Source organism: Saccopteryx bilineata, chromosome 9 (assembly GCF_036850765.1).
Source record: "Saccopteryx bilineata isolate mSacBil1 chromosome 9, mSacBil1_pri_phased_curated, whole genome shotgun sequence".
In the NCBI taxonomy this organism is placed as follows: domain Eukaryota; kingdom Metazoa; phylum Chordata; class Mammalia; order Chiroptera; family Emballonuridae; genus Saccopteryx; species Saccopteryx bilineata.
This window is the reverse complement of record NC_089498.1, coordinates 71,472,081-71,529,145: the sequence shown is the minus strand read 5'-3', so window position 1 is coordinate 71,529,145 and position 57,065 is coordinate 71,472,081. Positions and strand designations below refer to the sequence as shown.

The 57,065-nt window shown below is 41.5% G+C and overlaps 1 protein-coding gene across 3 annotated transcripts; it reads right to left on the bottom strand.

Annotated features, from left to right (window-relative positions):
* Positions 1 to 5,822: 5,822 nt before the first annotated feature.
* SUPV3L1 (Suv3 like RNA helicase) lies at positions 5,823 to 56,020 on the bottom strand. Of its 3 annotated transcripts, XM_066242064.1 has the most exons (15): positions 55,704 to 56,020; positions 43,715 to 43,792; positions 43,265 to 43,372; positions 42,188 to 42,302; positions 40,709 to 40,877; positions 38,242 to 38,353; positions 18,285 to 18,362; positions 16,783 to 16,874; positions 15,642 to 15,822; positions 15,001 to 15,094; positions 13,377 to 13,596; positions 10,452 to 10,532; positions 9,494 to 9,670; positions 7,552 to 7,700; positions 5,823 to 6,299 (listed from the first exon to the last, which is right to left on the bottom strand). In XM_066242064.1, exons 1-15 carry the CDS (start codon positions 55,975 to 55,977, stop codon positions 5,864 to 5,866), a joined length of 2,364 nt encoding a protein of 787 aa, XP_066098161.1. In that variant the 5' UTR covers positions 55,978 to 56,020; the 3' UTR covers positions 5,823 to 5,863. The 3 variants fall into 3 exon arrangements, with proteins under 3 accessions (XP_066098161.1, XP_066098163.1, XP_066098162.1); XM_066242066.1 differs by lacking the exons at positions 40,709 to 40,877; positions 42,188 to 42,302; positions 43,265 to 43,372; positions 43,715 to 43,792 and having other exon boundaries at positions 55,704 to 55,830; XM_066242065.1 differs by lacking the exons at positions 42,188 to 42,302; positions 43,265 to 43,372; positions 43,715 to 43,792; positions 55,704 to 56,020 and having other exon boundaries at positions 40,720 to 40,869.
* Positions 56,021 to 57,065: the final 1,045 nt, after the last annotated feature.

The following is a 57,065-nucleotide window of genomic DNA, read 5'->3' as shown; positions in this document are numbered from 1 at the left end:
TGCTAAAAATAGCTCAGTGATTCAAGCATTGGCCCCAGATGGGGGTTACCAAGTAGATCCTAGTTGGGGTGCATGTGGGAGTCTGTCTATCTCCTCTCCTCTCACTTAAAAAAAAAATCTAGCTTGACCAGGTGGTGGCGCAGTGGATAGAGTGTCGGACTAGGATTCTGAGGACCCAGGTTCGAGACCCCGAGGTCGCCAGCTTGAGCGCGGGCTCATCTGGGTTGAGCAAGAGCCCACGAGCTTGAACCCAAGGTCGCTGGCTCCAGCAAGGGGTTGCTCGGTCTGCTGGAGGCCCACGGTCAAAGCACATATGAGAAAGCGATCAATGAACAACTAAGGTGTCACAACAAAAAACTGATGATTGACGCTTCTCATCTCTCTCCGTTCCTGTCTGTCTGTCCCTATCTATCCCTCTCTCTGACTCACTCTCTCTCTCTGTAAAAAATAAAAATAAAAAATAAAAAAATAAAAATCTAAATCCTCAGCTGGTATAATAGGAAATCAGTAGCTAATGTCTTAAAATGATGACTCGGGAGAAAGTAGAAGATGCATACGATATTGTCAATGAGGTAAATACCAAAAATAAATAAATAAATAAGAGTTTAAAGTGCCTGTCTCTGACTTTTAAAGAGATATACATATATTTCTTTGACACAAATCAACTTTTAAAACATGACTAGCTTATTTAGTGTATGTATGTATATCAGAGATAATGTGCAGAAGTGTGGGTTATAGAAGAGTTCTTTCAACTGAGCTTTTTTCTTTTTCTTTTTTTAATTGATTTAAGAGGAAGGAAGAGAGAAAGAAACATCAATCTGTTTCTATATGTGCCCAGACCGGGATCAAACTGGCAAATTTTGTATATCAGGATGACACTCGAACCAATCGAGTTATCTATCCAGGACCAAATGAGCTCTGTTTTGAATTTATATTATCCATTACTTTTAATACTTGTATGCAGAGGAAATTTTATAGATAGAATGTGATCAACATCCATTCTTTTATCAATTTTAAAAGGATAACAATGAATGATAAACATGTTAAGATAATGTAGCTGTTGCCTGACCTGTGGTGGTGCAGGGGATAAAGCATCGACCTGGGATGCTGAGGTCACCGGTTCAAAACCCCAGGCTTGCCTGGTCAAGGCACATATGGGAGTTGATGCTTCCTGCTCCTTCCCCCCCTTCACTCGTGCTCTTTCTCTCTCTCCTCTCTAAAAATGAATAAATAAAATATAATTTAAAAAAAATGTAGCTGTTAAAGAATAAGGCAATTTATGAACATTTTAAATTACTTAAGAATTTTTTTTAAAAAATGACTTCAACTTTTACAAGCACTTGAAAAAAAACAATTTCCAGCAGGGGATTACTGATTTCATTGCACTGCACAGGTGTGTCAAAGGGCAGGTCAGAATAGTCACTGGCTTACAAGCCTTTCCCAAGTCTCCATAAGCACAGGGGTTTTCCTAGGGCATAGAGTGCAGAGGGAGCACATAATACAGAATCTCTGAATATATTCTAGGAGCATGGCCTTGCATGATGAGGCGGTGGTGCAGTGGACAGAATGGTGATGTGGGAAGCTGAGGACCCAGGTTCGAATCCCCAAGGTTCTTAGCTTGAACAAGGGTCACTGGCCCAGCTGGAGCCCCTCGGTCAAGGCACGTATGAGAAGCAGTCAATGAACAACTAAAGTGCCACAACTATGAGTTGATGCTTCTCCTCTCTCTCCCTTCCAGTCAGAATATCTATCTCTCTCTCAAAAAAAATGTGTGGCCTTAAAGGAACAAGTTTAAAATCACCTTCTCTACTAAAGTTTGCCAAAAGTAGCTTTCTAAAGTCAGTCTTCAAAGGTTGGTCCTACTTCAAAAACTTTTTTATTTCTTCTCTAGCATTGTTTTTGCCCATTAAGACAACTGTTGCTTGACCAGGCAGAGGCACAATGGATCAAGTGTTGGCCTGGGATGCCGAGGACCCAAGTTTGAAATCACAAGGTCGCCAGCTTGAGTGCAGGCTCATCTGGCTTGAGTGTGGGTTCACCAGCTTGAGTGCAGGAGTCAACAGCTAGAGTATGAAACCATAGACATGACCCCAAGGTTGCTGGCTTGAGCCCAAGGTCGCTGGCTTGAGCAAGGAGGACCCTGGTCAAGGCACATATGAGAAAGCAATCAATGAACAACTAAGGTGCTGCAACAAAGAATTGATGCTTCTCATCTCTCTCCCTTCTGTCTGTCTCTCCCTTAAAAAACCCCCAAAACAACAACTATTTTTATCATCTCTGTGTGGAATTGACCCACCATGTTAAGTGAGGCTTTTAGAATAGTGACAACTCAGAATAATGTTGATAAATACTGTTCAAGTTTACATATTTTATAGCTTTGAAATATAGAAGTAAAATAAGCTGCCTCATTTATCATTTGCTCGTCTTTTAGCCAACCACAACTTTTCACTCTATTCTAATAGGTTTGAGTTGGAAACATAGAGAATGACTGCATCTTAGTTACAGATTCCCAGTTCAAGGACGTAAGAGACTTTGGTGCTTTGTGATGATAGTTTTATATATTTGGGATTCACAATAGGCATTTTTCAAAAGACCCAATTTCGTAGATTTATACTTGTCCATAAATAAAATGTACAAAGCATTACAAGTCATTGGTTATTATCCCTAACTAATTATCTAGATCTGGGCCCTGGCTGGGAGACTCGGCAGATAAAGCATGACCCAGCATGCCAGAAGTTGCGGGTTCGATCCCCAGTTAGGGCACATGTGAAAAGCAATCAATGAGTGCACAACTAAATCGAACAATTAAGTGAAACAAAGAATTGATGCTTTTCTTTCTCTCCCTCCTTCCTCTGTCTCTCTCTCAAATCAATGGGGAAAAATTACCCAGATCTGTACCAATGGAATGAGGTCAGCATCTAAGTCTCAGTCCATTTCCATGTTGATGTTCAGCTGAATCCACAATCATCCAAAGAGGGCTTCAAAATCTCTTAGAAATGTGCAAGGAAAAAAAGAGCTGTGTTTTAGAAAGGTTGAGAACATGACCTTAGGGGAGCACACGCCTGGGACCTGGCTGGTCCAGACGCCCTCAAAGAAAAATAAATGACATGTCAAGCTAGGGGCAGAGGAGGAAGACCAGGTTATTTTCATAGTGACAATGTTAAGCACTCTGCAGATAATTATTCAGACACTCCAGTTGTTTTTCCTTTTTGGTTCACATGATTTCCTTTCTTTAGTCTCTCCATCCCCCACAAAGGGAAAGGTGCAAGGTAAACTACTTATCACTATTGGTCCACAAGCAGTCCCTTCCTGACAGCATCCCACCTCTCTCTCTTATCTGAGACTTCACTCACATTTAACTTGGCGAAGTCTGCCAGGGTCTTGCTCAAGTTTCTTCTGTGAATTAGCAACTCTGGCCCCCAACATGGAGAAGGTGGGAGGATTAAACCTCTATGATATACCTCATCACTTAAATACAATGACAGTGAGTCCACTACTCCATTCAGTTCACGGGTATTTCTTGAGAACATCTGGGCAAGAACGTACTGTGTCTGCTATGCTGTAAGTTACAGGGGAAGACAAATTCTAGAGGCCGAAGTTGTCCAGTGAAGAGAATCTGAAGAAGTATGCCCTTCTGGGCATGTCTCTACTGTTTACCCACAAGCAAGGGAGAAATAGTCAGTGCCGCCTGTTTAGCATTTATTTACACAAAGGCAAAGGTTAGAAGAATAAAGATTGCTATCTTAATTAAATGAAACATCATCTGAATGCAGAACTACCCCCCAAAAAAATGCCAGAGAGATGTCTAGCTTGGCAAATTGGCTGTTCCTTGACCCAACTTCAAATCAAGTCAGTTTACTCCCTATTCTGAAGTCAGCCTGTTTAACAACAGTTGCTCAAAAAATTAGGTCAGGACTCACCAGCGGTGGCACAGGGGATAGAGCACCGACCTGGGATGCTGAGATCTCAGGTTTGAAACCTCAAGGTCCCCGGCTTGAGAATGGTCTCATCTAGCTTGAGAGTTGGGTCGCCAGCTTGAGCGTGGGGTTGCCGATTTGAGTATGGGATTATACACATGACCCATGGTCGCTGGCTTGAGCAAGGGGCCACTGGCTCAGCTGGAGCCCATCAAGGCACATATGAGAAACAGTCAATGAACAAGTAAAGTGCCCCAACTACGAGTTGATGCTTCTCATCCCTCTCCTTTCCTCCGTCTCTTTCTCGCAAAAAAAAAGAAAGAAAAAAAAGAATTTGTTCAGGTCTTGGAATGACCAGAGGTCAATTCACAGCCCAGAATGAACCCAAACCTTCAGGTTCATTTATAAAGAACTTCTGTAGGGCCCTGGCTGGTTTGCTCAGTGGGTAGAGCAGAGCGTCAGCCAGAGTGCATAAGCCCCAGATTCAATCCCCAGTTAGGGCACACATGAGAAGCAATCATCCTCTTCTTTTCTCCTCCCTCTCCCGCTTCTCTCTCTTTTCCCCTCTCACAGCCAGTGGCTCGATTGGATTGAGCATTGGTCCTGGGCACTGAGGATGGCTTCAGTTGATCGAAGCATCGGCCCCAGAAGAGGGTTGCCAGGTAGATCCAGTCAGGGCACATGTGGCAGTCTGTCTATCTCTCCTCCTCTCACTTAAAATAAAAATTAAATATTTTAAAAACCACTTCCTGTACACTAGGCGCTGTGCTAAATGGCACGTCATCACACTTAAGCTCCTGAACAAAGGAGCTTAAGTAAATATTACGTTATTGTCTGTCTTCAGATGCAGAGAGACCAATCCCCAGAGAGGACAAGCTCACTGAGCTGGTACTGATGAGAGAAGTTGAACTTGGGTCCTTCCAACTCCACAGCCTATGCCCTGAAGCTCCTTTTATTTCTAGCAAGGACTAAAAACATTGTTAAACAAGTAGAGGCCACAATGCATCAGACTGACCTTTGGACACGGGGAGACCACCCACTTTATCTAAAATAGCTCCCTGCTGCCTGACCTGTGGTGGTGCAGTGGATAAAGCGTCGACCTGAAATGCTGAGGTCGCCAGTTCAAAACCCTGGGCTTGCCGGTCAAGGCACATATGGGAGTTGAAGCTTCCTGCTCCTCCTCCCTTCTCTCTCTCTCTCCTCTAAAAAATGAATAAATAAATAAAAATAATTAAAATGGCTCACTGCTACTTGTCACTCTCTTCCCTTATTTTACTTTATCCCAGCACTCATTTAACAAAGACTGGCTGTGCTTCTACTCTATTGTAGGCACTGAACATACAACAGGGAACTAGACAGACAACAATCCCTACCCTCAAAAAGCTGACAGTATTTATTTAACCTATTCCTATTTGTCTCTGTATCAAAATCTCCATAAAGTATCTCTTGCTTTTACTGCATATATTCAGAACCTTTCCAGCACCTAGAACAGCTTCTGGCACGTGCGTACAATAGACAGCAATGTTTGTCAAAGAATTCCATCCATGCCTGACCTGTGGTGGCGCAGTGGATAAAGTGTCGACCTGGAAATGCTGAGGTCGCCGGTTCGAAACCCTGGGCTTGCCTGGTCAAGGCACATATGGGAGTTGATGCTTCCAGTTCCTCCCCCCTTCTCTCTCTCTCTGTCTCTCCTCTCTCTATCTCTCCCTCTCCTCTGTAAAAGAAAAAAAAAAAAAAAAGAATTCCATCCATGACATCCTCAGCAACGGTACAGAAAACTGGTCAGACATTTCACCAGACCGATTTTATTCCCATGCAGCATTCTTTAGAGTGCATTGTCCTAGACTACAGCTATACTATATATAAATGGCCACTATATAAAGCCTTAAATAAAATCTTTAAAGAAAGGATTTTAAAATATTTTTATTTGCAAAATAAAAATAAAACTAATCTGAATCAGGTTCCTTCTTCTTCCTTCTTGACCCTTTCGAGGAAGTCCCAGAGTCTGTTCTTTCTTTGCCATGCTCAGTCCGTTGCGTCAACCACTCTTTTTCCAGCTGTTTGAGCATGTCTGCAGTGAGGAGTCCTTGCTGCACCAATCTGGAAGCGAGGGATTTCTCTGCTGCATTGGGGCTGGGTGGCTCAGCAGTCTTACTCCCTAAAGTTTTGGTAACACGCATCCTTCTTGATTGGCTCTTTAATGCTCCTGGTAAACGAGACTGCCTCTCTGCTGGCAAATTCTCCAAATTCAACAGCTTATGTGTCTCTGAAATTTTAATCAGTTTGGTGATGTTGTGTACACCATCCTGAATAACGCCATCTAGTTCTTTCTGCAGGTCTCGAACAAGACTGGCATCTGGAAACATATCCATAAACCGATAGCTGGGAAAAAGAAATATTACATTACAGCAACAGCTTTATCAGTTACTGAACTAATAATCTCAGTGATGGAACTACTACATCGTGACACTGATTAATTCCAAATGTTCTGTTTTTGCAAAATCTATCCAGTGTCTTTGCTCAACTTTTATTTCTGCCCCAACACACCTGAGGAATACATACATCATTGAGAATGGGTCATCACTCCTACCTTAAGTAACTCCAATATCCTCCCCTAGTGAGACATGCCTCTCCTCTGAGAATCAGTTGAATAACATTGTAATATATAACATTATTTCATGATAACATTGATGAGGCCCTGGCCGGTTGGCTCAGGTAGAGCGTCGGTCCAGCATGTGGAAGTCCTGGGTTCAATTCCCATTCAGGGCACACAGGGGAAGCGACTCTCTGCTTCTCCATCCCTCCCGCAGCCATGGAGCAAGTTGGCCCCAGGAGCTGAGAATGGCTCCGTGACCTCACCTCAGGCACTAAAATAGCTCCTTGCCAAGCAACAGAGCAGCATCCCCAGACGGCAGAGCACTGCCCTTAGAGGGCTCACCAGGTGGATCCAAGTCGGGATGCGTGCAGGAGCCTGTACCTGCTGCCCTGCCTCTCACTTAATAAAAAATTTTAAAATAAATTTTTTTATTAAATTTAATGCAGTGACATTGATAAATCAGGGTACATATGTTGAAAGAAAACATCTCCAGATTATTTTGACATTTGATTGTGCTGTATACCCCTCCCCCAAAGTCAAATTGATGAGATGTCATAGGAATTTAACTCTTGTTTTTTATTAATTAGCCTATAAAATTGGTTTTGTTATACCTCCTTTTGCTTAAAGTCGCAGAACCTATCAACACCATTAACAGGACTTGTATTGTACCTCTCAAATGTTATATAAATGAATCACCTGGAGATCTTGTTAAAAAGCAGAATCTGATTAAGTCTGATATTCTCTATTTCTAACAAACTTCCAGGTGACACTAATACTTTTGGTCCAAGGACAACCCTTTAAGTAGCAAGATCTAATAGACCTTCTCACCTACCTATTTTAACTAGGAACTCAAGGACTCCTTAAGTCATTTTTGGAATGGGGATATACCAGGCCCAATTGCCTTTATGGACAATAAACATAATATAGAGTACCCTGCAAGTATATGCATCATTTGAAAGAGCCAACGACCATTCATAAAACCTTTGATTTGCCCTATTACTTAGAAAAATAAGAGCACATAAAGGAAAAATTTGATACCTTAGCCACAGGTAAAGATCTAAGACATCATGGACAGCTTCAAGATCCATTAGGTCCTTAATATTCTTAGGTGGACGTAATGGCCATTTAATATATCGGCGCAGCCATGCGAAGGTCAAGGGCTCGTTCCTGCTATACTGCCTGGCAAACTGCAAGACAGAAGAAACAGTTCAGTAAAGAATTAGGATTTACTGAAGTTAGCGATTAGAAGAAAAAGAAAGCAAAACAAAATTAACTGTGATTGTGTCTCAACAGGCAGGCTGGTTTCTTCTTTATACTGTTCTATATTTTAAAGAACAGTATAAAGTATTTAATATCTTATGTAGGTAATTTTTTAAAAAGGTGGGAGAATGACTTCCTCCTTTTAACAAAACCAGTGTCCTCCAAGGAGTTCTTTTAAAGTTCCAGATAATAGAAATCAAGGAAAAAATCTCTACGATTTCACATTCTAATCTTTAAACATAAGCAACTGTTAAACTGCCCTTGCTCCTTAGTAAAACCCTTCTGCTTCATCAGAATAATTTAGAGAATGGCGTAAATAGAGTCAAGGCTAAAGCTCCATCCAGGTCAGTTTGCAGTACTTAAGACTTTCTTCCATAGCCTGACCAGATGGTGGTGCAGTGGATAGAGTATCGGACTGGGATGTGGAGGACCCAGGTTCAAAACCCTAAGGTTGACAGCTTGAGCGTGGGGTCATCTGGCTTGAGCGTGGGATCATAGACATGACCCCATGCTCGCTAGCTTGAGCCCAACTGTCGCTGGATTGAGCAAGGGGTCACTTACTCTACTGTAGCCCTCGGTCAAGCCACATATGAGAAAGCAACCAATAAACAACTAAGGAGCCACACGAAGAATTGTTGCTTCTCATCTCTCTCCCTTCCTGCCTGTCTGTCCTTCTCTCTGACACACACACACACAGACTTTCTTCTATAAACGTCAACCCCATACTAGCTAGCTTTCTAACAAATGCCAGCTCTAAGAAACCTATTTTCTAGGTAAATACCGGGACATGGCCAATTTCTAAGACATAATAAAGGAAAAACAAAACTAGAATTTCTACATGTATACCTATGTACACACAAAGGCAACTGAGAAGGCCTGCAAGGGTGCAAACCAACTGATAATAGTTATGTCATAGGACTAAGACTGGGGGAGATAGCCCAATTTATCTTATCTGTAATGTTTTACTTTTGTGCAGAGAACGTATTTATATAACTTAAAAAATAACTTTAAAATAAATTTAGAAATAGAATTGATAAAAACAGATCTAATATGCAGAATGCTAAGGTCTATCGAAGAGATGACAGTGGAACTACAACCATGAGTCAGAACGAGTCAGAGAGATGTTGGGGTGTGTGGTGGTGAAGGTGCTCCAAGCAGCGTGGCAGGGAGCCTGGCCCAGGGCGGGCAGGGCACAGCTTCCCTCCCTCCGGGCCTGCTTCGGGAACCCTGGGCTTCTCAGAAGTCAGTGAGCTGTGTCTCTACTCAAATGAGTCAAAAAGAGGACTGGACTCTGGCACCAAACTCATACAAGACAGCAATCCCTGGCTCAGTGCCTTATGGTTAAGAAAACTGACTACTATTGTCACTGCTAAACCTCTAGTCCCCTTCCCTTCCAAAAATATCACCCAACATCAAAAAAGACAAAGTGCATTATCAGGCAAGGCCCCCTTCCCTTGAAAAAATTTTATTTAATTATTTCTGTTTTTAGCTTCTTCACAAAGGCTACCATATAAGCCCAAAATCAAAACAAGGATTCTCTTTCCCCTCCCAAAATTATCTCTAAGAAAAAGAGAGTCACTTTACATACTGCTTATATTTAAGTTCTTACATAGTATCTCATATTAAAAGATATTTGCAAATTGTTTTGAGTAACAAAGTATTGTTTGGGAAAATACCTCAACCTAAAGCAACTCAAAATGTCCTAAAGATAAAGGCTTACCTGTAACAGCGAAGAGCAGACGAAGGGCTGCTTCTTGTTGATAGGGGCTGTGCAGAAAACATATCTCACTCGCAGACTTAATGGGATGTGCTGGATCAACTCTGCAGAAAATTTAAAATCATCCATATTGCAGACAAAATACTGCCCATCAACTTGGGAAAAGTCTACAAAAATATCCTGGGGGAAGGAAGAGAGGTTAAATTATTAGACTGCCTAATTGGGCATGAATAAAGTACATAAATCTACAAAAGACTATCTCTTTAACCCATAACAGACTTTCAGAAAGGCCTGCTTTATTCATTGTCTCCTGAAGCTAAACAGATTCCTCCATAACCTTCCCAATCTCAAATACTCAGAAGTCCCAGGAGATTTTTCAGTTTTCACTTTCAGCATAAATTTTATAAATAGTAACTTCACAAAAACAGACTATATATATTCATGTCCATGAAGTTAACTAGTAATTATATGACACACCAACATTTTTATTTATGGTTTTATAAAACAAAAAAAATTTTGAGAGTAAAAAAATGGCAATAAGTACATATCGTTCAACAATTATTTTAAATGCCAACAGTTAAGTGTTCCAATCAAAAGACACACAGCTGAATGGATAACAAAACAGGACCCTTACACATGCTCTCGACAAGAGACCCACTCACTTCAGATCAAAAGACACAAGACTCAAAGTAAACAGATGGAAAAAGGCATTTCATAAAAATGGAAATAAAAAAAGCTGGGTAACAATACTTATACCAGACAAAATAGACTTTAAAACAAAGGCTATATAATGAGACAAAAAAGTACCCAGCGATTCTACTTTAGGGTTTTTATCCAAAGAAACTCAAAACACTAAGTCAAAAAGATGTACTTCCACATATTCACTGCAGCACTGTTTACAATAGCCAACAAACACATAAATGTTTTTTAGAAAAGAAATTTAAAATGATTTTCTACTTACAATGAGATTAGAAAGTGTTGTATCAGGGAGATGGTAGGCAAACATTTCAATCTGTTCAGCAGTTGGATGAAGACCAGCTGCCTTTAGTAAAAGGGAAAAAAAAGCTTTTTTTTTTAAAAAAGGACCAATTCTCCTAATTCAAGATAATATTTTAGTAAAATAAGAAAAGCATAATAATTTTCCCATTTATTACCAATTAGGAAAACTATTGGGGCCCTGGCTCGTTAGCTCAGTGGAAAGAGGATTAGCCTGGCACGCAGACATCTTGGGTTTGATACTTGGTCAGGACGCACTTGAAAAGCAACCAACTGCTTCTCTCCCCAGCCTTCTCCCACCTCTCTCTCTCTTCCCTTTTCAGTCAGTAGCTCAATTTGTTTAGAGCAGTGGTCCCCAACCCCCGGGCCACGGACCAGTAACGGTCCGTGGGCCATTTGGTACCGGTCCACAGAGAAAGAATAAATAACTTACATTATGTCTGTTTTATTTATATTTAAGTCAGAATGATGTTTTATTTTTAAAAAATGACCAGATTCCCTCTGTTACATACGTCTAAGACTCATTCTTGACGCTAGTCCCGGTCACGTGATACATTTATCCATCCCACCCTCAAGGCCGGTCCATGAAAATATTTTCTGACATTAAACCAGTCCGTGGCCCAAAAAAGGTTAGGGTTTAGAGCAGGGGTCTCAAACTCGTGGCCCACGGGCCGCATGCAGCCCGCCCACCAATTTTGTGCGGCCGCAGACTGGCCAGCAGATTAATCCACGAAGTTTGATTAGTCTGTGGGCTGCACAAAATTGGTGGGCGGGCCGCACGGCCGCAAATTTGAGACCCCTGGTTTAGAGCATAGCCCCAGGCGCTGAGGATAGCTCAGCCAATTCTAGCATCGGCTCCAGACAGGGTTGCTGGGTGGTCTGGGTGCCTGCAGGAGTCTGTTTCTCTATCTTCCCTCCTCTCACTTAAAAAAAAAAAAAAGAAAGAAAGAATGAAAGCTAATGAGATGATTTAGTAAAATTAACCAATTAGCCTGAGCTGTGGTGGCACGGTAGATAGGCATGTCAACTTGGAATGCTCAGATCACTGGTTCAAAACCCTGGGCTGGCCAGGTCAAGGTACATGCAAGAAGCAACAGCTACAGGTTGATGCTCCCTGCTCACCCCCACCTTCCTTTCACTTCCTCTCTCTCTCTCTCTTCTCTTTCTAAAATAAATAAAATCTTAAAAAAAAAACTAAACAATTAGACCCACTGAGTAATCAGTCAATCTTTTACTCACATTTTATATTTCTAAAATCTGTGATGATCTGATAGTATTAAAATGCTTTTCAGGGTCTCAATTCTCTCTGCTAAACAAAAAAATGAACAAGGAAAACCCAATTGCTATAACTAGGACAATGAAACCAACATACATATACACATAAATATATGAAAAAAAATGTCTAAACCAGAGGTCAGTTCTCTCTTTAACTGTATATAGCAGCATTAAGAAATGCTTATAAGCTAGGGGGAAAAAAAGAAAGGGAATGGGAAAGAAAAGGAGAGAGATATAATTTATGGTCAGAGGAAGAATATGAGCACAAGAAATGAGGTACACAGGAGGGAAATGGTGTGTTGTTATCAACTGCATTTAACAAAAGCTACAGAACTTTTTGTTGTTGAGAGAGACAGAGACAGAGACAGAGACAGAGACAGGAAGGGAGAAAGAAGCATCACCTCAGAGTTGTGGCACTTTAGTTGTTCAATGATTGCTTCTCATACAGTCATTGCCTTGACTGGGAGGCTCCAGCTGAGCCAGTGACCCACCCCTTGTTCAAGCCAGCAACCATGGGATTATGTTAACATTCCCACACTTAAGCCAGCAACCTCAGGGTTTTGAACCCTAACAGCTTGATGTCCCAGGTCGATGCTCTATCTATTGTGCCAGTCAGGCTACAGAAATTATTTCAACCTCAGCTTTCCTCCAGGAACTTTTCCTTGCATTATCTCATTTATAGTCCACCTTTACCTAGGGTTGCTGAAAAACGAGAAGAGCCACATTTAGTAAATTTTCTAGAAAACTTTAAATTTTAACAGTTTATTTTTTCCTCTTTTCCAAGTGAGAGGAAGGGAAATAGAGACAGACTCCCGCACAGGCCCCGACCAGGATCCACCCAGCAACCCCCGTCTAGGGCTGACGCTCTGCCCGACTGGGGCCATGGTCGCAACAAAGCTATTTTTAGCACCCAAGGCAGAGGCTCCATGGAGCCATCCTCAGTGCTCAGGCCAATGCACTCAAACCAACCTAGCCATGGCTGTGGAAGGAGAAGAGAGAGAGTAAAAGAGAGAAGGGGGGGGGGGGGGGGGAAGAAGCAGATGGGCACTTCTCCTGTGTGCCCCAACCAGGAATTGAACCCAGGACATCACACACTGGGCCAACGCCCTATCATTGTGCAAACCGGCCAGGGCCAGAGTTAGTTTCTTTAAAATATGTACACTTCTACCTCAGGAACTATACTAACCAAACTTTAACCTTGTCCTTACTGGCTTGAAGTTGTATTGTTCAGTGCAGTTTTTGCCCCACACTCAAGGGTTTCTATTATATTCAAACTTCTAGCAATTTTCCAGTCTGCTTATTATACAGCTTTGTGCCCACCTGAAGCTACCGTACCCCTGTCCACACCTGCTGCTAGATTACAGGAAGAGAAAGTCAGGTTCACTAAACCTGCTCAAACTAGAGCTTTCATTCGCACACAGTTCTCGACTGGGGATGGGGTGGGGGGAGTCTCTATTACTCTCCAAGGCAATAAGGTAGGGCTTTCTTGATATAATTTTCATGGCATAAAATTTTTCTTTTATCTACTGCCAGGTGTCTGAGGCAAAGCTCAGGAAGAAGGGTGAAGGAAAGAATGACTGTCCGCCAAAAAGAGTAATTACACATTACATCTTACCTTTATAGGATCCACAGGCCTATTCAAAATTTCCTTTAATAAACGGAGGTCTTCCCGATTCATTGTTGTAACCTCTCCTTCTTTATATTTTGAACTGAATCTGCCAGCTCTGCCAGCAATCTGCAAGGCTTGAGAAGTGGTGATTGGTTCTAGTTCTCTCTCTCCCTTTTCATTGATACTGGGCTTTATAAGGGAATAAAAAATAATTCTTCTTATGCTCCTGAAATAGAAATAAAAGTGATCTCAAAGGTGAAAATCTCCCCACTATTTGGTTCACTGCAGAGACGCTCATTCAAGTCTAGTTTAGTTCTACTTGCGATCTTGCCCACTGTTTTCAAAATAAGGAAAAGATGTTTGTAGGTAATTTTCTTTTCTTTAAATAATATTTTCAACAATTGTGTAAATTTACTAAAATTCATCAGTGTGTACTTTTACAATGGGTGAACTGTACAGCATATTAATTATACTTCAATAAGACTATAGAAAATAACTACTTTACAAATAAATCCCAGAAAGTGTTCCCAGTCTGCTTTTAAAAGTTGGCTGCACCCTGGCCAGTTAGCTCAGTGGTCGAGTATCAGCCCGGTGTGTGGAAGGTCCCGGGTTCAATTCCCAGTCAAGGCACACAGGAGAAGCGCCCATCTGCTTCTCCACCCCTTCCCCCTCTCTTTTCTCTCTCTTCTCCTCCCCTCCTGCAGCCATGGCCTGATTACAGCAAGCAGGTCCCATGCGCTGAGGATGGCTCCATGGCCTCCGCCTCAGGCGCTAAAAAAGGGCTCCCGCTGCAAAGGAGCAAGGGCCCCAGATAGGCAGAGCATCACCCCTAGGGGGCTTGCCAGGCGGATCCCAGTCAGGGCACATGCAGGAGTCTGTCTTTGCCTCACCTCCTCTCATTAAAAAAAAAAAAAAAAAAAGGCTACTATTAATGGTTTTGGGTCGTTTTCTGATTCATTCCCCAGAGAGGACTATTTCTCCATAAGACTGTTATGCCTAGAGATAACAGCTAGCCCTATACACAGTTTGTTTACTGAGAAACTAAAAATAAACTAAGGTTAATATGACAGGACAGCAGTGATAGGGAGCAGCATTCAAAGTCCCCATGCTATGTGATATTTTCTTTTTACTCCCTTAAAAGGTGTAAGCGAGCCTGACCAGGCGGTGGTGCAGTGGATAGAGCATCAGACTGGGATGCGGAAGACCCAGGTTCGAGACTCCGAGGTTGCCAGCTTGAGCGTGGGCTCATCTGGTTTGAGCAAAAGCTCACCAGCTTAGACCCAAGGTCGCTGGCTTGAGCAAGGGGTTACTCTGTCTGCTGAAAGCCCGCGGTCAAGGCACATATGAGAAAGCAATCAAAGAACAATTAAGGTGTCGCAATGCGCAACAAAAAACTAATGATTGATGCTTCTCATCTCTCCATTCCTGTCTGTCTATCCCTCTCTCTGACTCCCTCTGTAAAAAAAAAAAAAAAAAAAAAAGGTGTAAGTGAGATAAATTCCAAATCCATATGATAATAACCATTCTCCTAAGTTAAAGTGTCTAGTTGGTCATTCTAACGCCAACTAGAAATTTTTTAATTGCATCTAACCTACTGAATAGCCATGATTATTAAAAGCAAATCACTTACAAATTAAGTCCCATGCCAATTGCATCTGTAGCAACCAGGATTTTGCATGGATCATCGGGATCATTAAACTTTTTTGCTTGAGCAAGTTTGGTCCCTAAAATAAGAAGTTTATGTTAAATCAGTATTCTCAATCTTCTACTGTATCACACTAAATATATCTTGGAAACCTTCACCTTCTACTTTCCACTTTTATGGATGAAACTCTTATTGTTTCAAACTTATTTCTTTATATCCTCAAAGAACCACTTACCCTTTATTTCCACTGCTTTACATGTCCCTACATCCAGCAGCGTGACCCCACACCACACTAGCCTGATCATTTCTGAGGACACACAGTAACAGATTACAGAACTACAACTTAAAGAATATTACCAAGTTCACATTTTAATGACATTTCTGTAAGAAAATCATTAGCTCAACATTTAAAATATAATCTAATAATAGCAGCAAATAATAGGAGCTAGAAATAATTAAAATATTTCTCAACAAGATGAACTAAAGAAATACTTATATGACCTATAACAAATTACTAATTTATCAGGCATCTTAAATTCAGTATCTTTTACTGTGTCTTCTATACAATCTCAACATAAATGGCAGAAACAAGATTTCATGCTGTCATGATGAAAACCAGTAATTACCTGGTGGGAGACTGCCATATATCACAGCTGACTCTAATCCCCGGATTTCAATCTGTCGGCTCACAGCATAAATATCATTCTTGCTAAAACAGACAATACAGTCCCCAGGCCGAAGGTTGTCTAAAGATTCTAACGCATGATCCAGCACAGATATGGGTGTCAGCCTCTTATAGTTTCGAACCTTTAATAAAGACATGATGCTGTAAATAACACACCTAACTCAACTTCTTGTGACTAAACAATTAAGTGAAAACTTGCAAACATTCAAAAGTAGCTAAAAACTGACACATTCCAATATTTTTTCAAGGGGAAATACAGAAAAACATTTATTTTAAATATTGTAATAAATGTTACCATCAATTCTCATTGCTATTGTTAAACATTGTTTTATAAGGTTTCAAAGCACTTTCATATACATTTATTTTTCATGGCCACTTGGTAAGTTCAGAACTATTACTAACTGTTATCTTTATTTTATGAAACAGTAAAATAGATCCCAAAAAAAGATAAAGTCTGGAGAGGATTTTTCCAGGTCTAGTCTTCTGTGATTTGTGTAAGAACACAAAGCTAATAACAGCAAAGCCAAGACTAGAACCCAGAATTTCTTCTACTACATTCCACTCTCTCTCCCTGAAAGCTGAGCACAAAAACTAAAGCAATGGACCAACATTTAAGTATTTATTCACTTATTATAGAACTCTGAAGAAAACAAAGGCAATATCAAAAGAAAATCAGTTACTTCCTAATCTAGGAATTTGAGCAAGAATTTATAACTATCTCTAGCAATTAGATGGTATATCAAAGGCCCAAATTACTAGACATCAGAGACTTTAAAAACCATAAACTTTTGTTGAGTCTCGAGCTTCCAACAATTCCTGATTTATTTAATTCTCAAGAGCTCTCCTGAGACTCCAGAAGGTTCTGTCAAGAGAATGTGAAGAATCTCCTAGTTTTGGAAGACTCAGGGTGTGACAGCCACTCTGTCAGAACTCCAAATTATGTGATCTAGTCAACACAGAAATGAAGCTTTCTTTTTAGTTCACTTCTGATTCTGCCACTACCTGAGGCCTGTACCGCCACTGCCTGGGTCCTCTGGGCTACTTGCTATGCCATCTTGAGAACAAAGCATATAATCTAGTACCTCCACTTCCTCCCCAGTCGTGTACAAAAGCTCAGTAACCATGTCAATAGCAGCAGCTTCTCCACATACGTGGACCTCTTCAGCACAGAGTCCTGTTAAATGTAAAATTATAATTAAAAAAATTTAAAGATATAAAATTAAATACTCAGTACTTCTTCACATAGCAAAAATATTTTAAGTTTTTTCACTATTGCTTTACAACTTTACCAAATGTTTACCAAATTTTCATAAATGCTATCTCTGATTCAACCCTCAAAACAATAATAGTCAAAGATTATCTTCATTTATATAAATCTCAGAACTTTTAAATTGCTTTGGCCAAGGTTGTGAGTCTAGAGGAAGAGTGGGACTAGCCATGACTAGAACCTGGCATTTTATTATTAATAATACTAAACATTAGTCCCATACTTGTGTTTTTAGCCACCATGGAACCACTACGGTGCCTCAGAGGCTGGGGGCTGGCAGGTCCATTTTCATCTCTTAACATTAAGGCTTTAATGAATACTTTGTTTGAAGAAAGAGTTCAGCTATTTGTTTTTAAATTTAAAAACACCTGTCCTACAACATGCTGATCAAAAATTCCCTCCAGGCCCTGGCCATTTGGCTCAGTGGTAGAGCACTTGCCTGGCATGTGGATGTCCCGGGTACAACTGCCGATTCAGGCACACAGGAACAGTGACTATCTGCTTCTCCATCCCTCCCCCTCTTCTCTCTCTTCCCCTCCTGCAGCCATGGCTTGATTGGAGCGAGCTGGCCCCAGGCACTAAGAATGGCTCCCTGGTCTCTGCCTCAGGCTCTAAGAGCTTGGTTGCTGAGCAACAAAGCAATGCCCCAGATGGGCAGAGCATCACCCCGTAGTGGGCTTGCTGGGTGGATCCATGTCAGGGTGCATACCTCCCATCTGTCTCTGCCTTCCCTCCTCTCACTGAATAGCAGAAAACAAATTCACTCCAATATCAAGCAGCAGAAACAGTCATTCATGTCCATGGACCTCAAGAACTCCAATTCCAGGAGCTTACTAAAGAAATAAGTAAATAAGAAGCTATGGCCACAAAGATTTTTACTGCAGCATTATTAATAAAACGAGGAAATGTTCAACTCTGTGGAAAAATCAGAGTACAGCTCTTCAATGGAGAACATGCAGTATTAGTATGTGGAACATAAAATGTCTGAAACAACAGAACTGAAAAAATATATATACAGAATTATATAGTCACAAGACTGGCATGAAACACATCAAAATCTTAATAGTGGCTAGTATAATTATAATGAGATTTGAACATTTTAACTTTAATTAAATGGCCATGCTAAATTTATAACTGGGAAAATGGGACTTTCCAATATTTAAATAATATTTGGAAAATAAAACTCACACTTATATTTTTTGTTTGATTTTTGTCAAAAAAATCTAGCTGGTTCTACTTGGCAACATCAAGCAGATAAAAACGCATCTCAAAGCAAATGTCAGAAAGCACAGTTTTACAGCATTAAGAACCACCAACCTAGAAGTGCTCTGGTCCAGGCCCATCCTCTGGCTGGGTCTTTAATCATTTGAATTTCATCAATCACAGCCACTTCGTCTTAAAATAAAAATTATCATGAGCATCAAGATCTACTTAAATAGAATTACAAAGAAATTACAGCACCAAAATCCCAGCTTTCATCACCACTAGAATCATCACTGATCGCTAATGATTCTTTTCTGGCAGTCTTGTTCTGAGTGCTTTACAATTATAATTCATTTAATTCTCACAACAAATATAAGATGAAGGTCATAATCATCTTCATTTTTTACAGAAGAATAAACTGAGACCCAGGGAAATTATGTCACTGGCCCAAAGACATAGTATGTTCAGTTAAGTGTAAGATCAAAATACATGAAATTCACATCTAGCCATCCAGCACTGAAGTCCAGACTTTAAACCACTCTACTGCAATGCCTCCCAAATTAAGCAGGTTCATTTGCCCTATTTTCTCCCATCTAAGAAGCAGCCTAAAGAATCTGCCTAAAAGAACTAACACACCTAACCTGACCAGGAGACAGTGCAGTGGATAAGAGCATCAATGTCAACAACCCAGCCTCGAGACCCCCAGATTGCTGGCTTGAGCGTGGGCTCACCAGCTTGGGCACTGGGGTCGCTGGCTTGAGTAGGGTCATAAACATGACCTTATGGTCACTGGATTAAGCCCAAAGGTTGCTGGCTTGAAGCCCAAGGACACTGGCAAGAGGTCACTGGCTCAGCTGAAGCCTCCTGGTCAAGGCACATATGAGAAAGCAATCAATGAACAATTAAAGTGCTGCAACAACAAACTGATGCTTCTGATCTCTCTCCCTTCCTGTCTGTCCCTCTCTCTCTCTCTTGCTAAAAACAAAAAACAAACAAACAAAAACCACCTACATAGCAAACAATGTATCTATGCTTCCAGGAACCAGGAGTAGATAGCCCTGCAGTAAATGAAGCATCTCCACCATAGGCAGGTGCAAGAAGCAGAAAGTAGATGCAAAGTGTAATTTCCTGAGCTCCAGCTTTGCTCATTCTTAGGGGTTTAAAGCTCATCACTGCAGCAAAACTTAGTGCCTCATTTTATTTTCTAATGCCAAAATACCTCCAACCATATTATTTTATTCGCTTTAAGTCATATAAATTATATTTTAAATTTCTTCCCAAAATACCAAGGAACTGAAAAGAGTATATTAAATGCACACAATGACACTTAGGAAACAAAAGAAAATTAATTTTATACTGAAAAAACCCCCATCAGATTAAAAATTACTTATCACATCTGGGTATATGCAAATAAGATTAGAAAAAAGGGTACAGCCCTGGCCAGTTGGCTCAGCGGTAGAGCGTCGGCCTAGCGTGCAGAGGACCCCGGTTTGATTCCCGGCCAGGGCACACAGGAGAAGCGCCCATTTGCTTCTCCACCCCTCCGCCGCGCCTTCCTCTCTGTCTCTCTCTTCCCCTCCCGCAGCCAAGGCTCCACTGGAGCAAAAATGGCCCGGACGCTGGGGATGGCTCTGTGGCCTCTGCCTCAGGCGCTAGAGTGGCTCAGGTCGCAACATGGCGATGCCCAGGATAGGCAGAGCATCGCCCCCTGGTGGGCAGAGCGTCGCCCGATGGTGGGCGTGCCGGGTGGATCCCAGTCAGGCGCATGCGGGAGTCTGTCTGTCTCTCCCTGTTTCCAGCTTCAGAAAAATGCAAAAAAAAAAAAAAAAGAAAAAAGGGTATAGAAAAAGGAATTTTTATTTATAAACTTCTGTGCTATTTCAATTTTTACAATGTACTACTTTTATAATGAGGACATTAGAAAAAAAAAAACTAGAGAAGACAAGATGGCGATGGAGTAGGTGGACGTACCAACTTCCACCTCCCAGAACCAAAGTGCATTACAAACTAATTTTAAGAACCATCATCCGGAAAAACCAACCTTGGACTAAACTAAGAGGACTCTTCAATCAAGGAACACTGAAGAAGCCACAATGAGACTGGTACGAAAAGCGGAAACGCAGAGAGGGCTGCCCAGCTCCCCAGAGCAAACAGTAGTCGGGAGAGACTCGCGTGGCAGGAAGTGAGTTTAGCAGAGAGGAGAGGGTCCTGAGTCCCAGGAACAAAGCCCCAGCCTGCAGCCACAGAGCCTAGAAGAGGTGTAAGGACCGTATTTAGCTGGAAACAAGTCAAGATATTGTTTGTGAGAAAGAGACTAATTTCTCAGACCCAGGATTCTTCTTAAAGGGACCGCGCAGAAAACCTCTCTCAAAACCACTCACCCGGGGCTCCGGGGGACAGGGATAGAGGAGAGGACAGGAGTAGGAGGAAGAGAGTGTAATCTAGAAGGCACAGAGAGAAACATTTTGAGAGACAGCCACCCTAACCCCTGGGACGAGTCACTCCCCAAATCTGAAGTGAATATTTCCCCTGGAAACAGCAATACCAGCAAAGGAAAGCAGGACACCAGCCAAACAAGCTCTCCCGTGGCACTCAGAGCAGAGTCGCTTAGAAGGAGGAAGCTTTTGTGGCTACAGTAAGTAGTGAGTGTTCGGGTCTGAGCTGCAGCGCCCACACCCACACGGCTGGGGCTCACCGGAGGGCGGGACGCAGAAGCGCGGTTCTGTCGGCAAGGGCGGAAACCGCTAGTCACCACTGAGGCCCAGGTGTGAGCTCAGTCTTGCCCGGCTAGGGAGAAGAGGACGTGCAAAAATGGTCAAGCCCAGCAGCCAGCCGCCTACAATCCAGCCTGTGGGGGAAGGGCAGGAGCCCCAGAAGGGGCAGAGACCCGCCCCTGAGCAAGGGCGCAGGAGCACAGCCTTGCCCCGCTGGCGGAACCCAGGCTTGTGGCCTGACTTGGGAGCCGGCTCCTCCCACGGAGATGAAGCCAAAAGCCCAGAACAGGCGGAGTCCCGCTACTGAGCATGGGCACACAGCGCCAGCCGGCCTGTGGTGCCAAGGCTTGCAGCTGTCCCAAGAGCGCGCTCCTCCTGCAGGGGCCGGGCGAAAGCCTGGAATCAGGAAGAGACCCATAGCTGAGCAAAGGTGCTCAACCCTGTCCTCAGGGCCGAGCATAACGCCACCCGCAGGGGCGGGGCGAAGGCCAAGGCCACCGAGGCTTTTACACCCAAGCATGTGATCACAGCCACTCCAGTGAAAGAGAGGCAGAAACCACAGCAACAGCCCCAGTGGGCAGGCACTGGCAACACCCATACCTGAGTGCCCTAGGCAGCAACAGCAGAGGGGGTGGTGGGCGTGCAGACAGACCACACCTAGGGGACACAGAGGCCACACCCAGTGGACTCTAGTGGCCACAACCTTCTTTTACACACAAAATGAGAAGACAGAGAAATGCAACACAAATGAATCAAGAGAAATCCCCAGAAAAGGACCTGAATGAGTCAGATATAACTAAATTACCAGAGGCAGAGTTTAAAATAATGATTGTTAGGATGCTCAAAGATATTGGAACAACAATAGCTGGTCATTACGAACACCTAAATAAAGAGATAGCAAATAGAAAACAGGACATTGAAATAATAAAAAACAATCAGTCAGAAATGAGAAATACAATATCAGAAATGAAGAACACAATGGAAGGAATTAAAAGCAGGATGGATGAAGCTGAGAATCGAATCAGCAAGTTAGAGGACAAGATAAATAAAGGCACGGAAGCAGAGCAGAAAAAAGGAAAGAGACTGAAAAATTCTGAGGAAACTCTAAGAGAGCTCTGTGACAACATGAAGAGAAATAACATCCGCATCATAGGTGTTCCTGAAGAATAAGAGAAAGAACAAGGGATAGAGATATTGTTCAAACATATCATAGCTGAAAACTTCCCTCAATTAAGGCAGGAAAACATCTCACAAGTTCAAGAAGCACAGAGAACTCCATTAAAGAGAAACCCAAAGAAATCTACACCAAGATACATCATAATTAAAATACCAAAGCTAAGTGATAAAGAGAAAATATTAAAAGCTGCTAGAGAAAAAAAGACTATCACCTACAAAGGAGCCCCCATAAGGATGACTTCTGGCTTCTCAACAGAAACACTTGAGGCCAGAAGGGAATGGCAAGAAATATTCAAAGTAGCCTGACCAGGTGGTGGCGCAGTGGATAGAGCATCGGACTGGGATGCGGAAGGACCCAGGTTCGAGACCCCGAGGTCGCCAGCTTCAGTGCGGGCTCATCTGGCATGAGCAAAGAGCTCACCAGCTTGGACCCAAGGTCGCTGGCTCCAGCAGGGGGTTACTTGGTCTGCTGAAGGCCCACGGTCAAGGCACATGTGAGAAAGCAATCGATGAACAACTAAGAAGTCGCAACGCTCAAAGAGAAACTGATGATTGATGCTTCTCATCTCTCTCCATTCCTGTCTGTCTGTCCCTGTCTATCTCTGCCTCTGTAAAAAAAAAAAAAAAAAAAAAGAAATATTCAAAGTAATGCAGAACAAGAGCGTACAATCAAGACTACCTTATCCAGCAAGGCTATCATTTAAAATTGAAGAAGAAATAAAAAGCTTTCCAGACAAAACAAACAAAAAAAAAACCCTCAAGGAATTCACTACAACCAAACCAAGGCTGCAAGAAATGCTAAGGGGCCTGTTGTAAACAGATCAAAGGAGAAAAAGAATATAGCAACAGAGGAATACAGTTTTAAAGAATAAAATGGCAATAAACAACTACATATCAATAGTAACCTCAAATGTAAATGGATTAAATGATCCAATCAAAAGACATAGGGTAGCTGTGTGGATAAGAAAACAGGACCCATACATATGCTGTCTACAAGAGACACACCTTAAAACAAAAGATGCACATATCCCTGGCCGGTTGGCTCAGCGGTAGAGCGTCGGCCTAGTGTGCGGAGGACCCGAGTTCGATTCCCGGCCAGGGCACACAGGAGAAGCTTCTCCACCCCTCCGCCGCGCTTTCCTCTCTGTCTCTCTCTTCCCCTCCCGCAGCCAAGGCTCCATTGGAGCAAAGATGGCCCGGGCGCTGGGAATGGCTCTGTGGCCTCTGCCTCAGGTGCTAGAGTGGCTCTGGTCACAACATGGTGACACCCAGGATGGGCAGAGCGTCGCCCCATGGTGGGCGTGCCGGGTGGATCCCGGTCGGGCGCATACGGGAGTCTGTCTGACTGTCTCTCCCTGTTTCCAGCTTCAGAAAAATGAAAAAAAAAAAAGATGCACATAAACTGAAGATAAAAGGATGGAAAAAATATTTCATGCAAATGGAAATGAAAAAAAGCTGGGGTAGCAATACTTATATCAGACAAAATGGACTTTTAAAACAAAGGCTATAGTAAGAGATAAAGAAGGTCACTACATAATGATAAAGGGAGCAATCCAACAGGAAGATATAACCATTATAAATATCTACGCACCTAATATAGGAGCAACAAAATATATAAAGCAGACTTTGATGAATTTAAAGGGCAAGATCAACAGCAATACTATAATAGTAGGGGATTTCAATACCCCACTTAGATCACTAGATAGATCTTCAAGAAAAAAAATTAACAAAGAAACGTCAGACTTAAAGGACATACTAGATCAACTCGATTTAATAGATATCTTCAGAACCTTTCACCCTAAAGCAACAGAATATACATTCTTTCAAGTGCTCATGGTACATTATCTAGGATAGACCACATGTTAGGGCACAAAAGCAGTCTCAACAAATTTAAGATTGATATCATATCGAACACTTTCTCTGATCACAACGGCATGAAACTAGAAATCAACCACAACAGAAAAACTGAAAAATACTCAAACACTTAGCAACTAAATAGCCTGTTATTAAATAATAAATAGATTAACAACAAGATCGATTTACCTTTAACCAGACTTACCAAGAAAAGAAGAGAGAGGACTCAAATAAATAAAATTTTCTCCACTCTCATAAGAGTGGAGAAATAACAACTGACACAACAGAAATTCAAAATATTGTAAGTAAATACTATGAAGAACTGTACACCAAAAAACTAGACAACCTAGATAAAATGGAAAAATTCCTTGAAACATAATCTTCCAAAAATCAATCTGGAAGAATCAGAAAACCTAAACAGACCAATTATAACAAATGAGATTGAAATAGTTATCAAAAAACTCCCAAAAAAGAAAAGTCCTGGGCCTGATGGCTTCACAAGTGAATTCTACCAAATATTCGAAGAAGAACTAACTCCTATCCTTCTCAAGCTATTTCAAAAAATCCAAGAGGAAAGAAGACTTCCAGGCTCCTTTTATGAGGCAATTATAATTCTGATTCCAAAACCAGGCAAAGACAACACAAAGAAAGAAAATTATACGCCAATATCCCTGATGAACTTAGATGCTAAAATCCTCAACAAAATATTAGCAAACCGGATCCAGCAATATATGAAAAAAATCATACACCATGGTCAAGTGGGATTTATTCTTGGGAGGCAAGACTGGTACAATATTCACAAATCAATCAATATGATTCATCACATAAACAAAAGGAAATAGAAAAACCAAATGATAATTTCAATAGATGCAGAAAAAGCATTTGATAAAATCCAGCACCCATTCATGATCAAAACTCTCAGCAAAGTGGGAATACAGGGAACATACCTCAACATGATAAAGGCCATCTATGACAAACCCACAACCAACATCATACTCAATGGGCAAAAATTAAAAGCAATCCCCTTAAGATCAGGAACAAGGCAGGGATGCCCCCTTTCACCACTCTTATTCAACATAGTCCTAGAAGTCCGAGCCACAGCAATCAGACAAGAAGAATAAAAGGCATTCAAGTTGGAAAAGAAGTAAAACTATCATTATTTGCAGATAATATGATATTATATATAGAAAACCCTAAAGTCTCAGTCAAAAAACTACTGAACCTGATAAATGAATTCAGCAAGGTGGCAGGATACCAAATTAATATTCAGAAATCAGTGGCATTTTTATACACTAACAATGAACTGTCAGACAGAGAAACGAGCCCTGGCTGGTTGGCTCAGCGGTAGAGCGTCGGCCTAGCGTGCGGAGGACCCGGGTTCGATTCCCGGCCAGGGCACACAGGAGAAGCGCCCATTTGCTTCTCCACCCCTCCGCCGCGCTTTCCTCTCTGTCTCTCTCTTCCCCTCCCGCAGCCAAGGCTCCATTGGAGCAAAGATGGCCCGGGCGCTGGGGATGGCTCTGTGGCCTCTACCTCAGGCGCTAGAGTGGCTCTGGTCGCAACATGGCGACACCCAGGATGGGCAGAGCATCGCTCCCTGGTGGGCAGAGCGTCGCCCCTGGTGGGTGTGCCGGGTGGATCCCGGTCGGGCGCATGTGGGAGTCTGTCTGACTGTCTCTCCCCGTTTCCAGCTTCAGAAAAATGAAAAAAAAAAAAGAAAGAGAAACGAAGGAAGCAATCCCCTTCACCATTGCAACCAAAAAAATAAAGTACCTAGGAATAAATTTAACCAGGGAGATTAAAGACTTGTACTTGAAAAATTTTAAAACATTAATAAAAGAAATCACGGGGCCCTGGCTGGTTGGCTCACGGTGGAGCATCGGCCTGGCGTGCAGGGTACCCGGGTTCGATTCCCGGCCAGGGCACACAGGAGAGGCGCCCATCTGCTTCTCCACCCCTCCCCCTCTCCTTCCTCTCTGTCTCTCTCTTCCCCTCCAGCAGCGAGGCTCCATTGGAGCAGAGATGGCCCGGGAGCTGGGGATGGGTGCAAGAGTGGCTCTGGTCGCGGTGGATCCCTGTCGGGCGCATGCGGGAGTCTGTCTGACTGTCTCTCCCTGTTTCCAGCTTCAGAAAGAAATACAAAAAAAAAAAAAAATGTAAAAGAAATCACGGAAGATACAAACAAGTGGAAGCATATACCGTGCTCATGGTTAGGAAGAATAAACATCATTAAAATGTCTATAGTACCCAAAGCAATTTATAAATTCAATGCAATACCGATTAAAATACCAATGACTTACTTCAAAGATATAGAACACATATTCCAAAAATTTATATGGAACCAAAAGAGAACACAAATAGCCTCAGCAATCTTGAAAAGGAAGAATAAAGTGGGAGGTACCCTGACCAGGCGGTGGCGCAGTGGATAGAGCGTTGGACTGGGATGCAGAGGACCCGGGTTCGAGACCCCGAGGTCACCAGCTTGAGTGCGGGCTCATCTGGTTTGAGGAAAAGCCCACCAGCTTGAACCCAAGGTCGCTGGCTCCAGCAAGGGTTTACTCAGTCTGCTGAAGGCCCTCAGTCAAGGCACATATGAGAAAGCAATCAATGAACAACTAAGGTGTTGCAACACGCAATGAAAAACTAATGATTGATGCTTCTCATCTCTCTCCGTTCCTATCTGTCTGTCCTGTCTATCCCTCTTTCTGACTCACTCTCTGTAATAAATAAATAAATAAATATTTTTAAAAAATGTTTTTTTTGTGTTTTTTTTTTAAGACTTTATTTATTCATTTTAGACAGAAGAGAGACAGGTCACGGGGGAGAGAGAGAAAAGAGGGGAGGAGCAGGAAGCATCAACTCCCATATGTGCCTTAACCAGGCAAACCCAGGGCCTTGAACCAGTAACCTCAGTGTTCCAAGTTGATGCTTTATCCACTGCGCCACCACAGGTCAGGCTAAAAAAAATGTTAAAAAAAAAAAAAAAGAATAAAGTGGGAGGTATCACACTTCCGGATATCAAGTTATAGTACAAGGCCATTGTACTCAAAACAGCCTGGTACTGGCATAAGAACAGGCATATAGATCAATGGAACAGAACTGAGAACCCAGAAATAAACTCACACTTTTGTGGACAACTGATACTTGACAAAGGAGGTAAGAGCATACATTGGAGTAAAGACAGCCTCTTCAACAAATGGTGTTGAGAAAATTGGACAGCTACCTGCAAAAAAACGAAACTAGACCACCAACTTACACCATTCACAAAAATAAACTCAAAATGGATAAAAGACTTAAATGTAAGCCATAAAACCATAAGCATCTTAGAAGAAAACATAGGCAGTTAAGCTCTCTGACATCTCTTGCAGCAATATATTTGCCAATTTATCTCTACGGGCAAGTGAAATAAAAGACAGGATAAACAAATGGGACTATATCAAACTAAAAAGCTTCTGCACAGCTAAAGACAATAAGAACAAAATAAAAAGACAAACTACACAATAGAAGAATATATTTGGAGATGACGTCAGAGTAATGGCGGAATAGGAAGCGATACCGATAAATCTCCCCCAAAACTCAACAAGATCTTCAACCAGAAACAGAAAAACCTATACTTGGAGCTTCCAGATTCTTCGCAATACACCCAAAGGTATGATTGAGTGAAAAATTGGCTAAATATATAACCAAACCCCGAAGGAAATAGGGAGTAAGAAATGCTCCGCCTTCCTCACTAACCTAAACAGGGCGGCTTTCTCTGGTAACTGTGAATATAGAAACTGAGGCGGGCAAAGGGGGTGAATAGATCCAGGCCGCCGCAGCAAAAACGGCCGAACCAGGCTGTGGCTCAGAGATCCAAGCCGAGGAAAATCTGATCCTGTGGCAACCCGGGCAATACAAGCTAACACTCGCGCCAAACCCAAACAAAGAAAGACAAGCGGAGCGGCCATTTTACCCGGTCTCCTGGTCGGTGCGCAGTTAGTGGAAGAGAGATTTCTTCCTAAGCCGCGGAAGTGGGTGCCCGTGTTGCCCCACGGAGAGGCAGGGTCAGAGGCCTTTCTGTGGGCTGAGGGCAGAGTCTCTGGGCAGCCCCAGCGCCCTGGGAAAGCCACGCACGGGAGGGAGTGAGAACTAATCCCAACGGTGGAGATTTTCCGTGCTGGTGAGGGTTTTACTCAGAGGGAACCGCGGCCGGCCTCATATCCTGGTGTGCGCGCGCAGATAAGGAGTGAGCGATTCCTCCGAGTGCCTCGGCAGTGCGCGCCCGTGTTATCGCACAGAGGGGCAGAGTCAGGGGCCTTTGTGTGGGCCAAAGCGGAATCTCGGGACGCCCCAGCGCCTTGCAAAAGCCGCACACGGGGACGGAGCGAGACTCAATTCCAACGCTGCAACTTTTCCCTGCGGTTGGGGGTTTCACTCAGAGCGTGAGACTGCTGGCCGGATATCCTGGTTGCAGACAGTGAGTGAGAGTTTCCTCCAAGCGCCCCGGAAGTGGGCGCCCGCTTGTGTTACCGGACAGAGTGGCAGAGCCAGTGGTCTTTGAGTGGGCGGAAAGCCCACCTGATTATGCTAGCAGCTCTGACTGACTGAGCCTTACCCAGAGCCCTGTGCTGAGTGGAAATAGAGTGGGGAGTTGCCAGCAATTTGAGCCTCTTACTATCCAGGCAGAGGCAGCAGCAACCCCATACCTGGACTATCAGGCTACTAATTGAGGAAGGAAAGACTAGGAGAAAGGCTCCAGGAACACGGACTCTCTCACTGTCGGAGCCTATAAATGCTAATGAGCCTCAACTCCCAACAAGAATAAAGCATAATACATGACATTGCCATAGAGACTTATCAACTGCAAACCTCTACCTGAGCGTGCCAAAGGGGCAGAACCCGGGGTACAGAGTCACCGACCAGGAAGAGGGAGAGAAAAGAAAAAGCAAGAAGATAACCTCTCAAAATCAAGAATAATCTGCAGACTTTATAACCTATCCCATTTTATTATATTTGTTCGTTTGTTTCTCTTATCTTCATTCTTGAGACTTTTTTTTCCTCCTCCAATTTGGCCGATTAACTCTCTACCGGTCTTACTCTCTCCTCTCCTTGAACTACACTACCCATAAGTGTTACATCTCCCATTATCATTTCTCTTCTCTTCCTTTCTCTCTATGAGGGTTGCACTCCAAAACCCTTAACTCTCTCTCTCTCTCTCCTTTCTTTTTTCTTCTTTTAGTGGTTCCCTCTTTTTTTCTCTCTCTCTCTTTCTTTTCTCCCTCTATATTAGTTTCTTCCTTTCTCCTTTACATCTCCTCTCATTCAAACCTCAATAACAAACAAATTATCTTATCTGGGACTCAAACCTATGTTTGTGGCATTTTGGGGGGTTTTTACTTCACCTTTTTAACTCACTAGCAGTGCTCCCATCCCTGGCTCTCCATATTATCTAGTTCTTGTTCCACTAAATACAATAGTAAGTTTTTAATTTGTCCCCCCATTTTTCCATTTTCCTCTTATTCCTCTCATCATAACTCTTAGAAAACCAACACCTAAAAGCAAATCATTTTATTCTTGACCCAAATTTTTTCCTTATTTGCTTTTTGTGGGTCCATACGCTCTTTTTTTTTTTTCTTTCTCTCTTTTTTGCCCCTTTATTACTTTTCCCCAATTCAGGCCCTCCATCACAGGCATTGTTTGTTATAACTCACAGTCCACCACAAGATTTTCTCAAGAAAGAGGGGAGAGGAGAGGAGAGGAGAGGAAAAAAAGAGGGGGGGAATAATTTCCTTTTTTTAAAAATTTTTATTTTATTTTATTTTTCTTTATTTCATTATTAATTTTTTTTAAAAAAAACAACTCTTTTCGATTTGTTATTTTTTTATTTTTTTTTAACTTTTTATTCTTTATTAAATCTCATTAATACTATCAACAAAACCACCCTCAGATGCCATTAAGGAAGAGAAAATCGAATATCATGGATACAAAAGAAAGAGAGGTAACACAGCTAGATGAGGAAAAATCTATGGAGAAAAAATTTAATATATTGGAAACCTTGGAGCTAAATGACAGAGAATTCAAGATAGAAATCCTAAAAATCCTCCGAGATATACAAGAAAACACAGAAAGGCAATATAGGGAGCTCAGAAAACAACTCCATGAACACAAAGAATATATGTCCAAGGAAATTGAAACTATAAAAACAAATCAAACAGAGATGAAAAACTCAATTCACGAGCTGAAAAACGAAGTAACAAGCTTAGCTAATAGAACAGGTCAGATAGAAGAGAGGATTAGTGAAATAGAAGACAAGCAACTTGAGGCACAACAGAGAGAAGAAGAAAGAGACTCAAAAATTAAAAAAAATAAGATAGCCCTACAAGAATTATCTGACTCCATCAAAAAGAATAACATAAGAATAATAGGTATATCAGAGGGAGAAGAGAGAGAAAATGGAATGGAGAACATACTTAAACAAATAATTGATGAGAACTTCCCAAGCCTGTGGAAAGAACTAAAGCCTCAAGTTCAAGAAGCAAACAGAACTCCAAGTTTTCTTAACCCCAACAAACCTACTCCAAGGCATATCATAATGAAATTGACACAAACCAACAGCAAAGAAAAAATTCTCAAGGCAGCCAGGGAAAAGAAGAATACAACATATAAAGGAAGGCCCATTAGATTATCATCAGATTTCTCAGCAGAAACTCTACAAGCTAGAAGAGAGTGGACCCCAATATTTAAAGTCCTGAAAGAGAGGAACTTTCAGCCACGAATACTATACCCATCAAAGCTATCCTTCAAATACGAAGAAGAAATAAAAACATTCACAGATACAGAAAAGATGAGGGAATTTATCATCAGAAAACCCCCACTCCAGGAATTACTAAAGGGGGTTCTCCAATCAGATACAAAGAACAAAAAAAAACAGAGCCACAAGTAAAAGCTCCAAGAAGAACACAATAAAACCAAATTTAAACTGTGACAACAACAAAAAGAAAGAGGGGGAGAAGACGGAGATTAACAGTAGCAAAGGACGATGGAGTGCAAAAGTACTCACAAAATAGTTCGCTACAATGAACAGGGTAGGGACCCTTTTCATTACTCAAAGGTAACCACCATTGAAAAAACCACCACAGAAGCACATGAGATAAAAAAGATAGCAACAGAGGAAAGATGTATGGAATACAACCAAATAAAAACAAAAGATAGAAAAACGAAAGAGAAGGATCAAACAAGACAAAACTAACATAAAGCAAGATATAAAATGGCAATAGGGAACTCACAAGTATCAATAATTACACTAAATGTAAATGGATTAAACTCACCAATAAAAAGACACAGAGTAGCAGAATGGATTAAAAAAGAAAATCCAACTGTATGCTGCCTACAGGAAACTCATCTAAGTAACAAGGATAAAAACAAATTCAAAGTGAAAGGCTGGAAAACAATACTCCAAGCAAATAACATCCAAAAAAAAGCAGGTGTAGCAATACTCATATCGGATAATGCTGACTACAAGACAGGAAAAGTACTTAGAGACAAAAATGGCCATTTCATAATGGCTAAGGGGACACTGAATCAAGAAGACATAACAATTCTTAATATATATGCACCAAACCAAGGAGCACCAAAATATATAAGACAGCTACTTATTGATCTTAAAACAAAAACTGACAAAAATACAATCATACTTGGAGACCTCAATACACCCCTGACGGCTCTAGATCGGTCATCCAAACAGAGAATCAACAAAGACATAGTGGCCTTAAACAAAACACTAGAGCACCTGGATATGATAGACATCTACAGGACATTTCATCCCAAAGTGACTGAGTATACATTTTTCTCCAGTGTACATGGATCATTCTCAAGAATTGACCATATGTTGGGCCACAAAAACAATATCAGCAAATTCAGAAAAATTGAAGTTGTACCAAGCATATTTTCTGATCATAAAGCCTTGAAACTAGAATTCAACTGCAAAAAAGAGGAAAAAAATCCCACAAAAATGTGGAAACTAAACAACATACTTTTAAAAAATGAATGGGTCAAAGAAGAAATAAGTGCAGAGATCAAAAGATATATACAGACTAATGAAAATGACAATACGACATATCAGAATCTATGGGATGCAGCAAAAGCAGTGATAAGAGGGAAGTTCATATCACTTCAGGCATATATGAACAAACAAGAGAGAGCCCAAGTGAACCACTTAACTTCCCACCTTAAGGAACTAGAAAAAGAAGAACAAAGACAACCCAAAACCAGCCGAAGAAAGGAGATAATAAAAATCAGAGCAGAAATAAATGAATTAGAGAACAGAAAAACTATAGAAAAAATTAATAGAACAAGGAGCTGGTTCTTTGAAAAGATCAACAAAATTGACAAACCCTTGGCAAGACTTACCAAGGAAAAAAGAGAAAGAACTCATATAAACAAAATCCAAAATGAAAGAGGAGAAATCACCACGGACACTGTAGATATACAAAGAATTATTGTAGAATACTATGAAAAACTTTATGCCACTAAATTCAACAACCTAGAAGAAATGGATAAATTCCTAGAACAATACAACCTTCCTAGACTGAGTCAAGAAGAAGCAGAAAGCCTAAACAGACCTATCAGTAGAGAAGAAATAGAAAAAACCATTAAAAACCTCCCCAAAAATAAAAGTCCAGGCCCTGACGGCTATACCAGCGAATTTTATCAAACATTCAAAGAAGACTTGGTTCCTATTCTACTCAAAGTCTTCCAAAAAATTGAAGAAGAAGCAATACTTCCAAACACATTTTATGAGGCCAACATAACCCTCATACCAAAACCAGGCAAGGATGGCACAAAAAAAGAAAACTATAGACCAATATCTCTAATGAATACAGATGCTAAAATACTAAACAAAATACTAGCAAATCGAATACAACAACATATTAAAAAAATAATACATCATGATCAAGTGGGATTCATCCCAGAATCTCAAGGATGGTTCAACATACGTAAAACGGTTAATGTAATACACCATATCAACAAAACAAAGAACAAAAACCACATGATCTTATCAATAGACGCAGAAAAGGCTTTCGATAAAATACAACACAATTTTATGTTTAAGACTCTCAACAAAATGGGTATAGAAGGAAAATATCTCAACATGATAAAGGCCATATATGATAAACCATCAGCTAACATCATATTAAATGGCACTAAACTGAAGGCTTTCCCCCTTAAATCAGGAACAAGACAGGGTTGTCCACTCTCTCCACTCTTATTTAATGTGGTACTAGAGGTTCTAGCCAGAGCAATCAGACAAGACAAAGAAATAAAAGGCATCCATATCGGAAAAGAAGAAGTAAAGGTATCACTTTTTGCAGATGATATGATCCTATACATCGAAAACCCCAAAGAATCCACAAAAAGACTACTAGAAACAATAAGCCAATACAGTAAGGTCGCAGGATACAAAATTAACATACAGAAGTCAATAGCCTTTCTATATGCCAACAATGAAACAACTGAGAAGGAACTCAAAAGAATAATCCCCTTCACGATTGCAACAAAAAAAATAAAATACTTAGGAATAAACATAACAAAGAATGTAAAGGACTTATATAATGAAAACTATAAACCATTGTTAAGGGAAATCGAAAAAGATATAATGAGATGGAAGAATATACCTTGTTCTTGGCTAGGAAGAATAAATATAATCAAGATGGCTATATTACCCAAAGCAATATACAAATTTAATGCAATTCCCATCAAAATTCCAATGACATTTTTTAAAGAAATAGAGCAAAAAATCATCAGATTTATATGGAACTATAAAAAACCCCGAATAGCCAAAGCAATCCTAAAGAAAAAGAATGAAGCTGGGGGCATAACAATACCTGACTTCAAACTCTATTATAGGGCCACGACAATCAAAACAGCATGGTATTGGCAGAAAAATAGACACTCAGACCAATGGAACAGAATAGAAAGTCCAGAAATAAAACCACATATATATAGTCAAATAATTTTTGATAAAGGGGCCAACAACACACAATGGAGAAAAGAAAGCCTCTTCAATAAATGGTGCTGGGAAAACTGGAAAGCCACATGCAAAAGAATGAAACTGGACTACAGTCTCTCCCCCTGTACAAAAATTAACTCAAAATGGATCAAAGATCTAAACATAAGACCTGAAACAATTAAGTACATAGAAGAAGACATAGGTACTCAACTCATGGACCTGGGTTTTAAAGAGCATTTTATAAATTTGACTCCAATGGCAAGAGAAGTGAAGGCAAAAATTAATGAATGGGACTACATCAGACTAAGAAGTTTTTGCTCAGCAAGGGAAATTGATAACAAAATAAACAGAAAGCCAACTAAATGGGAAATGATATTTTCAAACAACAGCTCAGATAAGGGCCTAATATCCAAAATATACAAAGAACTCATAAAACTCAACAACAAACAAACAAACAATCCAATAAAAAAATGGGAAGAGGATATGAATAGACACTTCTCCCAGGAAGAAATACAAATGGCCAACAGATATATGAAAAGATGCTCATCTTCTTTAGCTATTAGAGAAATGCAAATCAAAACGGCAATGAGATACCACCTCACACCTGTTCGATTAGCTGTTATTAGCAAGTCAGGTAATAGCAAATGTTGGAGAGGCTGTGGAGAAAAAGGAACCCTCATACACTGTTGGTGGGAATGTAAAGTAGTACAACCATTATGGAAGAAAGTATGGTGGTTCCTCAAAAAACTGAAAATAGAACTACCTTATGACCCAGCAATCCCTCTACTGGGTATATATCCCCAAAACTCAGAAACATTGATACGTAAAGACACATGCAGCCCCATGTTTATTGCAGCATTGTTCACAGTGGCCAGGACATGGAAACAACCAAAAAGCCCATCAATAGATGACTGGATAAAGAAGATGTGGCACATATACACTATGGAATACTACTCAGCCATAAGAAATGATGACTTCGGAACATTTACAGCAAAATGGTGGGATCTTGATAACATGATACGAAGCGAAATAAGTAAATCAGAAAAAAACAGGAACTGTATTATTCCATACGTAGGTGGGACATAATAGTGAAACTAAGAGACATTGATAAGAGTGTGGTGGTTACGGGGGGGAGGGTGGAATGGGAGAGGGATAGGGGGTGGGAGGGGCACAAAGAAAACAAGATAGAAGGTGACAGAGGATAATCTGACTTTGGGTGGTGGGTATGCAACATAATTGAACGACAAGATAACCTGGACTTGTTATCTTTGAATATATGTATCCTGATTTACTGATGTCACCCCATTAAAAAAATAAAATTATAAAAAAAAAAAAAAAAAAAGAAGAATATATTTGACAATACATCTGATAAGGGGTTAATAACCAAAATTTATAAAGAACTTGTAACACTACACAATGGGAGAATATATTTGACAATACGTCTGATAAGGGATTAATAACCAAAATTTATAAAGAACTTGTAAAACTCAATACCAGGAAGACAAACAATCCAATCAAAAAATGGTTGAAAGAAATGAACAGACACTTCTCCAAAGAGGACATACAGATGGCCAATAGACATATGAAAAAAATGCTCAACATCACTAATCACTAAAGAAATGCAAATTAAAACCACAATGAGATATCACCTCTCACCAGGCAGAATGGCACTCATCAACAAAACAACACAGAATAAGTGCTGGAGAGGATGTGGAGAAAAGGGAACCCTCCTGCACTGCTGGTGGGAATGCAGACTGCTGCAGCCTCTGTGGAAAACAGTATGGAGATTCTTCAAAAAATTAAAAATCGAACTGCCTTTTGACCCAGCTATACCACTTTTAGGAATATACCCCAAGAACACCATAGCACTGTTTGAAAAGAAGAAATGCACCCCCATGTTTATGGCAGTATTGTTCACAATAGCTAAGATCTGGAAACAGCCCAAGTGTCCATCAGTGGACGAGTGGATTAAAAAGCTTTGGTACTATATACTATGGAATACTACTCAGCCATAAGAAATGATGACATCGGATCATTAACCAGCCATGGCTCTAATGATTTGAGCAAGTTGGCCCTGGGCCCTGAGGATGGCTCCATAGCCTGGTCTCAAGCACTAAAATAGCTCAGTTGCCAAGCAATGGAAAAGCGATTCCGGTCAGGGGACATGCGGGAGTCTACCTCTCTGCCTCTCTACCTCTCACTTAATAATAATTAAATAAATAAATAGGACATAATGAGCTCTAAGGCATAATAGTACATAATATACAACTCCTATTTTATTTACTACACCTACCCACAGTGCACATATAAGTACATGGATATACAATACAAAAAAACACATTAAAAAATCTGAAAATTATACACCACAAGGTTAACATTTGTTCATTCTGAATGGGTGGGATTGGGAGATGATGTACTTTTTTCTTCTCTTTGTATTTAATTTTATGTCTTCTATAAGAAGATATAATTGCTTATATGTAATAAAAAAAAGTTAATTTTCATTTTAAATATTTTTAAAACAACTTAGTTGACTGCAGTGCTACATTTAATAGTGAAAAACTTTAAACAACTTCAATATCCTTTAATGTAGGAATGTATATGTTTCATCATAAAATAGAACTATGTGGCCCTGGCCAGTTTGCTCAGTGGTAGAGCGTCGGCCTGGCGTGCAGGAGTCCCGGGTTCAATTCCTGGACAGGGCACACAGGAGAAGAGCACATCTGCTTCTCCACCCCCCCCCCTTCCTCTCTGTCTCTCTCTTCCTCTCCCGCAGCCAAGGCTCCACCGGAGCAAAGATGGCCCAGGCACTGAGGCTGGCTCTGTGGCCTCTGCCTCAGGCACTAGGATGGCTCTGGATGCAACAGAGCAACGCCCCAGATGGGCAGAGCATCGCCCCCTGGTGGGCATGCCGGGTAGATCCCGGTCGGGTGCATGTGGGAGTCTGTCTGACCGCCTCCCAGTTTCCAGCTTCAGAAAAATGCAAAAAAAAAAAAAAAAAAGAATACTATGTAACAGTTTAATGAATAAACTTGATATGTATTTTATAATATGTAATTGTATATACATAAAAAACAAGTCTAGATCTGAAAACGTATAGAATAAAAAGCAAATGTGGAACTATAATACACTATGATAACCACATAAATGTTTTAAGACAATCTAGAGTATTGATTGGTAATATATATCAGTATATAAAGAGGCAGGGCCCTGGCAGGTTAGCTCAGTTGGTGAGATCATTGTCCCAGTAAACCAAGGTTGAGGGTTCAAAGCTAAGTCAGGGCAAATAAAAGAAACAACCAATGAACACATAAATAAATGGAACAATAAACTGGTATCCTCTACTCTATTTCTCTTTCTCTAAAATCAATAAATAAATTTAAAATTTTGTTTTAAAAAGATAAAAAATATGAATAATAAATGGCTATAAAAAAGTTAAATCTTACCATTTCTGACAGCATAGATGGACCTAGAGGGTATTATGCTAAGTGAAATAAGTCAGTCAGAGAAAGACAAGTACCATGTGATTTCACTCATATGTTGAATCTAAAGAATATAAACAAATAAAACAGAACATAGATTCATAGACACAGGGAACAGATTTATGACTGGCAGAGAGGAGGGGGACTGGGTACTAGGTGAAAAAGGTGATGGGATTGAGAAGTACAGATTGGTACTTATGAAACAGTCAGGACGCAAAGTACAGCACAGGTAATACAGTCAATTAACACTGAGATAAATATGTATGGTGCCCGGTAGGTACTGGAATATCAGGGGGAACACTGTAAAGTATGTGATTATATAACCCTGTGTTTTTCAACCACCAGTGTGTGGACTGGTCCACCAGAAATTTCATGCCGGTCCATGAAAAGAGTTACCTACCCTGATGTTGTATGAAGATTCCAGACCCAATGATCTTAGTCAAATTTGCTCAGGGTGATTTCTGCCTTAGTGATGCCGAAATGATTCTATTTTCACCAGTCCCCAAGTGTAAAAAGGATGAAAATCATTGGTCTAACCACTATATGTACATCTGAAACTAATACAAAATAATACTGGGGGAAAAATAAGAAGGGGAAGGACTGAACTGATATTGGCACAAAGGTAACTTCATACCTGTTAAAATTTTAGTTAAGAAAAAAAAAGGAAAAGAATATTCAAAAGCACTCATCACAGAAAGTTTTGGGCATTTATTAGTGATAGTAGACACTGGGTATTTGTTGTACTATTCTCTTCTTTGTTTCAATTTAAAATTTTTTCACAATAAAAAACATTTCATATGTTCATCAGTATTTTAAAGTAAGAAAACAATACTAAGTTTTTAAAAATGGTGTACACTTACAAGGAGTTGTAACACTGCACATCTCAACAGTACAAGCAACATGGGCAGCCTGCTTCCCACTGGGATCTACTGTCACACGCTCTTCACCTGTTACTAAGTCACACGGCACATCCTAGGATGACAAAAAGAAACCTGGAGTTATTTTCTCCTTGCAAACAATAGCAAAAAGAAGTTTTGATTGTTTAATAGCGTATTCTCTCCACTACCATCAAATTTATTTGTTTAACAGCTGAAACAAAATATTGCCAATCTTTTAAAAAAAATTTTTTTCATAAAAAATAAAAGCTACTCTCTATGTAAACTTGGAAACATCTCAAGGCAGCTAAATTTTCAAGTAACAAAAGCATGAGAAATAGAAGTTTCACTTTTAAACTTTGTAGGTTTCCATACTATTTCAGTTTATTAGAATAAAATGAACATAAAGTATTTCCATATTCAAGAATATTATAAATAAAATTTAAGAATGTACAGTATTCCTGGCCCTGGCTGGGTGGCTGAGTGAATCAAGTGTCATCCTAGTGCACTGAAGTTGCAGTTTGATCCCCAGTTAGAGCACCTAATCAAAATAGAACCACCACATGGAACAGTAAGTTAATCCTTCTCTTTCTCTCTCTTCCCCCCCCTTCTTTTCTCTCTCTCTCAAATCAATGGAAAAGTTAAAAAAAAAAAGCATGTAGTCTTCCTAATATAATTCTTTGAGAAAGACCAGTATCAATGCCATGGTATATCTGAGGATCAACCACCTGGTTTGCCCAGACTGAGGGGCTCCCAAAGATGAAGGGCTTTTGGTGCTAAATCTGGGAAACTTCAGGCAAACCGGGACAGCTGGTCTCCCAGTGGCCTGAAACTAACCATGAGGAAACATCAAACATATCAAACTGAGTGACAGTTTATAACACACTTGACCTACAGTAGTCTTCCAAAATGCAAAGGTTATGAAAGACAAAGGAAAAGAAATTGTCTCAGATTAACAGAAACTAGAAACATGACAATGAAATACAGTGTGAGACTCTGGACGGGATCTGGGGTGGGGGCAGTGGGGACGGGGTAAGGTGGGACTGTTGTTATCGTTACTGGACAAATGACAAAATTTGAATATAGACTATGGATTAAATAATAGTGATCTATCAATACTAAATGTCCTGCTTTATATAAATATCCTGTGATATGTAAAAGAAAGTCTTTGTTCTGTATTTATGGATAAAGAGGCAATTATGTAGGAAAAGTACATAAATTACATAACTGGTTTATCTCACATTATAGTCATAATAAAACAAATCAAAGTTTGACCCCGTTAGTAAAACGATGCCTCAGAACTCAGGATATTCAGTCCTTTTCAGGTTTGGAAAGGTAGCTTTAGTCTTTATTATTAGCTCTATTTGATAGCATCAGAAGTCTAATCTAAAAAAAGGTAAACTAAATATCATAATAGAGTAGTGGCTAACTCTGAGGAAGCAAAAGAGGGTTTCAGAGAGTTGCAACTACATCAATATTTTATTTATTTCTTTATTTTTGTATTTTTCCGAAGCCAGAAACAGGGAGGCAGTCAGACTCCCGCATGCGCTCGACCGGGATCCACCCGGCACACCCACCAGGGAGAGATGCTCTGCCCATCCGGGGTGTTGCTCTGTTGTGACCAGAGCCACTCTAGCGCCTGAGGCAGAGGTCAGAGAGCCATCCTCAGCGCCCGGGCCATCTTTGCTCCAATGGAGCCTTGGCTGAAGGAGGGGAAGAGAGAGGCAGAGAGGAAGGAGAGGGGGAGGGGTGGAGAAGCAGATGGGTGCCTCTCCTGTGTGCCCTGGCTGGGAATCGAACCCGGGACTCCTGCACGCCAGGCCAACGCTCTACCACTGAGCCAACCGGCCAGGGCCAATATTTTATTTCTTAAAAAAAAAGGTAAGCTCTGGCCCAGCAGCCCAGTTGTTTAGAGCACTATCCTGATATGCCAAGGTTGCAAATTGGATCCCCTGGTCAGGGCACATACAAGAAACAACCAATAAATGCATAAATAAATGGAAAAACAAATTGATGTTTCTTTCTCCCTCCCTCTCTCTAAAATCAATAAATAATGTTTTTTAAAGTAAATAAAACAAGTATAGAAAAATGTTAGAATCTGACAGGACCTGGGTAGTAGGTTCAGGTTATCTGTATCTATACATGAAATTTTCTGTGACATTATATTTCATTTATTCAAACACTTTTTTTCACATTTTAGTATCTCTGAAATCAGGATATACGTTAACAATTGACTGGTATGTCAGAGTTCAGTTAGTAATACTTTTTCTTCCTCAGTTGTACATAAAATAATGGTACATCTTACAACTGATAGCTTCTTAGGTGCAATGAAATAAGGCAACTTTTAACACACAGCATACGACATATGCACTCCACCTTCTCATCTTCATTCTTATCACCCCCACACACAAAATTTATAGGAAAAGCGGCAAATATTTGGTAATACACTGACAGCAGCATTACTCTTTTCGAAGATCTCATGTGCCAGTAATTTTAAAGGTCCACAGTACACTCCAGATTTTGCTGACAAGTATTTCTGGATGGCATGATAAGTCTTTCCACTGTTTGTGGGGCCTGAATGGAATACTATCTTCCGCTGTATGGCTCTGGCTTCTGGATACCTAAAAGATGAGTAGGTAAACAGTTTGATCTCATTAATTTCAAAATCTATCTTGGCAAAGTTCTCAACAGAAAAAAATCCCAAAGAAATATCCTAATATTCTTAAGATAACACCTTTAAAAAACTTAAGCACTGGCCAGTAGCTCAACTGCTTAAAGTGTCATCCCAGTATGCCAAGGTTGTGGGTTTGATCCCCAGTCAATGCACGTACAAGAATCAACCAATGAATCCATAAATATAAGTGAAATAACAAATGAAGCTCTCTCTCCCTTCCTCTCTCTCTAAAAGCAATAAATAAAAAAAATTTTAAAAACTTAATTAAATGATGAGTTTCATTTCCACACTATAATAATGACAAGAATGACATTTATTAAACATGAAACAGAAAAATCCAAATTCATATTAGTGAATTAAAATAAGTTTAAACTACTTCACAGATATGCTCACATCACTTTCACAGCTCTAAACCCATGAGCTTATAAGCAAATCTTCCCAGGCTCTGAATTTCAACATATACAATGTAAAATGACTGAGTCTTCCGCTTCTGGCCATGACGAGTGGCAGTGGACTTGCCCTCCCACCATAAACAAACACAAAACTGGACAAAATATATGTAGCAGCTGCTTGGAGACATGGGCAACAGGTAGTGCAGGACTACAGACCCTGGAAGAAGGGAACACTTGAGATGAGCCTCACTGCAGCCCAGGAGGGAATAAGGAGGTAAAAGTCAAGCAAAATATAGTAGTCCCACCAAGCTGAGCAGCAGAGACCACACTGAGAGGTGCTGAAGCAGCTGAAATGTAAAGGACTGAGTACAGAAGAAAAGAAAGGGTAGAGCAGAGGGGGAGCTTTAAAGTCTGTGTGGGAGTTCCCCATGGCCCTGGGCCGAGGGCTGGGTGGAACATGTGCAGGGCCCAGCAGAGAAGAGCTTGCTAAGGGTTTGGAAAAAATTCTCAAAGAGGTGGCAAAGTGCTGGAGGCTGGAGTTGTAGCCACGATGGCTGTGAGAGCTCGTTAACACCCCGAGCATTCAGCTGAGACACCAGAAAGAACACATTCAAATTGTAAGGATGACACCCTAAAGTAAGGGCTACTCTAGATCTCAGTATAAACCTAAAACAGAGCTGGATCAGGGCAGAGGGGAGACACCAGCTACCTGCCTGCCGGATTCACTGCTGCTTTTTCTAGGAAAAACGACACAATCTAGACTCCTTATGATTTATCATCCAGCATACAATAAAAAATAATAATAATTACTAATCTCCCAAGATTAGAAACTGAAAATTTCCAATCCACAAATGAAGAAACTAACCAATTAGGTGGTAACCTTAAGTCACTGATTTTACGTAGATCATCTTTACATTCCAACATAGGAAATATCTGTTTTGCATGTCTCAAGAAAAATGGAAATAAATCATCCACATGAGCTGGAAAAAAAAAAAAAATGCATTAACAGGTGCAAATACATGTCATCCATAACTACACTTAGTGAGACCTTTCTTCTTAGTGGGTTAAGTTGGGGGACATTGCCAAGATGAAAAGAAAAACCCTGGAGCAAGACACTACCCTTTTCTGAGATCCTGCTTTGTCTTACATGTTCCTCCCAATTTCATCGATCTTTTCTAGGAAAACAGAAAACTTGCTGCCACCCACCCTGTTCTACTCTTCCAACATAAGCAGGTAACGATCAGAATTGTTGAAAGTTAAATTAAAATTTAAAAATCTGGAAATATACATTAGAGAGAAGGCCTGTGGTTCTTGAAGAGCAATGCAGGTGCAATCATTTTTAAACTACAGAGACCACTGCGAGACAAAGCGTGACAGTGAACTGACTTCTCAGCAAGAAGTCTCCACTGCTCAGTGGCTCTGAGGGTGGGTCGGGGCCCACTCCACTCTGTCTCCAGGTTCTCACTCAGTGCCTGGTACAGGTCAAGGTTAAGGTCTAATAATCATATACATCTAAAATATATAACCAAAACCAAGCTGCCTATGGGAACAAAATGATGATGTTCTTACTTTTTCTCTTTTATGGCAAGAGCTGTCTAGATATGAGGGATGAAGAAGTCAGTGGTAGAAACAAGTGGAATCTGCTGCATGCATCAATTCTGTCCTGTCTGAAAGTTCACTTCACTGCGGTCTATATTAACTCACAGTGAAGAGCAGATGGTGAGAGATCAAATCGACCTCCAGTCTGAGACATATGGGTGACTTAGTAACTAGATCAAGGACCCATTTAAAAACAAAAGCACCCAGACAGCCTCCTTTCTATGCAAGCACTGACTTATTTATAGAGAATGTTAACAAAGCCTATTCTAAACAAGGCCTAAGGAGAGAAAGGAAATAGAGAGTTTGTTCAACAGGATTTTTAAAAATCTCTATAAACACTTGCCTGCACTAAAGCAAATATCATTCAAAATAATGTGAATGTCCACGTCCAGGGAGTGAGACTGCATGATGTAATTTCGAAAGCTGATGAAAGCTTGGTGGAAGAGACGAGCTGCAGGGAATACAAAGTCGAAACAGGTAGTGCTTAGTTTTCATTTCACTTCTCACTTAAACAGCACATATACACATCACACCTAATTAATCAGTGTTTTGGGGGGGTTTTTGGTTGATCAGATCTGGGCTAAAGTAGCACAACATAAAGGAAAGTTAACACACAGCTCCTTGGCTATATGTCTGGATCACCAGGTCTACCTGGCCAATCTCCTGCTCAGACAAAAGCCAAGGTCATGGACGTCCTCCAGATCACAACTATGTCCACTAGGACTACAAATGCTGACAAAGCTACAATCTAAAAAGTAATAAAATGTCCCTGATGGAAAGTTATTAGCATTACCATCGAGTCCATAATCAGCACCCAGTTTCTGAATTTCCTTCCTCTTGTAAAACTGGTCTAGGATCTTCTTTACCTCATCTGGAAGATATCAAAATACACAGTTTGTTTAATATTTGTCTCTAAATAGAAAAGTCCAAAAGCAAAAGAAGCTTAAAGTCATAACACTCAAGGCAGCAATCTACTGAGTGTTGCAAGAAATTTAAAGTTTTATTTGACCATAAACTCTTTATGATTTAATAGTGAGACAGAGTACCTAGAAAAATTATAAAGTCTAACTATGTAATATTCCTGTTACACTGCACAGGAATAAGCAAGCTGCGACAGGATTCGACATTGCCCCTAGCCTCTATCAAGCCACTTTACATAATCATGCTCTATTTTGTTTACTAGCAACCATCATGAACATCTAATAATGAGCAGCTAAAAGGTATCTAGAAAGACAACCAAGCCTGACCAGGCAGTGGCTTTGTGCATGGATCATCAACCTGGGACGCTGAGGACCCAGATTCAAATCCCCGGGGTCACCGGCTTGAGCGTGGGATCATAGACATAACCCCATGGTCACTGGCTTGAGTCTAAAGGTCAGGTTGGGCTGGCTTGAGCAACAGGTCACTGGCTCAGCTGGATCCCCGCCCTCAGTTAAGGCACGTAGGAGAAAACAATCAATGAAGGTGTCACAGCAATGAGTTGATGGCTTCTCATCTCTCTCCCTTCCTGTCTGTCTGTCCCACCCTCATTTAAAAAAGAAAAATTAGAAAGACAACCAATACTGCAAGGACCAGAGCATTATGCTTTTATGCAAATAACTAAAGGAGTCAGGGAAGATCTTTAGTTTGGAGGTCATAATTTTAGGGAGAACAGATTATACTTAACTTTGTTCTAGATGGCAAAACTAAAATCAGGGAGAAGTGAAAGAAGCAGATTCCAGTGGAATTTACACAAGAGCTTCCTAATAATTAGAACAGTGGAAAGGGCTGCCTCACAAAAGTGCCAGCTCCTTGTCACACTGAAAGTACTCAAGTAAGGCTTAACGGACGTCATTTCAAAGATTATGGCAGAGAAATTACTGTACTGTAGGGGAGGTTAAATTATCGATAGATGCCTGCTGAAGTACGTGCCACTTAGAATCATATTTTAAGTATTTTATTAAAATATTTTAAATTAATTAAGCTGAGATTGTATTGCCACCGAACATGTTAAAAGACTACTACATTATTCTGTAGAGATAAACATTTTTCTGATTCAGCCACACACTGTATTCCTGGGAAGGCAGGCCAAAACTGAAGATAGAATCTTTGCCCAGGATACACAGAAAGGCCAAGCAGCCTCTAGTTCTACCTTCCACAAAGGCACCGACTGCATTTTCATGCAGCCACAATACATACAACATTCCCTGAAAAAATGAAGGCTGAGTAAAGAACATCCACTAACAAAAATCTGTTTGTAAAATGAGGGAAATTCAAAATGGCTGGTTTAGCACTATATTTGCCCACTAAATGTGGTCTACATTGTAGACAAAAAGGGGTTACACACTAAACCTGACAAGCTCCGGGGAGGCCTACACAGCGGGTCTTACAAACTCAGAGACCTAAAACGACCACATACCTAGTCTCAAACAAAAACTTTCTAACAAAGCAGTTCATGGCAGATAATCAAGTCCTAGACCAGTATTTTCCCCAGCAAAGGTCAAGCTTTACCTTAAATTAGCTGATCTGCTGTCTTGTTTTGCATCTACGATAACATACCTGATAACAAACCTTTGGATTATCCAAGTAATTTCCAACCCCACCAACCCACAAAGCACAAACACCCACCGGAGCAGAGACACAGTTACTACTATTGTGTTAACAGTTAACTACCCTATCCCTGCCTCCCAAACCTCTCACCAATGGATTTCATGTTAACCCCCTTAGGCTTCCTTTGATTCTGATTTTTAAAATAAGTGGCAAAACTACCATTTTCCAGAGCATTTTCTCAATCTGTTGAGATTTTACTTCCTGGCACTTGTCAATTTGGCTCAAATAAACTCATAAAAAAAAGTTCTTACAGGTTTGGACATTTCTTTCATTGACAATATATATCTCCCCTATCACAGGCAGTTATCCTGATATTTCTAGGTTTCTGTTACTTTATACCCAGTGAGGAAGGACAGAAAGAAAGTTACGGAAAGACCCAGCCAAGTCGAGTGGGTGAGGAAGTAGGAGCCCAGGTCTGCTCACCAAAGCCCCCACCTCTGGGCAAGATCAAAGACAAACAGTTAATAGGAGGAAACCCCGTGGTGGTAATAACAAGCCCCTTGCCCCACCCCACCAGGAGGCAGAATCAGAATTTGGCACCACAGAGCTTGCAAACAACTACTCCATCCTTGGAGACACACCAACTCCCAAGGACTCACTACGCACTCAGCTCTCAGTTGGCCCACATCCACTTGGACAGATACTTTCTGCTTCTTTTCACAGTGGTTCCCGCCGCCTAGCCTCTTTTTCTCTACCTGAATAAAAGTTGCTTTATTCTCACTCCAATTTATCCCTGAAATCTTTCTAGGGCAAGCCAAGGACGTGGAGGTCGCTAGACGTGCAAAAGGCCCCTAACCATGCCGGGCGGGACCAGCCCCCTACACAAACCAGTAACTATCGCAGTTTCTTTGCTGCGATAGTGGAAAACTCAATGACAAAAGACTGGACTAAAGCCCATGCAACTGCTTGGGAACATTCTGCAGACCTATAAATTCAATACAAACTGAAACATCAAATTTATTTAGAATTAATCCATTCCCTGTAACACTCTAGTACTATGCAAAAATGATGCTTTACTCAATGTAAAATGTTTTTTAAAATGAGAGGTTTCTCTTGCTAAGTGAAAGAAACTAGTCAGGAAAGACCACATGTTGTATTGTATTTACATGAAATGTCCCCACAGAAACAACAGGGATTAGTATGCGGGTGGAGGGGACTGGGGGCTAGGGGAATGGGAGTTACTGCTATGGTAGGAGACTTCTTTCTGGGTTAACGAAGATGTCCTAAAATTAGACTGTACAATGATAGTTGTACAGCCCTACAAATAAACCATTTAATTATACACTTTAAATGGGTAAACTTGGTGGTATGTAGATATTTTCAAGCCTTTAGAAATAAATATTACCCACACAAAAAAGTGAGGTTTCTCTGTATCTACACTTTAACTAAAAGGATTTTTCTAAAATCTGTTATCAAAAACATTAACAATGGAAATAGCACTAAAAATTTCACCTACTATAGAAGTATATAAAACACTTGTTTTTTCATAAAAATTAAGCTTTGTTTCATTGTTCTTAACAGAATGATCTCATTTTTTTTTACTTCTCATTAAAATTAACAGTGATTGAAGGAGACACTCTCTGGATTTCAGCCACAGTATAAATGAGTGACTACAACTTTTTTTTTTTTGACTACAACTTTTAACAGTTTTCTCCCAACCTCTGGCAATGAGAGCCTGGGATTTAATATGGCTTTGTTGGGATTCAAACTACATTTAATTTGCTAAAATTAAAATGCCCACTATAAACTCTAAATCAGTTACACTGAGTTTTAAATGATTACCACATATATTCTCCTGAAGAGAAAACAAAATGTTCAAGACAATCCATCAGAATAGGCTCTCCTAAAATGCAGATGTGCCTCCAGGAGGCTTTTCTTTTTGTTTTTTTTTGTTTTTTTGTGTGTGTGGTGTTTTTTTTTTACAGAGACAGAGAGCGAGTCAGAGAGAGGGATAGACAGAGACAGACAGGAACGGAGAGATGAGAAGCATCAATCAGTTTTTCGTTATGCATTGCGACACCTTAGTTGTTCATTGATTGCTTTCTCATATGTGCCTTGACCATGGGCCTTCAGCAGACTGAGTAACCCCTTGCTTGAGCCAGCGAGCTTGGGTCCAAGCTGGTGAGCTTTTGCTCAAACCAGATGAGCCCGCGCTCAAGCTGACGACCCCGGAGTCTTGAACCTGAGTCCTCGGCATCCCAGTCCGATGCTCTAAACACTGCGCCACTGCCTAGTCAGGCTCTTTTTTTTATTGATTGATTGATTTTAGAGAGAGGTGGGAAGGGGGAAAAGGGGAGAGAAGGAGAAAGAAGGGGGGGAGGTAGAAGGAGAGGGAAAAAGAAATATCAATTTATTGTTCCTCTTATTTATTAATTCTTGTATGTTCCCTGACCAGGATCAAATCTACAACCTTGGCAGATCAGGACGACATTCGAACCAACTGTTACCCGACCTGGGCCCTCCCAGAGTCTTCACACAAAAATAATGATCCACTGTACTTCACTTACATCCTGATGAAGAACAAAGTAACCATTTATTATAAAATTGAAACTGTTTAAACTTTATGATTTACCTATTTTGTTAAAATGTTTTCATTCATTTGTTTCACTATATTCATCAATAATTAACTCTAAACCCACCTAAATACATAGAAGCTACATGGTCACTTGAGGGTTGGTGAAGTAGGCTAGAACACATGCAGACCTATAAATTCAATACAAACTGAAACATCAAATTTATTTAGAATTATTCCATTCCCTATATCACTCTAGTGCTATGCAAAAATGTTGCTTCACTCAATGTTCATAACAGAACTGAAAAGGCCAAAGCCACAGTGCAAACACAGGTGGAGAAAAGTGATCAGAATAGGTTAGAAAATCTCTAGGATCCAAAAAGGAAAAGCAGAATCAACCTCAAAGAGACTGTATCAAAGACAATTTAATAGTGGCATTGTTTCTCACTCCTTTAATAGCACTAGTTTTACTACCTTTATTAATTGAAGGGGTAGTAAATACACAGCACAGACACTAAAAATGTGGCTGCTCTGCCTGTCCCACTGCTTCTAATTAATTCTTCCACTAAAAAAAAGACATTGAAATTGTTAAAAATGTTTGCTTTTTAACAATTCTTTTTTTTTTTTTTTTTAATTTTCAATGAGAGAGAGAGAAAAGGGAAGGAGCAGGAAGCATCAAATCCCATATGCACCTTGACCAGGCAAGTCCAGAATTTTGAACCGGAGACCTGTGTTCCAGGTCAATGCTTTATCCACTGTACCATCACAGGCCAGGTGGTTCAGTCAATTCAGATGAAGACAACAGCCAAGAGATCAAAAGAAGGCAGAGACTCAGAAGGACAAGAATGAAAGAATTAGGAAAGATCACCAGGAGCAAAGATGTGTTATTAGAGACCAAGGCTAAGATCATCCACACCCTTGTATTTGCAACTACTATGTACAGATGTGAAGAAGGCTAATCGGGCATGACCTGTGGTGGCACACTGGATAAAGCGTGGATTTGGAACACTGAGGTCGCCAGTTCGAAACCCCTAGCTTGCCCGAGCAAGGCACACTCAAGAAGCAACTATGAGCTAATTTTTCTAGCTCCTCCTCCCTGCCTTTCTCTCTCTCTCTCCTCTCTCTCTAAAATCAATAAATAAAACCTTAAAAAAAAAGGTAATCCATTTGAAATGTGGTATTGAAAGTGAGCTCTACAGGCCCTGGCTGGTAGGCTCAGTGGTAGAGCACTGGCTTGGCATGTGGATGTCCTGGGTTCAGTCAAGGCACAGAGAAGCGACCACCTGCTTCTCCCTCCACCTCTCCCTCTTCTCCCCACCCCCCCAGCCCCTTACAGCTGTGGATTGATTGGTTTGAGCAAGTTGGTGTCAGGGGCTGAGGATGGCTCCATGTCCTCACCTCAGGCGCTAAAAAAAACCCACAAGGCCCTGGCCAGTTGGCTCAGCGGTATAGCATCGGCCTGGCGTGCGGGGGACCCGGGTTCGATTCCTGGCCAGGGCACATAGGAGAAGCGCCCATTTGCTTCTCCACCCCTCCCCCTCTCCTTCCTCTCTGTCTCTCTCTTCCCCTCCCGCAGCCAAGGCTCCATTGGAGCAAAGATGGCCCGGGCGCTGGGGATGGCTCCTTGGCCTCTGCCCCAGGCGCTAGAGTGGCTCTGGTCATGGCAGAGCAACGCCCCAGAGGGGCAGAGCATCGCCCCCTGGTGGGCAGAGCATCGCCCCTGGTGGGCGTGCCGGGTGGATCCCGGTCGGGCGCATGCGGGAGTCTGTCTGGCTGTCTCTCCCCGTTTCCAGCTTCAGAAAAATACAAAAAAAAAAAAAAAAAACCCACAAAAAAATAATTAAAAAAATATATATATATATGGCTTGGTTGCTGAGCAACGGAGAGTAACAGCCCAGATAGGCAGAGCATCCCCTCTAGTGGGCTTGCTAGGTGGATCCCAGTGGGGTGCATGCAGGAGTCTGTCTCTGCCTCCCTCCTCTCAATTTAAAAAAAAAAAAAGTGAGTTCTACGAATACCCTGGACCACCAGAAAGATGAGCAAATTAAGCCTGAAACATTGCTGGAGACAAAAATGACAAAACTGAAGCTGTCTTCCCTCAAGCACATCACAAGAAGGCAGGGTTCTTTGGAAAAGACAATAATTCTAGGAAAAATATATGGCAGCATGAGGGAGTCTGTCTGACTGCCTCCGCACTTCTAACTTCGGAAAAATATTTTTTTAGAAAACCAAAAAGAAAAAGAACCACCACAAAAAGGTAGGCCTGACCTGTGGTGGCATAGTGCATAAAGCATTGACCTTAGATACTGAGGTCCCAGGTTCAAAACCCTGAGGTTGCCAGCTAGAGCGCAGACTCGCCAGATTGAGTGTGGGATCATCAACATGACGCCATGGTCGTTGGCTTAAACCCAAAGGTTGTGGGCTTGAAGTCCAAGGTCATTGGCTTGGCTAGAGCCCCTGGTCAAGGCACATGAGGAACAATCAATGAACAACTAAAGGGCCACAACTAGGAATTGATGCCTCTCAGTTCTCCCCCTTCCCCTCCTTCTCTAAAAAAGAAAATAAAAACTACAAAAAAAATCCCACCCTGGCTGGTTGGCTGTGGTAGAGCGTCGGCCTGGCGTGCAGGAGTCCCGGGTTTGATTCCTGGCCAGGGCACACAGGAGAAGCGCTCATCTGCTTCTCCACCCCTCCCCCTCTCCTTCCTCTCTGTCTCTCTCTTCCCCTCCCGCAGCCAAGGCTCCACTGGAGCAAAGTTGGCCCGGGCGCTGAGGATGGCTTCATGGCTTCTGCCTCAGGTGCTAGAATGGCCCTGGTTGCAACAGAGCATCGCCCCCTGGTGGATCCCCGTTGGGCGCATGCGGGAGTCTGTCTGACTGCCTCCCCATTTCCAACTTCAGAAAAATACAAAAAAAAACAACTCTATGTTGTTGAATATTAAGATGAATAGAATATTGCTCTAGTAGTGGAACTCATGCTGAATCTCTCATATTACAAAGGGAATTATAAAAAGTTATACTAGATTTGTTAAAACTGCCACTATTGCAAAAATGACCTTTCTACATCTTGCTCAGGTGATGGGGTGACAGCAGCAGAAAGACTAGGAAGCCTCAGCTATTTCTTACCTGATAAACTTACAACAAATGATAATAACTTCATTAGCCTCTTTCTTTTCTTTTCTTTTTTTTTTCCATTAGCCTCTTTCATAAGGTCCCTTTTGCAACTAATAGCACGATCCCATCCAGGAAACCATATGTACTCTAGTCATAAAAGTGTGACCTAATAGCTAATACAGGCGTCTCCCTTATCTTGACCTCCCTCCCTGAGCATTACACCCTAATTCTCTACTTCGTAAGTGGTATGCCAGAACATACCAGCTAGTTGTTTTGATAAGCAAGCTTCCCCAAAACTTCCAGTTCACCTTACTAAAAGGAATGTGAATGGCTTCAATCCTCTTGCCAAGCTCTATGAATCCAAGTTCCAATCTGCATCTACCCCTCTACCAATACTATAATCTATAATGGAAACTACTAAAACCTGCCTCATTTAGCAGATACCTTCCCTAGGAGTCATAACTACTAATAAAACCTACCATAAATATTATTTGTTGCCCTGGCCAGTTAGCTCAGCAGTAGAGTGTTGGCCCGGCATGTGGAAGTCCTGGGTTTGATTCCCAGTCAAGGCACAAAGGAGAAGCGACCATTTGCTTCTCCAAACCTCAGCCTCCCCCCTCTATTTTTCTCTCTCTCTCTCTTACTCTCTCCTCCTCTCCAGCAGCCATACCTTGAATAGTTCGAGCAATTAGGCCCCAGGCGCTGAGGATGGCTCCACAGCCTTGCCTCAGGCACTGAAATAGCTAAACAGCTCAGTAGCCAAGCAAGAGCAGGGGCCCCACGTGGGCAGAGCATCACCCAGTAGGGGGCTTGCCGGGTGGATCCCCGTCAGGGCACATGCAGGAATCTGTCTCTGCCTCCCTGCCTCCAGCCTCTAACTTAGAAAAAAAAAGTATTATTTGTTGCTGCCACCTATAAACATGCCAGTGGTTAATCAAAAATCAGAACACACTCTGGAAGTGCATCTGTCACCTGTGATCAGCCAGCACTCATCAGGCTGAACTTGGTGCCAGGGAGCTACCTTCTTCCTTCACTGCTCCATCAGAGACCTCCCAAAGCTTGCAGTTTTGTTGACTCCCAGAAAGAGGAGGGCCACTCTGCCATCAAAGTAGCTGGCTGCAATTCATTGCTGGGACTTCCAAACACTTAGAAGTTCGTAAGAACGCCCAAAAAACTTAAGAACACCACCCTGGTGGTTGTGGCATTTCAAATGCCATAGATGAAACTGAGGACAAGGCAATATATGAAGACAGTGATTGGTCATCAGACACAGACGAGGACAAGCTAGTAGATGGGAGTTTTGACAGTGATGAGGAATTGTATGAAATTTATGAATAGAACTTGAGTTCAGTAACTTTATGTAATACACTTTTTTTCAAATTTTGGGCCCCAAAACTAAGGTGCATCTCATACACGGGAGTGTCTTATACATGGGGAAATATAGTAATTATTTGCAGGGAGGCAACACATTTAGATGTTATTTATTAGATCTTTCTTTTAAAAGAACATTTTGACTGCAGTAGAGAATGGATTAGAGCTCAAAGGTGTTCAAGGATACATGTAAGGGCTATTTCAATAGTCCCATCAAAAGACAGAACCTGATTATTTAGGTTAGGTTGGTTGAAGTGGAGGAAGGGATTTATGAGGCAAAGTAACAAGACTTGTTGACTGTACTTTCTGACTGTAAGATGTAGGGAAGTGGAATGGGAAGAACCAAGACTACCAGGTTTTTGACCAAAAAACCTGAAGAATCAAGAAGTTGAGGAACAGATAAGTTGTCTTAGACATGTGAAGGTCAGGAGCACGTAAGAAATCCAAGTGGAGCTACGTGATAGGCAGCTAGATATTAAGGTCCAGGGAGATACAGGTTCAGGGAGAATGAGAGGGGTATAGGCTCGAGACAAAGATCTAAAAGGAATACTGACTTAAGGAGAAAGGAGAAAGAGTGAGCCACCCTAAGGAGATTGCAGAATAAGATGGCAAGGTAACAAAGGACAAAGCCTTGAAGTACACCAATTTTGGGGTGAAGAGCATGCAAGTGATTGAGAAGTGACAACTTCTTGTCTCAATCTCTACGTGAAAATCTGGTACCTTAATCATGTGGCTATATAAAACTGTGGTAGTTCATTGTTCTCTGCAGCCCCTCTTGCATTGTTGAAAATCATTCTAGTAATTGCAACATCTAAACCAATCCCAAAGGAAATGAAAAACCACCTAGTACATAAGGATTCTCCACCAGAAGAAAACCTGCTGTTAACAATCTAGGTCTCCATTCTCTCCTTACTGGAAGCATCAAAGACATTTATACTTTCAGGTAAATTGGAATAGTTGCACAAAATTTTTTCTATATTTAAATCTAATGAATAAGTCATTACTTCACACAAATCATTCCTTAAATATAAAATAAAAGCGGAAATGGTTTTTAAAAATAAATTTAGAGTTTCAGTTTTGCAAGATGAAAAAGCTCTGGGGACATGTTTCACAACAATGTGAATATACTTAACACTACTGAACTGTATACTTAAAAATGGTTAAGACGATGCCCTGGGGCCCTAGCCAATTGGCTCAGTGGTAGAGCATTGGCCTGGTGTGTGGATGTCTCAGGTTCAATTCCCAGTCAGGGCACACAGGAGAAGCAACAACCATCTGCTTCTCCACCCCTTCCCCTTCTCTTTCTCTTTCTTCCTCTCCAGCAGCGATGGCTCTATTGGAGTGCATAGGCCACGGTGCTGAGGATGGTACTATGTAGCCTCCACCTCAGGTGCTAAAAATAGCCTGATTGCGAGCATGGCCCCAGATGAGCAGAGAATCTCTCTCCCTGTCTCTAGCTAAAAATAATAAAAATAAATAATATACAATAACACAAAAAATTATTTGTTTGCTTGTTTTTGCGAGACAGGAAGGGAAAGATGAGAATTATCAACTCATAGGTGCAGCACCTTAGTTGTTCATTATTGCGTTCTCTTATGTTCCTTGATTGGGGGTGGGCGGCGGTTGCTGCATCCAAGCCAGCGACCACAGGGTCATGTCTATGACCCACACTCAGACTGGAGCCCCTGCGCTCAGGCCCGTGACCTCAGAGTTTTGAACCTAGTCCTTAGCAGTCCAGGACGATGCTAACCACTGCACCACTGCCTGGTCAGGCATAATAATTACATTATTAAAAGTACCAAAATAGGCCCTGGCAGGTTGGCTCAGTGGTAGAGCGTCGGCCTGGCGTGCAGGAGTCCCGGATTTGATTCCCGGCCAGGGCACACAGGAGAAGCGCCCATCTGCTTCTCCACCCCTCCCCCTCTCCTTCCTCTCTGTCTCTCTCGACCCCTCCCACAGCCAAGGCTCCATTGGAGCAAAGTTGGTCCGGGCGCTGGGGGTGGCTCTATGGCCTCTGCCTCAGGCGCCAGAATGGCTCTGGTTGCAAAAGAGCAACGCCTCAGATGGGCAGAGCATCGCCCCCTGGTGGGCATGCCAGGTGGATCCCGGTGGGCACATGAAGGAGTCCGTTCAACTGCCTCCTGGTTTCCAACTTCAGAAAAATACAAAAAATACAAAAAAAAAAAAAAAAAAGTAACAAAATAATATAGCCCCCAACCACAAGTAAAACCAAAGAGTTTGCTTAACAGTGGCTTGGAAGACCTGGTTAAAGAGTAATATATACTGTGAAATTTCCATCACATTTTTAGTGAAAGTATTGTATTTCTGCCCTGAAAAACAAGATTTGACCATAGCATGTTGTATTCTGTATTTTAAAGTTACAATAGGAGGCACTAATGTTGCTTATTGAAGTGAAATGCCTAAAGATAGTTCAGTGCCTAGTTCTCCCAGAGCTTCCTTTGGTTAAAGAAAACTACCTCACCTCCTCAATCATTCAGTCCTATAATCTGAAATTTCCCTGGTAAACATTTACACGCCTCTCTGTCAAATCCATCCAGTTACCTTGAAGGAACAAAGTAACTCTGCTGATGCTAAGCGATTCCTTTCTCTCCAGTCGCGGATGATCATGGTGCCTACCACTTTTGGAGAGGACCCCTACCATCTTCTACCTTGTATTACAGTTGGTTATCCATACGTCTGGAGCGAGAAAGATCTGGAGCTGAGTCTGGCTCCTCTTGGCAACCACCCCACAGCCTAAGACAATGTCTTGTGTAGGTGCCCAGTCAATGACAAAGAATCCTGAAAAAAGTCCTCCTCTGGCTTTTCACTGCCCCGCCTCTGAGGCAATAATTCTGGGCGGGGGTGGGGGGGGGTGGACAACAAAGAAGGATGCTAGAAAAATCAATCGTCCAACTAACGACTCATGGAAGGTAAATCATAAAAGGGTTTAAACCATTGAGAGAAGAGTGAAACGGCAAAACCCACTTCTGGGGCGCCATATTAAAGCATCAATCGGACACAATGACAAGCGTTCAGGGGCTCACAAATCAGTGAAAGAGACAGACACTGGCCGGAGCGATGATAACGCTCGAAGGGACCTCGGGTGTCCAGGGGAAGGGGGTGCAGCTTCCTTATGGCCGCCCCTCAGCCCAGCAGACACCCCCCGCCCCGCCGTCCCCGCTAGTTCCTGCACTCACTCTTGTCCAGAGGCCGGGTTAGCTCGGCCCCGACATCGCCATCTGCGCTGGGGCCCTGAGGTTTCACAGTCAGTGGCACAAACAAGGACGTGTTCGGGGCTTTGGAACCTCCTGAGGCCGAGGAGGAGGCGGAGGCAACGGCGGGAACTCGCCCCAGAGCCCCAGGAAAGGGTCCAACGTGGGCGCGAAGAGCAGAGCAGACGGCTGCCCTGTGGCCAGAGTGGCGCCCCGCCGGGAGCCGAGCCCACAGCAGGGCACACCGGGGTAAGGACATTTAGACCGCAAGTCCTAGAGGAAACTGGCTGGAGCAGCGCCGGGACACTGCAGTGGATAGTGACGCACACCGCAAGCGCCTACTGTCCGGAAAGACCCAGACCGAGCCGAGGAGCTGCCCAGGAAATCGCCCGACCAAAAAGGAAAGAGTACGATAAGATTGCTCAAAAGAGGGAGAAGATTAGGAATGAAAATCAGAAAAGATAAGTTCTTGTTCTCGCTCTCTCATCAGCTATCGGAGCCAGCTTTATCTAAAAAAAGAAAAATAGAAAGTGATCAGGCACCACTGGGATGTCACAGAGGAGAAGAGGGGCCTGTGAAGTGCCACTGTGAAGCAAGCTGGCCAGGTCAGTAGGCGCACGTGGTCTAGAAGCACGTGGGCCGAACTGAGACTACGGCGGAGAAGCAATGTCCTGAGCTGTGAGCGTGCTTGCAGACTCCAACATTTAGGAGCGTTTTCCCAAAAGTTTCGCGGAGTATTAACTTTCTGATAGACTAGCATTAGCGAACATAACTTGATTTGCCCTACAAGAACATTGCCAAGGTATTTTGTTGGCCTGCATTTTCTCAGGTAAACCCCTTGTATAGCTCGTGTACATACGTATACTTTAACCTGAGCAGTTTGTATGTCAGCAGCATAGTGAGGAGCCTTGAGGAACCACTGTGCCACCTCACCCGCAGGATGGCGGGTGGGTATTCTCCATAGGCTGGCATAATTGTATCTGAAGGTGTTTTGTAATACCGAATTCAAACTTTATCCTGGAATCGAGTCTCTAAAAGTTTAAATAGGGAAGTGACATAAGAATTATGCTCATAGACCTCAAGCCTGAAAAAGAATGTATTATACATATTTAATAACATATTTTCCTCACTATACCTTTTATCTAATTTGAAACTTAAAATGTTAATTCCAATTCAGACTACTGTAAACCCCTGGAGTGTTGAACAGATTCAGCTGAATATAGAGGGGACATAATTAAATAAGACTACTGATTCACATGGTAATTAGAACTGAGTGTTCAAACTACCTGGCCCATACTAAAAGGCTCCAGAATATACCAATGTGGCATCAAGTTTTGAGAAAGTGTA

Excerpts from the sequence above, each read along its gene's own strand:
- SUPV3L1 (XM_066242064.1), bottom strand. The coding sequence starts at position 55,977 with ATGTCCTTACCCCGGTGTGCCCTGCTGTGGGCTCGGCTCCCGGCGGGG. Across the intron at positions 43,373-43,714 it reads TGCTGATTATGGACTCGATG|CTCGTCTCTTCCACCAAGCT; the intron begins GTAATGCTAATA and ends TATTCCCTGCAG. Across the intron at positions 15,095-15,641 it reads ATATGGCAGTCTCCCACCAG|GGACCAAACTTGCTCAAGCA; the intron begins GTAATTACTGGT and ends TTCTTATTTTAG.